The 71144-nt window shown below is 39.7% G+C and overlaps 6 protein-coding genes across 7 annotated transcripts; 2 read left to right on the forward strand and 4 right to left on the reverse strand.

Moving 5' to 3' along the window:
* Positions 1-1285: 1285 nt before the first annotated feature.
* Positions 1286-9160, reverse strand: LOC116255099 (eukaryotic translation initiation factor 3 subunit F). Its single transcript, XM_031630849.2, has 8 exons — positions 9010-9160; positions 7064-7333; positions 6487-6566; positions 4171-4400; positions 2965-3086; positions 1975-2088; positions 1741-1865; positions 1286-1656 (listed from the first exon to the last, which is right to left on the reverse strand). Exons 2-7 carry the CDS (start codon positions 7280-7282, stop codon positions 1776-1778), a joined length of 855 nt encoding a protein of 284 aa, XP_031486709.1. The 5' UTR covers positions 7283-7333; positions 9010-9160; the 3' UTR covers positions 1286-1656; positions 1741-1775.
* A 4786-nt stretch (positions 9161-13946) lies between these two features.
* LOC116253952 (cytochrome P450 86A22-like) lies at positions 13947-16135 on the reverse strand. The gene has a single exon (XM_031628955.2). It carries the CDS (start codon positions 15631-15633, stop codon positions 14077-14079), a length of 1557 nt encoding a protein of 518 aa, XP_031484815.1. The 5' UTR covers positions 15634-16135; the 3' UTR covers positions 13947-14076.
* A 1509-nt stretch (positions 16136-17644) lies between these two features.
* LOC116254235 (sodium-dependent phosphate transport protein 1, chloroplastic-like) lies at positions 17645-37333 on the reverse strand. Its single transcript, XM_031629466.2, has 12 exons — positions 36828-37333; positions 35630-36108; positions 34626-34733; positions 32950-33105; positions 30949-31164; positions 29880-30089; positions 28192-28329; positions 25697-25798; positions 25476-25541; positions 24903-24987; positions 24668-24824; positions 17645-18114 (listed from the first exon to the last, which is right to left on the reverse strand). Exons 1-11 carry the CDS (start codon positions 36883-36885, stop codon positions 24727-24729), a joined length of 1716 nt encoding a protein of 571 aa, XP_031485326.1. The 5' UTR covers positions 36886-37333; the 3' UTR covers positions 17645-18114; positions 24668-24726.
* Positions 37334-40196: 2863 nt separating this feature from the next.
* On the forward strand, positions 40197-45223 carry LOC116254236 (probable small nuclear ribonucleoprotein F). 2 transcript variants are annotated; one of them, XM_031629468.2, is made up of 5 exons: positions 40197-40332; positions 41693-41780; positions 41896-41933; positions 42057-42121; positions 44982-45223. In XM_031629468.2, exons 1-5 carry the CDS (start codon positions 40330-40332, stop codon positions 45058-45060), a joined length of 273 nt encoding a protein of 90 aa, XP_031485328.1. In that variant the 5' UTR covers positions 40197-40329; the 3' UTR covers positions 45061-45223. The 2 variants fall into 2 exon arrangements, with proteins under 2 accessions (XP_031485328.1, XP_031485327.1); XM_031629467.2 differs by lacking the exon at positions 40197-40332 and having other exon boundaries at positions 41687-41780.
* A 5546-nt stretch (positions 45224-50769) lies between these two features.
* On the forward strand, positions 50770-52299 carry LOC116253994 (uncharacterized). Its single transcript, XM_031629005.2, has one exon. The coding sequence runs from the start codon at positions 51037-51039 to the stop codon at positions 52117-52119; it is 1083 nt and encodes a 360-aa protein (XP_031484865.1). The 5' UTR covers positions 50770-51036; the 3' UTR covers positions 52120-52299.
* A 5673-nt stretch (positions 52300-57972) lies between these two features.
* On the reverse strand, positions 57973-62854 carry LOC116254334 (glycerol-3-phosphate 2-O-acyltransferase 6). Its single transcript, XM_031629690.2, has 2 exons — positions 62038-62854; positions 57973-59201 (listed from the first exon to the last, which is right to left on the reverse strand). Exons 1-2 carry the CDS (start codon positions 62662-62664, stop codon positions 58326-58328), a joined length of 1503 nt encoding a protein of 500 aa, XP_031485550.1. The 5' UTR covers positions 62665-62854; the 3' UTR covers positions 57973-58325.
* Between the last annotated feature and the right edge of the window lie 8290 nt (positions 62855-71144).

Raw genomic sequence — 71144 nt, forward strand, 5'->3', positions numbered from 1 at the left:
ATTCTGAATTTTTAAAATGAAGCATTTGATGTACTAGTATGGGCAATGGCCCACACTAGCTCCCCCATGTATCTCCGCCTTTGAGGCGATCTACATTTTCTCCCATGAAAAGTGGCCTCTAATTTCAGGATTGGTAATTGGTTCACATAGTGGGAATGGATGTAGTATTGCAAAGACTTGTTGTGTTCTCTTCTTCCTTTATATTTGTGCAATTGTATTAGGATGCAGACACCATTGGTGTCATATGACCTCAGAAGTCACAAGCCTTTCCTACCAAGAAAACACAGTGATGCATGGATTGGCAAGGCAAAGTGGTGGTTGGATGAACCGGAGAAAGATCGGTCTAAGGTTGCACTGATGCCTACGCCTCAGCCATTGGCAGAAGCAGGATGTCCATGGTATCTAAACTAGTGACCAGCCGTCTACCATCCAATGGCAGTAAGCCGGAGAGGTGGAGTTGAAAAATATTCAAGGAATTGTAGACCTCCGGCAGGAAAAAATTGAGCATGCAAGGCAGAATCAGATCGACACTCACATTAGTCAGCTGGTCCATGATCAAACCGCTTCAATGGTATAGAGAAGACCCTGGTGGAAAAAATTTGGGTGGACCAGTTCCATAGCCAACATATGGAGCTTCGTCTTGACGGCATTATCTTTTTTCTCTTTTCCAAGAACAGGAGGTCACTCTCAGCGATCAGTTACAGAAGAGAGCCTAGGACACACCAATGAAACTTGGCTGGTCGCACATGAGATGCTTGTTGGAATAGACGACCTCTGGAGGCCCACTTTAAGGCAGAAAGGTTATTTTTCCACCGCCGTAAGTAGAGATCACAGACCTTCGATGTAATTGTCCTTCAAATAATTCCTACCAATGAACAACACTTGGAAATGTTTGTGATAAGACATTGTAATATGTGAATACCGATACATGCTCTACTGGGTGGCATTTGACCACTGCAATCCCCACATTGGAGTGCTGTAGTAAATGATTTGTAAATGAATGGAATGTGTAGACTCCTTGTAATAAGACTTGTCAAATTTGATTATTTGTTCGATATCCAATACAGAACATGCTCCGGACAAACTAAGTCATGATAACGGCCACGAGTTTCATGATACATACCCCATTTTGAGTGGACCACCTTTATCATCCAGTTGTGCTAAACCCTTCGGACTTCGGAGCAACAGAGTTAGACCTTATTATAAGATCAACAGAGAAGAGCCAGAGTGAAATCTCTCTCTCTCTCTCTCTCACACACACACACGCACACCCCCCCAGAGTTCATAAGACATAAAATACAGCAGTCGTTGCAAACAAGCAGCAAAAAATTCAGGACCCAAGGAACATGGAGTAACAGATAGATGAACAGAACAAAAATACCAAGTTCAAGTAATGAAATCGACGGTCTTCCCACTTGAGGAAAGGACTACAAACGAGGCACTTTTGAATTCAAAATCCAATTGCATCATCCCTCCAAAAAGAAAAAAAAAAATCCAAGGGTGAAAGACACAAGGTGGCTGAGGTCAATGTGCTGATCTGTCTAATATGTTCAGCTGCCAATCCACACCCAGCAACCTATTGATCAAGATTTCAGATAGACACTGAACGCATGCCACCAGAGTCTGAGATGATAATGGCAACTTCAGCGATGACCTCTGCATGTTCACATCACATAAAATGCTGAATAACTGATTTATGGAGGATTAGATTAAAGATGAAGACAACTGGAACAGAACTACCTGCAGAAGGATTCTCAAACAGGATGTGTAATCTATTACAAGATTTGAGCAGCAGTGTTCAACTTCTCCGCTAAGCTAAGCTGTGTCCTGGTGAGGCTTGACAAATACACCAACAGGAGAGTGTCCTACCAAGGCAAGAAGAAAGACAAGACAATCGTTAAACTTAGGCTATTCTCTCTTGAACTATGATAACAAGACAAAAGATGCACGAAACCATGGGAAACAATTTGGTACCTGCAAACTGCCATTGAAAAGCTTATCAAAGGCAGCTGGAGTCATTTTTGGGATATGAGCCATTGATTCAGCAAGGTAGCTCCCTATATGATTGTCAGGTGCTGTTCTCCCTTCCTGACAAAGCCCAAAGAGGAGGCCACATAAAACAGAAAACCATGTAAATGTTGCAAAAGATGTATACTACCTAAATATGGCGAAGATCAAAATTTGAGCTAAACAAGACCTGGGTCGAGGGGACAATAGTTGGACATGGGTCCAGTAGTTCCCTTTCTCCTTTTTGTGGGGCACAGAAGGATGGTTATAGTGGTCTCCACTAGCCTCTCGCCATTTGGTGTTCAATAGGAGGAGCACATGACACTGGTGTTAATAGGAGGAGCATGTTGCCTAATCAGGTATGTTGGTAAAAAGTGGACTAAGGTAACCATTTGCTCAGGCAGGGTGAGCAGAATGTGTAGTAATCTGTCAAATCACATAGCTTTACTGCTCCAACATTTGCTCCATCAATCATGGAGATCCATAGTCACCATCATGAACTTGAATGATGACATCGGCCCGACCAACTGTTTGAGTTGTTAGATCAGACAAAAAGAAGCTAAAAAACCAAACGAACCATGGGGATCCATGGGCCCACTACAAACATGGACGAACTCAAGAAAAGCCCCATCACTTGTTTAGGGTTAGAACGGACAAGCAGGTGGCAAGGAAGCGAGAAAACAAAATCAGGCATGGAGATGCATGGTCACCATTGTGAACATGAATGATTAGACATAGGCTCTATCACTTTTTTGGAAGTGGTGACATCAGACAAACAGATGGTAAGGAAGCTAGAAAACTAAGCCAATCTGATTTGGCAGACCAGCAGTGTTGGAAACTGGCTATGAACATTGATATGAAACCATTCGTCAATTAACCTGAAGCCCCAGGCAATGTGTACAACGCTTTAAACACAAATCTTAACCCTAGATGGGAAAAGAAAAGATATAGCCTTACCACAACATCATCAACATATTTATAGATGTCATCAATTAGAACAAGGAGCCGTTCCATTGTTGTCTCCATTCCTTCCAGGTTATTGGGAAGCTTGTCTACAATGGTCTTCTTGAACACATCAACTGCCATGTGTAAATCCACAACTAGTTAGAAAGCCACCAAAAAATTCTGCATCCATCAACTCCCCCACCCAAAAAAAAAAAAAAAAAGGAGTTTCAAGTTGCTCAGAAATTGACATAATATATAAAGATATGCCTTACAAGAATGCAACCACACATTCCGCTCTAATTATCTGCTTGCATGATGTGTTCACAAGATGAAACGGCTTTATTACCCCCATCAAGTTACAAGAATGTAACTGATGCATTTGGAAAGATAACTAATTCCTTTTTTTTTCATATAATGGTGGAGAAAGTATGGGACAAATCTATGTCATTAAAAAATCACCGTGATGACTATGACAAGGCTGAAGGTGGTCAAAGATGGAATATAAATGAACAAGGAACGACAGAAAAAGCATGTCTGTGTCTAGGAATAAAGCAGAAGATGCAAACCAGTTACAATTCCAAAGACAAAGAAAACATCAATGTAGTAGAATGCTATATATAAAAAGCTTGCAAAAGCCACTGCATCTTACACAGGCATGTTAACATGCAGAACTTTACTACATTTCACTATAGATTAATACAGGCTCATTGCAAATATAATTAGCAACAACAGGAACGTGAATGGAAAAGCATGGACATGCCTAGGCTACTTTAAGATACAAAGATCTCCAACATGAATTAACCAAGTTGCAGGTGACATTTTTGTCAATCACTTTGCTCTTGATCCTAAACAGAAATTTAGAGTCTAGTACCTAAAGCAAATGTGTCTTATTATCATGGAAGGGGGGAGAGAAGACTTAGGCCTACATAGGCAATCATCTAGAGCTCAAAAGGGCTTCTTTTCTCAGTTATGACAGAAAGAATGGATGAATGTACCTCAAGAGGACATGAATGACCACCAACAGCAACAAAAACTGTCCAGACAACAGAATGAGGGTTTATAGGAAATTATATAGGACAAACAGATGTTTAGACCTTCAGAAAAAAAAGAAAAGTGCAAATTTCACTATCATTCATGGAACTAAAATACAATAATAGACAACAGAATATATCAACCCAGCAAAAGATGTACGATATCATGAAACAAAAAATTACATACATCCCACTCGCTCAGCTTCCACCATTCGCAAATCCAAAGGAATCTCATTAAACTGTGCTGCAAGCTGACGTTCTCCAAGAGAAAGGTTAGTTGACACATATGCTTTGATAGAAGCCTCCCCCATTTTGAATCCTGTGTCCACAGTCAAGTGAACAGGATTTGCCACTTCTCTAGAATAAAATTCATGAATTAGAGCACTTCCTCCAGAAACTCCAAACCCTGTTGAGTACCTGGTGCAAGAAAGAAAGCACAATTTAATGCCTCATGTATGCACATGCAGGTGTATGTGGGCATGCACCCGCACACAGAGCGTGAAATTGCATATGCATGTAGGCATAGTTATTTGACAAATTCTAGGTAAAAAGAACAAGCAGATGAAACAAAAAACTTAAGAGCATGAAAGCAAGCACATAATCTCTAACACATAGAAGACTGAAAAAGTCATTTTGGCAGTGCCAGCAATCCCTAATGGATAATCAAGCCCATTCAGGAATGGATAAAAGGTCCAAATCAAGAGCCTTCTTGAGGCCAACCCTAAGCCATGAACTTCTTTCTCGATGGAGTCACATGAATTACGTTAGTGAATTGCCAATAATCTCAGAGAAGAAAAAAGTTGATCAAGTCTTTTACTTCAAAGGTGCAATGGTAGTCTCCAAACCTGATTTACTGTTGAGTTTAAAATCTTTTAGTGTGACGTTCTTGCAACCTTTTTCCCTCAACCCATGAAAGATAAGAACAAAAGTTTATTATAGCACCACTTTAATCCCAAAACAGTTCCATTAATCCAACAGCACGTACAAGACACCAAATATTGTTTCTATTGGATTTATGGGAAAAAATAAAAAAGAAAGACAGAAACCAGCACAACAGATATAACCTATTACATCATACCTGGGAAGGTGTGGTTTTTTACCAACCACTGGGTCATTAGCTCATGGCACTTCTGAGAGCTTTGGCAACCATTCATGAAGCTCTTTGCAATGCAACCATTGAATTATGAAATTAAGAGCTTAATTTGCAAAGATGTGTCAATAGGAAACATTAGTCTAGTCTAGTGTGCTCTCAGACATGAAGCACAACCACGCCTTTAAGCATAGGCATTCTGCAATATGTGACCATTTTCATTTCAGCATGCTCAAAGGATTATCGTCTATAGCTATGAACTTTCATGGAAAAGCGCATGTTGCCATACAAGAATCAGGGCCCAATTGTGCTTTTGCTTATTCAAATTGATGAATGGCATGAACAAGTTCTGTCTTACAAGTTTTAAATTACACCAATAAGCAATACTATGAGCTGGTGTAGCCAAAATTGTAACCTAGTTTACCACTATGAGATCTCATAAAATCTTAACAAGACAATCCGCAAACACTTAAGAACATCTCAAGAAATCAAGCTATTGTAGACAAAATGGTTATGAAAAAACATAAAACATTGCAAAATTTTAAAGGAAGTTCCTGTACATGTCACATTTTACATGATTTTAGACCTCTGGCTGGTATATGAGTGACTGCATGGATCAAGAACCTTTTTTCGTTGAATAAAATATGTAAGGGGATATAGTAAATCAAGCCTTCAAGGAGTTCAATCTTGAGATACCCATGAACCAACAACATGGTAAGGTGTAAACTCAAGGGGACCAACGATAGGAAGTGAGAGAAAAGGAATAATGGTCACCCAATCAAGATGTTGTTCAATCATGCATCCAAGATAGAAATATTTGAAATGGAAGAGTGAAACTCCATGCTGTCAACAGTGACTCTGATGGATCACAATATCATCACAGTAAACAATCAAAGAAAAACAAAACAGCAAAACACAATATATGAGGCAGGGAGGACTCTAACATGCAAGCACTGACAGGAGAATGAAACATGGCCACACAGTAGGATTCAGATATTCTTCAACCCTAAACTTTCTTTTATCCTCCAAAGGTTCTATTTTACTGTTCCTTGAAAATGTCACACAATTCTACACACCATCACATTCCATACCTAAATGAAAACTAGCAAAAGATATTATTTAACCCCACCCAACTGCCAATAACAAAATACATATTTGCAAGAGAACCAGATGGAATATTTTGAGGAGAATAATAAATTTATGCAAAATGCTGGAACAGTTCATTTATGCTATCTAAATTATGTAGGAAATTAGAAATTACCTGGAGTAACATTTCAAGAAAGTTAAGAAACCAACTGGAAGGACTGAGGGATGGTTACCCATACTAAACATTTAGTGGATTGTATTATTTTGTTTCAAATTTTTGATTAAATTTACGCAAAGATTAAACAAATAGCATGCTAGAGAAATTACCAACCCACGATGACTTCTTTTGGGTTCACTTTCTGGTGCGATAAGAACATATTATGATGGTAATCAATATCCAAAGCAACCTGAAATTAAAAAAAAAAAAATGTGAAACAGTACATTATAATCGCAATTTCTAGGCCAGTAACATAAAATATGCAAGCTAGATAGAAACAGAATTGACTGGTGTCATCATCAAGGAACAAAAAAATAATACCATACACACCTGCCTTACATACATCAGAGATTCAACAAGGAAACTAGCAACATACAATAATAAAACAACTTCTTATAAACAGATGAGAACTTAATCACTTATGATAATAACACTGATTTCCAAAAACAGCACATAAAAAGAAAAGGGACGCGAAAAAGAAAAATTGTGAATTTCTGTTAGACTAAGATTTCAATTGCACTTCTATGAACAAGTAGTTTCAAAAATCTATCCCATGAAACAATGATACAAAGAAAAACTAAGCTAACCTAACAAGTAATAATAAAAAACCACCAAACAACAATAGAGAACAAGATTAAAATCCAGCAAGGAGGGGAAGGATGAAGGAAGAATGATGAGAGAACCAACCTGATCTGAGGACTCGTTATGAGGGACGGCATAGGAATTGCGGATGTCGACAGTTCCATCAGGGAGGATAGAACCGAGGAGGGTTCCAATAACCCTCTCAGCCTGATCCGAACGGCGAACGTAGCAATCACAGATGTTGAAGACAACTACTGGATGGACCCTTGCCGAGAGGCCCACTGTGGATGGGAGAAACTGAAGCACGGTTTGCCCACTTGCCATCCTTCACAACAACCAATGGTAAAGACAGAAATTTATGCCAAGCAACGGCACCTGCACAGCAAGATGGCCAAAAAAAATTAATTTATTTCCTACAACCAACAAACATCTCCTGTAACAGTAAGTATCTTTTGTAACATAAAACAAGTTCAACAAATATTTCTTGTAACAATACATGTGTCCCTGGCAGTACTTATATTCAACAAATATTCTTGCAATAGTGAGCGTGTTTACAAATATTTTTTGGAGCAATAACTATTTCCATGACAATATATGCATTCAACAATAACAGGAACATCCAGAACCGTAAAAGTTAAGTTTATTTATTATAAGGCTTCAAATATGTTCTCCTAAAAACGCATCGAAAATACTAGTTAGTGGATTAGCAACAAAAAACACATTACAAAAATCAAACCCAACTAATAGGTTCATACTTGATATTTGAAGGCAGTTGTGACTTTCTCCAGTAGTTTCTGTGAATGGCAAGGTAGAGAGGTGAAAAATGTTGTGTAATTGATCAACCTAGATTACAAAATAATCTAACAATGATCATATGATGCCAATGAAGAAGGTTCCTTAATGTCAGTAACCAAACTGGCAATTTTTTTTTAGGGAGGATTGAGTCTATCCTGAGGCAAGCCATAAACTCCAAGGCGTTGAGGCATACGCTTCATGATCAGAATGGTTAAATATATAATATCCATAAAAAATAATGAAAATTTTGAAAAGAATAACTAAAAAAACAAGTAAACAACAATATAAAAATAAACTTAAGTCGTGTTAATTCTTTTTCATAAAAAACATACACATGAAAACTGAACATTGTAAGATAAAACAAGTTTTAAACACAATTATGAACTCATAAAAAACAACCCAAACAGATTTGGGATCATCCCTAAATTGACCTATCCCAACAAAACCTTTTAAACAGCAATATCAACATGTCCTACTAATTCTTTCTACACGAAAAAAAAAAATATTTCGTCTTAACACAGTCCAATGCATAATGAGTACAAAACAAACCAAGTCTTCCGCTGTTGCATCAATACTAGCATTGAGAAATAAACAACCAAAACTATAAAAACTAAGATTGAGATACCAATATCAACCAAAAGAACAACTAAAGTAACAAGTATTCAAGTGAACAACAACTGAATATACACTGTCAAACGTCCCTTAGCATCGACACAAGAACCCCCCTCCCCCTTTCTTCCTCCCCCCCCCCCCCACCCCCTTCCCCCCCCCCCCCCCCCACCCACCAAAATAAAGGAAAAAAAAATAAAGAAAATAATGAAAATTGTCTGCAGATAAATGGCAACGGGTGGCATCAGCAGTTAGGAACAAATTAGGCGCCCCAACCATCCTAAGCACTGAGTGCAGTATAAAAACTACAAAATACCATATTATCGAGGCACCTGCAAATGAAATGACACCAAAATCCTAATGAAATGGCCCTGATCTGCAGTACCCTTGCAGATGTCGACGCGATATGCGATGCCCATTAGTTAATAAGTCTACATGATACTAACTTCAGACTGTGAGATCAAACATTCCCTATCTTGACAGATTTGAGCGTGAAAAGGTTTGACGGAAGGCCACCGCCGGCAGTCCTTCTTCGATGGAGGGAGATAGACAGAAAGCGAAAGACAGAGGGACAGCGAGAGAGAGGAGACGAGGGCTGCCGGCCGGCCATTACCAGTCGCCGCCACTCAATCTAGAGAGAAAGATACCTGCACGGTGCCGGCGGTGATAGAGAGGGGCCTGGGCCGTTGAATCGAGAGCGAGAGACAAGAGAAACCCTGAGAGAAGGGTTTCGAGGCCAAAGGGAAAAAAAGGGTATTCGAGTGCAAAACTATAAACGCTAAAAACAACAAGGGTGAAAGAGGCGCACTCGGGTTGATAGTTTTTTCGCCCCAAGGCGTAGGCTTCGAGGCGGAAAAGTTACCCAGGAATGTCCATTATATCTGATTTCATTGAATCGAAAAAAGAAATATCTGATTAAGTAAACGGATGAGATTCACACTTAAGCGAATGACATTCGATTGAATTTCAAATACACATAAACATAGATTCAAATTAAATTTAGTTTTAAACAAATATCATATATTTAATGTCCTTACATTTTGAAAATAGATCAAAAACTATTTAAAATTCAAATATGAAAGTAAAAATCAATTTATTAGATTTAGATATGACATTTCTTTATTTGAAATCGAATTTGAACATGTGAATGTCCAAAAAGAACATATTATTCAAATCTGATCCATTGACATACGACTGCATAAACTTCAAACATACCACTTAGACCATAAAATAGTAGCATGTGAAAAGTAAATTTAAATGTAAACCAGCGACAAACAGATAAGCTAGAAACATTGGGTTCATGAGAAAAACAAGACACTAAAAGGAGACTTCAACTCTATACTCATTATGAAAGGATTTACAAGTTAAAGCACGACAAATACAACACTTGAGGTAACGAAAGTAGGCTATATATCTTAAGAAGACGAGGGTTTGGGTAGGAGCTTCAACCTTATGTTCGGTGGTAGGTCTTTTTGTTCACACGAAAATAAAAAACACTCTTCCACTCACCGTTAAGAGACTTAGATACATCCCATCAACTAGAATGTTACACTTGTCATTGTATCTCTCGTTCAAATCTCTCGTGAAGTCATAATCATCCAACTTTCAGTATGTTTCAAGAGGGATCACAATGATTTAACTTTCAAAATGTTTCAACCTCTCATAAGGTCACAATGACATATCAATGTTCCAATTTCCACTATGTTCCAAACTCTCATGAGGTTACAATGGTTCAACTTTCATTATGTTCCATCCTTTCACAAGGTTCACTATGATTCAAGTTTCACTATGTTCCCACATTTCCAAGGTCACCAGCTTTTCAGCCACTGCTTATAAGTTATAACTCCTATCAACAGGCCAGTCTCTTTCAAGAAAAAATTTCCACCAATGGTTGAACTTCTCATAATATTCAAACTTTTTTGGACCCTCAAATTTCATCATTTTCTTATTAGAAATTATAAATATATAAAAAAAAACCTCATGGATTAAAAAAAAATGATGACTCGATTCGTCATTTTTTAAGAAAAAATTGCATGTCATACACAAAGAAAAAAGAAGGAAAAAAAAAACAAGTCATGCAAAAAGAAAAAGAAGTACGTGATTGTTGCTAAGTGCACAATCATGATGTGTTGCCTTGCCCCATTCTTTTATTTTTCTTAAAAAAAATGTAGTTTCAAAAAATAAATGGGAGACCAAGGGTATTTTGGAAATGTGTAATTTGGGAAGATCAAGGGAATTTTGAAAATCTTTAAATGAAAATACAAGGCAATGTATAGAATCTTCATGTGCATCAGGTTTTGTGCCCTAGGAGATCTTAAATGAGATTTTGGATATGGATTAGGAGTTTTGGATCTGAATTTTGGGTTTTGGATATGAATGTGATTGTTTGGATTCTAAAAGTGCAGTTTTGAGCTGAACTAAATCTGAAAGTGATATTTCGACCCATACTGCATTTTGAAGACGAGATTTGGATCCTGATTGGATCTAAAAGAGATAGTCTAGGATCCAAATGGATCTAAAAGTGATATTTTGGATCCAAATGGACCCGAAAGTAAAATTTTGGATTCAAATGGACCTGAAAGAGATCATTTAGATCAAATGGATCTGAATTCTGAAAGTGATATTTTGGAGCCAAATAGACCCGAAAGAGATCATTTGGAAGCAAATGGATTCAAAAGTGATCGTTTGGATCTGAGTCAATACAAAAGGGATAGTTTGAATCTAAATGGATCTGAAAGTGATCTTTTGGATCTGAATAAGTTCAAAAGTGTAATTTGAGATCCAAATGGATCCGTAATTAATATTTTGGATCTGAATAAAACTGAAAGTGGTAGTTTGGATGTAAATAGATCTGAAAGTGACATTTAGACCCGAGTGGATTAAAAAAGGATAGTTGAGATCCAAATGGACCTGAAACAGATAGTTTGGATCCAAAGAGATCCAAAAGCGATTTGTTACATCTGAATATATCTGAAAGTAATTGTTTGGATCCAAATGATTCAAAAGTAATTTTGGATCCGGATATATCCAAACGTGATATCTTGGATCCAAGTGGATCTGAAAGTGAGATTTGGATCCAAGTGGGATCTAGAAAATTTGTTTGCATCTAAAATGGATAGTTTTGGATCGAAAATGGATCCAAAAGTTGTATTTGGATCCAAACAAGATAAAAAAAAATTATATTTGGATCTGAAATTGATAGTTTGGATCGAAATGGATCTGGAAGTTGGATATATGCCTTATTTTGGATCTAAATCCAATCTAAAGTTTGGATTTTGATTGAAAGTAGATATGGGGCTGGGAATTGGATCTAGATTGAATCCGAAAGCCGAATTTTGGATGTAGGATTCTAAAGCCTGAGGTTGTCAAGGTTGTGTAAAGGTTTGAATCAGACTTCTGACTTGGGCAGATGATGACAACATATGAATGAAAAAAAAATGATTTTTTTTTTGTGGGTTGACAAAAATTTGTAACAAGTCGTCATACGTGTGATCCTTGACGGGCTTGCTCAAATGTAATAACTATAAAACATTTGAGCAAATAACAAAGCACCTCTCAGAAAGTTAACAAATAAGACAAATTGTTAAAAGTGCCATCTACTAAATGAAAATACTAGTTTTTAATATCGAAAGAAAAACCTTTTTGTTGTGAATAAAATTTTCTCCTTCAACTAAGGAAAAGCGGCTCTCATTAGAGATATTTTTATTGTTCTATATCAAGACTTAATGTTTTCCTTTAGCAAGCGACTCCTTTGGAATTTTCTCTCAAAAATTAAGCACCTAATTATTAACTTTCAAAAGTAAAATGATGATTAGTTACATTGCTAAAATTTTATGTGCCTTTTTCTTTTTTTTGAAGGGTTAAAGGTGGGTCTACTCAAAGGCTATTTGAATAGCATGTTGATGTGGTTAGACCATGTTGTGTGCCCACCTTTTTTTATCTTTTATCTGGTGGGCTCTCCTTAGAGACGCAAACAAGGAACTTATTTAATGCGACCCTTTGCAATTCAATAACACGTTTCTTGCACATCATCTCACACATTTAATTAGTTCACATTGGATGTTGCTGAATGAGTGAAAATTAAGTTGTTATATGAATATTAAGTAATGGTTTATGACATTTTCAGTAATAAATTTTTATTTTTCAGATATTTAGAAATACTTGGCATCTAACATATTTGAATCTTCCATCCAACAAGTGTTGAACTTATCCATTGTGTCTAATTGGATGGTCCTTTTAGCATGACCATTCCTTTACTTGTCTACCAAATTTGACTTTTAGTTTTCTTAATTTCAAAGTGAGACATCTAAATGCTACAAGGAGTGTAGTATAGCTGGTCGGACCAACGAATCAGTGAAAACATAGTTATAGGTTCGATTCTTATACATGTTACTCTTTTAAATTGCAAATGATGGAGATGTAAAACTCTAGTGAATGGGTATAGCACTTCTCAAACATATCTCAAAGCTACTTTGGGCCTACAAGAAAGAGAGAGAAACTTCTAACTCTTTAAAGTATCTCCCCTAACTCCGGGCGGAGGGAGGAGAGGGCCTGCCTAGGCCATGGCCCCACCCCAATCAAATTTTTTTAAAAAAAATCTAGTGTAAAAATTGATTTTTTTTTTTTTTGTCTCAATGTATTTTTTGAATATAAGTTCAGTTTGGCCCTACCCAAATCCAATCCACAAAACCCAGTTCCCATTTGACCCGTCCTTGCAGAAAATCCTGAACATCTAATTACAAATAGGATTAATGTTAATTTTCTAGCTTCCTCTTATTTCCATTCATCCAAACACACTATGAGAGATTATGGAGTCATGGAGCACCTGTGATGGCACCAATCGACCTTTCCCTTAAATCAAACGGCGCTGATGATGTTACGGCGTAGCAGCAGCAATAGCTAACAAACACAATTATTGTATGCAAAGTTGGTAAACCTTATAACCATTCCTGTTCCTTTTTAACATCTGAATTAGGCCACCTGCATGACTACCATTAGTCCGATCTCTTGACACTTCCATGCCACCCGTGGACTCCAGCGAAATCGGCCAGCTCCTCATCTCTGTGAGCGCTCGCGTTAGAGAGAAAGAGATTGGTAGTTCAACAAAGCCTATGAACAGAACAACCTGTGAGAGACATTAATATTGGTTGAACCAACTTCTGCTGACCATGTTCCATTCGCATCTTCTTATTGATGTTGATAAAATTCAAAACAAACCTTGCCTCCTCGAGAAGGATTACATTGATTCGGTCACTGTCGAGTCAATCGGTGCCATCTTGCCCTGCTGCAAGAACAGAACAAGAATCCCAACCTGGTCAAACGACCGATTCAAGAATCTCTGCAACAGGTAGCAGATCAGAGTAGATGATGCAAAGAGATTAAACGAGAGAAGATCATTAATGGCCTCGCTTCTCCTTCAAGCCACTTCTTCCTTAACAATATTAACCATCGATTTCATTGAATGATATAGTTTTTGCCTTCACAACTTATTGCCTGGCCAAGGATTAACTCTAACGCACTCACAACTTAAACGAAAGAAAAAGATAAAAGAGGCATTTCTTCGGCATACAACATGCAACACCACTGTAAATAAATTTCATGCACTCATGCACAGGACAACAACAAGGGAACTAGAAAGCAACGTTTGGCCGGAACACCAATTTCTGCACCCGAGAAATGGGGGGGATTGACAGCGACAATGGAGCAACCACCCTTCAGCAGGAAAGCTCCCTGGGGCGGACGAGCACCCTCAGGCCGTGTTTCATGAAGAGGGTGAGCGACATCTTCTGCACCACCTTGTGGCCGGGCGCCAGCGAGAGCCGGTGGCGGAGCAAGACCGCCGCCGCTATGGACTTCATCTGCAGGTAGGCGAGCTCCTTCCCGAGGCAGATTCGGGGCCCGCCATTGAACGACACGAACTTGAACGGATCCTGCGGCGGCAAGTACTTGCGGCCGTCCGGCGAGAGCCATCGCTCCGGCCGGAATTCCAGGCAGTCCTCTCCCCAGATCCATTCCATCCTCCCCACTGAGTAAATTGAATATGTGACAGACGATCCGGCGGGCACTACTGTTCCGTCTGGCAACACATCGTCGTTGAGGACGTGCTTGAAGTCCTGAGGCACTGACGGGTATAGCCTAAGGGTCTCTGATAGCGCAGCTTTCAGGTACACCAACCGGTCGACTTCGTCGAAAGTGAGCGGCTCTTCCGTCCACTTGGCCGTGTCCTTCCCTCGAGTATCCGCCAGCACGGTGGAAATCTCCTCGACGATCTTCTCTTCGACTCTCGGGTTGTGCACGACAAGGAAGAAGAACCAGCTGAGCGCCACCGAGGAAGTGTCCCGGCCGGCGAGGACAAAATTGAGTGCTATGTGCTTGAGAGCAGAGCTAGAGTAAGCATTGCCATAGCCGTCCTTCTTCTTCATGAACCTCGACAGGAGGTCGTCGTGCACGTCCTCCGTCCCAGACGCAATGGCTTCCTTCCTCGCTGCAATGATCTCAGAGAGATGCGACTCCACGATTTTAACGCTCTTCTTCAATGTGACCTCGGTGCCTATCCCCAGACTCTTTTTCAACTTCCATATGAATTCCGGGAAGAGGAACCGTTGCAGCGCGGCCTCGGTGGCGCGGTCGAAAGCAGAGCAGAATCGGTTCTCCGGCAGGTCCGGCGACAGCGTCTCGGGATCCTTGCCGAAGGCGAGACCGCAAATGTTATCGAAGGTTAACCGAAGAAGGAGGTCCTGGAAGTCGACGGCACTCTTGGTGCACTGCGCGGACTCGAGAATCCGCCATAGCCGGTTCTTTATGGACCGGTTGACCCACCTGGCCATGGCCTGCCGGAGAGTTCGGGTGGTGAACTCGAGAGCGGCAGTCTTCCGCTGCACCAGCCACGTCTCGCCGTCGCTGTTGAAGATCCCCTCGCCGAGAAGATCATGGAACGCCGACTGCCACGTCGGGCCTTTCGGGTAGTTATCGAACCGCAGCTTCAGTATGTGCTCCAGGTTCTTGGGGTTGCAGGTGACCGTAACGAGGCCCTGCTTCCTTGCCAAGAACGGCACAGCACATATACAGGTCTGGTAGGTGGCGCAGCTGGTTTTCCGGAGGTTCTCGGCGATCCAGTCGTGCATGCGCGTCGCGTTCCGGACCAACCCCGGCAGGCTCCCGACCAGCGGCCACACTCGCGGGCCGGAAAGCGTACGGTTCAGGGATATGAACCAGAGGAAGTAGGAAGAGAGAACAACCATAGCCAAGGGAACCACCGTCAGCATTTCCATCTCTGTCTGCTCAAATGTATTCCCTACCTTTATCAGTGTTTCATGAAATATCTTACAGGAGGGAGAGGAGATTGCCGCCTGAGAATTTGGGCGATGGTGATGTGGGGAGTGGTGGCGATGGGAGGTATATAAGAGCAATGAAGAAGAGTGCAAGCTGCGCCTCTAGATATGTACGTCCTTGTGTTGGTGAAGCTTCTTCGTCTTCTTCTTCTGCGGGAAGAAGGAAGAAAGGCGTTTTCTTCTGAGGTTTCCCATTTTGTGAAATGTAGACATGGTGGGTAGGAAATTAATGTGAGACAGTGAGAGATTGGCCTCACGATGGTCGCCGTTCGGTTGAACGCTCGACATGGGTTTCTTTACGTGGAACAAAGCAGATGGTAATAATTGTCATTTTCATCAAACTTGTACTCATAAGATCTGCTCGGTCAAGCACCATTATACAAGCCATCGGTTGGGTAAAACCTGGAAAGGCCAACATGGCTTGCTTTGTCGTCTCTGCGTCCCGGTTTGATTCACCATATTCGGCACCGAGAATCTGTCACGCATGAAAGATAAGTTTTAGAAACTCAAATGTTCCTAATAGCTACATATATACATTTTTGGAGGCATAGAATAGCTAGTCGTCCGGAGGGTAAGTAAAAACCACTTGTTTATTAGATTCTCATAGATGTTACCTTTTTAGAGTATTATCTCTAATTGACATGATATACTATCCTCACCTGAAACAAGCAATTATGATCCTGAAGAAAGGAGAAAGGAAGAAAAGGGTCAGTTCTCCCCAGGCACTGCCCCCCTCGTAATTAGAAGTAGACAAGTTTGTGATTTTTGCCGCTCTTGCAGTGACCTTGACCGAGCATACTTGAAATAATCCGTGCAGAATTTGGCTATCTCAATCGGTGGCTCAAATCGGTTAAATAGCTTATTATTTTACAGGCAATGGTCGTCTCATCCAGGTCTGCAGCATCTATAATAATAATGCCAACAAAATATCGAACCGCTTTGCTTGGCCTGCAAGTGGGCCGATTCTTCTGGGTCCGCATATGGATTCTAGTCCCGCCTATATAGTACACACGTAAAAGATTTGCTCTCGTAGAGAAAGGGGGTGATAGGTGGTTAGAAACGGGTAACCTGCTCGGCACCCACGGGCACGTTTCTACTTTCTAGGGGGCGAGTACCAGAGAGCCCTCTAGATAGTGAGAGTACGGTTATGTTCTTTCCCTTGACACTCTTCTTTTCTTTTTGGATGCTAAGAGAAGCATCGCCACGACCGACAATCAACCAATAGTTAATTACCAAATTGTTTGTGGGCTTAAGATGGAAGCACTTCCCTGTGACGTTTCGAGGGAACCAGGTTCAGCTTATGGAGAGGCCGCTGCAGCCATTGCCATCATCAACCATAATATGGACACGTCTCCTGTTGTCGTATATTATTGTCGTTAACTATATATATATAAAGGACTATAAGGGGGCAGTGCTAGTCATGACGTCACCACGTGTCAAATAACCTGCCATCAGATCCGCGGCCCTATGATTATTAAAGGGTAGTTTGACAATAAAAATACTTTTGAGTGTCTCGTGAATTTGCCTGAAGTTTGGAGCAGGTTTACAAAATACTAGAACTAAATTTGTTCGAATATTTGAGCCCCAAAGTCCCCGCTGCCAAAGTGCCTCCAAATGCACATGAATCGTAATAGTGGTATTGGCTACAGAGAGCTAAACATCATTCTTACTGCTTCATGCACCGAACATTTCCCACCAGCGACGCCATTCACTTGCATCAAGTCTCAAAACATTCATGTCGGACATTAACCATCGATATGCCACAGCAAACTCGATAGCCAGTCACGGGCACCGCAATCACAAACGTTTATTCATCGTTGATACAACCAGAGGGTTGAGGCTTCGACGTTAGAGAGTTTCAAAAAAACCATGTTTACAAGCACTCCGGTTCCATTTGAAATTAAGAGGGACTCGGGAATTTGATGCTTGGTGTAGAGTGGAGAAACAAGCAGAGAATCACAAGGAAATAATGGTATGGATTCACAATCATTTATACTATTGACTATTGAGTTTCCATTAGCATGTTAAAGTAAAGCAGAATGGAAAAAGTGATAACCATCGAGTTCATCAACGTGGTATGAGAACAATAAATTGATTACAATGATGCACAAGAATGAATGACGTTTAAATGAATATGAATTATATGAGCATGAAGAACAGAAGGCTAGATCCTGAAACCTCCAGATGTGCTACTTTCTGTTCTTTCTTGAGGACTTGAGGACTAGTAGAAACATCTGTTAACAGCTAATAACCTTGTAATATAAGAGGTAAACAGCTAAAATATGTACCTCATCGTATTCACAAGCTCTTACATGGATGGATTTAGCCCCTTGATGACCATCAACCTGGAAGCACTTCAGATCATGGAAAATTCCAGGTCCTGTCGCCCACTTGCCTGGTGGGTGTGTCACATGCTAATAACTGCAAGAATCTTTTTCACGATCAGTAAGATAGTGAAGTTCATATTCACATTCTACGTGATTAACATGACATAAACTGTTTTAGCTTGGATAAATTATTATTGCAAACTAAAAAGAAAGTGGTCAAGTTTCATCCCAGCCATAGGAGGTATTCCAAAAACAAAAGGCAGAAAATCTGTAGATGGAACTACTCGTTCTTAAAATGAAGGCATTTATGAGAACTATATTTTTCCATATGTGTTTCTTTCGTCTCCTCATTGGAGCAATCATTTCCACAATTCTCAACAAACTTCCCTTTAGTTAAAATAGCCTTCTAAGTGAGATGATATTCATGCGTTATTAAAGGGAAAAGCATCCGCCAATTTTGAGAAATATTGGCTCCACTAGTGAATGCAGAGTCGCCAGAAGCTCACATGAACAGACTATACTAAATTGACAGGTGGTTTGCTCTAACTCCTTCATGTAACAAGGGAGTTTCTTTGTCCTATCTCCAAAAAATTATTACCAGAAAAAAGTGGGATCTAGATAGCCCTTTATCAAGCAAAATTAAGATGCTTCCTCCACCACAGTCACCAATAGTGTCTGATTTTCATTCCTATCACAAGCACATGTTAATCCGTGTTGACGGGTTTTGTTGTTCGGGTCCGGATCCGTACCCGATCCGGTTTGTCTTAATTAGGACTACTTATACTTCTGTAAACCCTAATCTTTGAGAAAATGAAGTGTTGAAGAGAGAGAGTGTCTGAAGGCTAGTGGGCACCAGACCTCCTCACCCGTGGTTTTTCTTCCCTCGAGTCGAGGGTTTTCCACGTTACATCTGTGTGCTTTCTTCTACTCTCGTGCACATTTTGTTTCTACATGGTATCAGAGCCGTCGGACTTGGAGAAAACAAAATCTGTTTTTTGTTCTATGGTTGTGAAGTTCCAACCCTGACTGCCGCCGCCGCTACCACCGTCGCCGTCGCTACCACCACCGCCGCCGCTGCCCTTGCTGCGCCGCCGCTGTCCTGGCCGTGACCGTGACCACCGTCGCTGCCCCGCCGTGGCTGTGACTGCTGCTGCGTCGCTGGTGTCGTGACTGCCGACGCCAACGTCTCTGCTGACGCCTCTGCCGACGCCGACGTCCGACCACCGACGCCGACGTCCGACGCCGTCGCCTCTTCTCGGCGCGCGCTGCCAAAAGCGGCCCTCTGCTTCCGCCGCGTCCTGCTGCTTCCGCAGCTCCCGCCGCTTCCGCCGTTGATCCCCGACTGCGTCATCTCACCTCTTCTCTCGGTTACTGCTGCTGTGTGTGTTCTTTGGCAGCCACTTCTACCTCGTGATCATGGCTGACTCGTCTTCTTCTTCAGTCAACACTACTCTGCCTGATGTTGTGTCTGCGCGGACTGATCATGTACCGGTTCAGGTTACCACCATTCAACTTACCAAGGAGAACTATTCCCGATGGTCTGCTGCGATTACCATGGGGATTGCTGGGCGAGGACGCATTGCCTATGTGAATGGGAGAAAGGTTGAACCTGCTGCAGATAGTCTGGCTTGGGATACATGGTTTCTTGAAGACAACCAGGTCAAAACCTGGATTGTCAATTCAGTGTCCCCGGATATCCAACCCCTCATTCTTCGTAAGAAGACTGCAAGGGATATGTGGATTATTTTGGAGCAGATGTATGGCCAAAAGAAAAGGAAAGTTCGTGTGTATCAACTTATGAAGGATGTGTATTCCCTGCGACAAGGTGCTCTCTCGGTTGCAGACTTTTATGCAGCATTAAAATCTAAGTGGGAGGACCTTGACTATCACTCTGATATTCCATGGAGGTGTCCTCACGACCAGATGCAGTACATGACTGATAAATGGGAAAACAGGGTATTCCTTTTCTTATCCGGACTAAATGATGACTTTGAAAATATAAGGAGTCAGATTCTTAACTCCGACGAATCATTTAGTATTGAAGATGTCTATTCCCGTGTTGAAGCTGAAGAACAGAGAAGGCTGCTCTCTAGTGGACGAAAGGGGGAAGAACAGTCTGCCTATGTTAGCCGTGCCCCTGTGGGAACTCCTCGTTCTTCCCGAAAATGTACTCATTGCAAAAAACTTGGTCATACTAGGGATTTTTGTTGGGACCTGTATCCAGAGAAGAAGGATAGTAGGGGGAGGTCTTCGAGTGGGAAGAAGCCTGTATCGTCTGCAACAAGTCTGAGTGATGGGAAAGGTTCTATTTCTGCAGAGCAGATTCGTGAGCTACGAGCATATTTGAGCAAGATTGATGTTGGTCAGGCAGATACACCAGATGAGGTGAAGATCAATCAGGCATTGGCTGTTTCAGGGGGAGAAGGTACTTCTTCTATGGGTGAATGGATTGTTGACAGCGGTGCCACTCATCACATGACTGGCAACCCCAAGCTTTTCCATGACTACAAGCTATCCTCGGGAAAGGACCGTGTGTCCCTTGCCGATGGTTCCTTTACTTCAGTGGCAGGGAAAGGGAGTCTTTCCTTGTTAAATAATTTTTTAGTTCATGATGCCTTACATGTTCCTCATCTTCCCTTAAATTTGTTATCTGTTAGTAAGATTACCAAGGAACTGAAGTGTGAGCTTATATTTTCTGAAAAACGTTGTGTTTTGCAGGACTTGGTGACAGGGAAGAGGATTGGGATTGGTTTGGTGTCTGATGGGTTGTATCGGCTTCCTATACGCATTGTCACAGCTCTTATGTCAGCAGTCAGCAGAACAGAGAAGAAGGAGGAAGAGTGTCGTCAGTTATTTTTGTTTTGGCATGAACGCCTTGGTCATCTCCCATTTGGGATTTTGAAACATTTGTTCCCTGAACTATGTTCTAGTTTAAACATTTCCATGTTATCATGTGATGTGTGTCAGTTTGCGAAGCATGTTAGAGCTTCTTATCCAATTTCAAATAGTCGTTCTAATAAAGCTTTCTCCTTGGTTCATTCTGATGTGTGGGGGCCTTCGGGCATTCATTCTCGTGGTGGTTTTCAATACTTTATAACCTTTATAGATGATTATTCAAGATGTACCTTTGTGTATTTGTTGAAAGATCGTAGTGAGGTGCCTCACATTATTGAAACTTTCATCCTCCTCCTAGTGGAAAACCAATATGGAAATTCTGTCAAGACTTTTCGGTCTGATAATGCTCGTGAATATCTGTGTCTCACTGTTGAAGAATTCTTTCGAAAGAGGGGGATTGTTCATGAGACATCCTGTAGTTATACCCCCCCTCAAAATGGGGTTGCTGAGAGGAAAAATCGTCAGTTGCTCAATGTCACCCGAGCCATACTGTTCCAAAGACATCTCCCAAAATACTATTGGAGTGATGCAATCCTTACTAGTGTCTACTTGATTAATCGCATGCCCAGTCGTGTGCTAAAGGGTCGTACTCCATACTCTATGCTTCCAGGGAGTAGTCAACCTTTTCATCTTCCTCCTCGAGTCTTTGGATGTGTGTGTTTCATACATAACCACAGCCCCAATGTGAAAAAACTTGATCCCAAATCTATTAAGGGCGTCTTTCTTGGGTATTCTTCCACTCAAAAAGGTTATAAATGTCTAGATCCTACCACTGGTCGTCTTCACATTACCAAAGATGTCACATTCTTGGAACATGTCTCCTATTTTGGTGAGAATTCTCTTCAGGGGGAGAAATTAATGTCTAAGGAAGAGTATTCTCCCACACAGGAAATTCAGTTTACAGACTTTATGGATTACAGGCGTGAAGAGAATCATGTTGCCAAGGTGCTTGGCAAAGATGAAGATGGCAAAGATGAAGAGGGGACGACTACTGATGTACATGAACAGGAGAAGGAGGAGAGCATCCTTTGGTGACAGAACAAGAGGGTAATTGTATGTTTGGACAGGTGTATTCCAGGAGAAGAGCTTGTACTGACAAGGTGATTGATGATGAGGAGGTTACACCGAATCCCAATCCTACTTCTTCCTTGGATGATCCAAGTCGTGTTCAGAAGCAAGATGTTGGAAAAGAAAAGGAGGATCTTCCTATTGCCTTGAGAAAGGGGGTCAGGTCATGTACCTAGCACCCTATTGGTAACTTCGTATCTTACTCTAGATTGAGCACTGACTATAAATGTTTTGTATCCTCCTTGGCTGTGGTTGTGATTCCCAGGAATGCTACAGAGGCTCAGGGTGACACTAAGTGGTCTCATGCAATGAAAGAAGAGATGGAAGCTTTAGACAGAAATCAGACATGGGAGGTGGTTGATATTCCTGAAGCAGCCCACTTGGTTGGGTCGAAGTGGGTCTACACTGTTAAGTACAAACCAGATGGTAGCATTGAAAGGTACAAAGCACGATTGGTGGCCAAGGGGTTCAGTCAGAAATATGGGATCGACTACTTAGAGACGTTTGCTCCTGTTGCAAAGATGAAGACTGTTAGAGTTATTATTTCATTGGCGGTGCTGAAGGGTTGGGAGATGTGCCAACTTGATGTAAAAAATGCCTTTCTCAATGGAGATCTCGAAGAGGAGGTGTACATGTGCATGCCACCAGGTTTTGAGAAGCCTGGAAAATGCTGTAAATTGAAGAAAGCTTTGTATGGGCTGAAACAGTCTCCCCGAGCATGGTTTGAACGGCTCAGACTTGTTATGAAGAAACATGGCTACAAACAAGGAAATGGAGATCATACCCTGTTTGTAAAGAGAAGAGAGAGTAAAGTTACTCTACTATTGGTTTATGTTGATGATATGATTGTTACAGGTGATGATAAGGAAGAGATAGCAAGATTAAAGGGTTTACTATCTACTGAATTCGATCTAAAAGATCTTGGTAAGCTGAAGTATTTTCTGGGTATTGAAATTGCTAGATCAGGTACAACTCTTGTACTTAGTCAAAGGAAGTATACCCTGGATCTACTAAAGGAGACAGGAAAACTGGGATGCAGACCAGCCTCTACTCCTATAGATGCTGGGCATAAACTTGGTAGCAAAGATGGAGAACTGTTGGGTGAAGAAGCTAAAGGGAGATATCAACGTCTAGTTGGCAAACTGATTTATCTCACTCTGACTAGACCTGATATCACATTTGCTGTAAATGTGATGAGCCAGTTCATGCATGCACCTACAGATATGCACTTGAAGGCTGTAGATAGAATTTTGTGCTACTTGAAGAAGAATCCCGGAAAGGGACTTCTATATGTGCAACAAAGATCTATTGAAGTTGAAGGGTATTCTGATGCAGACTGGGCAGGCTGTGTTGACACCAGAAGATCTACTTCAGGATACTGCGTCTACTTGGGGGGAAATTTGGTTGTTTGGAGAAGCAAGAGACAAGATGTGTGTTCCCGCTCGAGTGCAGAGGCTGAATATAGGGCTGTGGCTACTGGGGTATCAGAATTGTTATGGCTGAAGATCTTACTGACAGATATTGGAATAGAGATTGAAGGGCCTATGAGGATGTATTGTGATAATAAGTCTGCAATTAACTTGGCTAACAACCCGGTTCTTCATGATCGAACAAAGCATGTGGAGATCGACCGTCACTTCATCAGAGAAAGAATTGATGCTAAGGAATTAACGCTACCTTACATGAAGTCTGAAGACCAAACTGCTGATGTCCTAACCAAGGCCTTAAGTGTAACTCCATTTGAGAGAAATATATCCAAGTTGGGCATGTTTGATATGTATGCCCAACTTGAGGGGGAGTGTTGACGGGTTTTGTTGTTCGGGTCCGGATCCGTACCCGATCCGGTTTGTCCTAATTAGGACTACTTATACTTCTGTAAACCCTAATCTTTGAGAAAATGAAGTGTTGAAGAGAGAGAGTGTCTGGAGGCTAGTGGGCACCAGACCTCCTCACCCGTGGTTTTTCTTCCCTCGAGTCGAGGGTTTTCCACGTTACATCTGTGTGCTTTCTTCTACTCTCGTGCACATTTTGTTTCTACAATCCGCAATAGACTTTGATGTCTTATTTTCATCTTTTAGCACTAACTATGCTTTTTGCTGTGGTAAAAAGTGAACCCAATGTCTATATAAATACACCAAATAAAATTGCATCGCTCTTGAAGACCCAACAAGTCTTCCTGAAGGTGCTTTCCTCAATTAGACAATTGCTTGTGATTCATGAAGCTTAAGAAATTAGCAGAAGCTTCAGGCTTCAAATCACAGCAATTTAAGCATTTACATACACAAGCTTCCATGCTAATTAGTTGGTTGGTCCAAGAAAAAACAACCATATTTCTGCCATGTATCAAATCAAACATCATCTAGTGTAAATTTACTATTGATTTTTCCTTCGTCACATCACGTTTGTTAGTCCTGTTTATAATGAAATGACTGAGAAATCAAAAGAAAACAAATTAAATTAGGACTAACTCTTTCAATTTGGATTTTTTCTTATCATCGTATCTCGGTATCTCGCAAAAACGGAAACTTAGGCAAGTGCTTTATAAACATATGTATAAAAATTACCAGGTAATAGGTATATAATTTCGGAGATCAGCTATCATAATCTGAAGATCAGTTTCATGGTTTATTTATAAATATTAACCAGAATCTCAAGGCAAGAGAATAAGATGATAGATGACTTACATGCTGTCTTATGTCCCTTGTATATTGTTCTGAACAATATGCACACCAAGTGATTTACATCAGTCAATAATCTTTTCCCCAGTTGAGAAGAGATTCCAAACAACTGTGCCGGCAAGATAAAGCGATACAGACACATTGAAGACATCATCCCATGATCCTGGAAAACTGATGTGTTAGAAATAAAAGAGCACAGTAACTAGCTTTCAATTCCTTTTCTCACTAGGTGGAAGCTAACCATGTTGAAGAATATAGCCAGTTACAGCTGTCCCAAAAACACCAGCTAGCACTCCAGCAGTGTTTGATAAACCCAAGAGTACTCCCTGTCCAAGACACAAGCACCACAAGTGAGACAAAGTTTTTGCAAAATCTTTTCCAGTGTTAAGTTAAGAAACACCCGCAGCATACATACATTAGCACATATGCACACGGGAGATAAAAAGAATTTCAGAGAAACTCTTCTCATAACATTTTTTTCCACCATAACTATGAATTGTTAAGACAAAGTCACCCAAGTAGAAGAGGAAATCAAAAGGAATGAATATAAAACATACACTTTACATTGATGATTCAACAGAACTTTGTGGAAAACATGTGCTGTCAGCTATTGCCAAGAATATCAGAATTTTACAAGATATACACGAAAGGCATACTCAGAGATGAAAATGGTTCTCTTATGAAAAGTATACAGAAAGATGGAATGCCTTGAATGCACAATGAACAGTCAGCAGTTATAGAGAGTTGTTCTCTATTAAAAGGCAATGTCAACTCTTTCATGCTAGGATAGGAAAAAACAGATAGAAAAACTTACAGCATATCGAGGACCAATGTCTTGATGATTGGAGTAAAGACCAGATTGTGAGAATGCATCAGTTCCCTGAATCAACAACAATGAAGGAACCTTTGTCATATCATGAACCGTACAGTAATTCAAATATGATAAAGCTAATAAAAAGATTAATGACAAACTATAGAGATTCAGAGAAGAACTAAGCAGTTGAAATAGATGCTGATTTCCGATAAGAAACCAACCTGGCTGCATGTCATGCATAAAACTGCCATTGCAGGAGAATGCACGTGACTCAACTGAGTGAGGAAAAAAGCTGGGCCGAGAAATCCAATTGATTGCATTATCTGCAGAATCAATCATTTTACAAAACAAAACAGATGTCAGGAACAGAAGTTACTATCATCTCAAAGGTGTATGATTTTTATTAATTCAAGGCCATAGTTTAGTACCAAGCAATGACATTCTTTTCGGATATCACCTAAACAACAAATACACCAATTGATTGGAAATTGTTTCAGTAGCAAGTTGTGTTGGATTTTTGCGATTAACACAAAACACAAGGCAGAAGCAAGTGATAATGACCTCAATTCATAGGAAGTACAAGGACAATACTGTAATCATATCATCAGGGAAAAAACTTTGTTATGTTGAGGGCTTCAAGGTAAAGTCCAACAAGCAGAGTTACATGTAGATGAAATTTACTGTTGTAGCATATCCCTTGCTTTTGAGCAAATAATTCCTATTTATATCATTGTTGTTAGGTTACCTACATTAGTCAACAGATGGGAGAGATGCCGCTCCTGATCCAAGAAAAAAAGGACAGTGGTTATATTTTATGAACTCACCATCTTCCCCATTCTCTTCCTAGTTTCATAAACTCTAAAGAAACAAAGATTAATCAGAAGGTCATTTCATCCCATTTTACTGACTCTGATTGCTACAGCCAGTTTTACTCCTTCGACTCCCAAATCTTCATTGTTCATTTCTATAAAGACATCCCCAAGGGAGTTCAGAATTAGGCAACTTGAGATGTTTAGTGACACTTCTATTTCTCGTTTGCTTGTATGAAAAACTTTTGCCTTTGGAAGAAGCATTCTCTGCTCTATGTTTGGATAAAAGATGGCTGCTTCTAGTTGTTGTTTCCTCCATTTAATATACTACTCATGTAGCCTAAATCTATGAAATCTTGCATTCTAAACGATACTTCCTTAGACCAAACAAACCTTCATTTGCAGGTATGGACGCAACATTCTTGAGGATCCTCTGATCACACGGTGCGTTTCATGATTACTCTAAAAGCAAGCATGGCATCCAAGAACGGATTGTTTGTGCAATGTTCCAGTGATGCAAACAAGTCACTTATCTAATTCATGGAATTCACCTACCAGCCATAAGGCCCTTTCATTTTCAAGAGTTGGCGTTGGATTTGCTACAACTGATGAAACAAGAATCAAGATAATGAGAAGGACCAGAAAATGACAAACAGATGTTACATAAAATTTTATGAAGAATCATGCTCAATTTGCAGACAAAGAAACCAGGGGCTAGAGCACCAACATGATTGTAAACGACCCTAAGAAGGAGGAACACCAGCTTCAGAAGTTCAAATGGGAGGAACTTCTTAACTTTGTGAATAGAAAAATGAAAAAAAGAAGAATTAGCTGACTCAAGTTGTGGACAAGAAACTATATCTAGAATTAAGATTTGAAAACTTAGATGCACACATATATGTCGTGAACCTATACTTGTTCATTAGCTTTTCATAATTTTGCTTTTGTCCTTTCATTCCTTGAGATAGTTCTTGTTCTTCACACAAGATATTTGTGCGTGCATGCTTATGCACCCCTTCATGCTTCTGGAAAAATTGTTCAGAAAATGACAATCACATATAATATCAAATTGTTGGAGTGCTTTATGAAGCATTAATACCTCCAACCCCATTGACTACATAAAAATCAGATGAAATCAAATTTCAACAAGCTTGAATAATATTGGATATATATTTTGCTGTTTATGCATGGAGATGAAGAGTAAGTACTGAAGGATTGAAAGTCCCCACCATGACTACTCAACCATAAAAAAAGTACAGCATGTGGCTGACGAAAGATCTACAGCACAGTATGTCCACAACCATGACCAATTAGCAACTGAACATGACCTAAGGCGCCATTTCTCAAAAGGCACCTCTGATTAGAAATATCTCCATCTCCTTCACTCTTAATTAGGTCAAACAGTTGTCACAAAATATTGCATGGTTCTTTAAGCAAATGCAAGAAAAACAATAAAAAAATGACAAATGGGAAAATTGAAATATTTAGAAAAAAGCTAAAATGAAAATATCATGTTTGCTTCACATTTTTTCCGTTCTCAGAAAAAAGATAGTCTATTTAAAATTTTTATGTTGCTTTTAATGCTTTAGTAACTATTTTGGATTCTCAACACTGTTTTTGTAAGATCATTAGTAGAAAACTAAATTCTCATACTTTTTATTTTTTTATTTTTATTTTTATTTTTTGAATTCCTAAGATTTTCCTGAGAAAGAAAAACTTTCCATTTAATACCTGAGAAAACCATGCCGATAAAAACTAGAGAAAGATATTTGTGGTAATGGGCCAAAGTATTTCCATTTTTTTGCTTTATTAATCAATCTTCTTGACTGCAAAAAAGTTATTATGAACTAACTAAGATGGCATGAAATATCACACTAAAATTGATATTTAAATAGAAACTTACTCACTTTTCGAACAGATGTTACAGAAAACCCCTTATTGACAAGTGAGTCTGCAATCCAACCACCCATATTTGCTGATAATGCCATTGTAAGCCACGGTAAAACACAAAAGATCCCTGATTCTGTTAGGTTAAACTTCAAAACCTAGTGGAGAAAACAACAGGAATGCATAAGTGTATAGACATTGCCACATTAACAATATTGAAGCTTTCGGATTATAAGCAACTATAATCTTAACACATATGATCTTCAAGAATTATCAGTTTATCGCTTAAGCAAAAATGTGCTTAGCTTTATCCACAATATGTAAGCATTATTGCCATAAGTAGAAAAAGAAAAAACAATAAAACCAACATTATGAGGAAATCATAACCAATTGAAGATGCACAGGTTCCAAGTTAAGTACCATGAGCTAAGAAAAATAAGGCAATATGCATGATACACATACAACTAATATGGAGATCATACAAAAGAGATGAGATCATCTAGCTTAATAATCAACGGCTCTCTAATACCATACACCGAAGCAACGAAGCCACAATATTTACAAAATTAACCATGCACACATTCTGATGATGGCATTGAATGTATTTTTTAACCAACTTAATGTCAAACCATTGACAGTATGACATCATGATCCAAAATCAGCATAGAACCGTCTAGGTATTTGATTCTCATTCAACCTTGAGAAAAGATAGAATATTAAGATTATGTCCATTTTTAAATTCTTAAGAAGTTAAAGTGCAGGAACAGGATAATTTTTCATATGTTCATAAACAATCTTAGAAAATGTTTCTATGAAAAAGAGTTCTCAGCAAGATGTAAGTTTAGATGTAGCATTTTGTTAGTTTTGACCGACTTGTAGAGAGAATTCTTCATGTATTATACTTTTCTAATATTAGACATCTTTCATCAAAACCTAGTGGAGACTCCTCAGTGCATCTTAGGCCACATTTTTTTTCTTTTGGGTGGTGGATTCCTTCTGATGACTCCTCTTGTTGCTTCTTTCTTTCTTCTCACTTTAAACCAGATAGGACCAACTAGTTTCCACTAGGCTACAATTAGGTCTTCTGAAGGCTCTATGTAATCATTAGTTTCCATATATTATCTGTGTAGAATTTTGCTTGCACAATTACTTTTGGATTGATACACACTTTTGACAAACAAGTCATAGATACAATACCGACAACACTGAGCTGATATGTACAAGTTTACGTTAGATTCTGATCAACATGCCTGCTGTATAATCTGCAATTCTTTCAAGATAACATGATCTTAGTGCCTCCGCCAACTTAACTGGGGTTTAGCAAAATCAAAGTGGTCCAATATGATACTAAGTACTTCTGTCAAAAGGGCATATCCTAAATCAAGATAGGAGATTATCCCCATAAATAACCTGGACAAAGCATATGTCGGAAGAACCATTTGATTGATGAACAAGAGAAAAACGGATTGATCAACCCACATTTAGAAATGATACAGGTTTCTCATTTCTGTGTTATGAATACCAAACTTTCTCCCGCACTCTTTCAAGAATGACAAACCATTGGGAGGAGTATCTAAACACCAGCTATCTACATAGAGGAGATGTACAAAATGGAGGAATGACAAGCATAGATATTTGCAATGTCCAAATTGATGATCAAGCTAATACACAAACAAATTTTGCTCATGATTCCAACGATGTCAGGTACCTGATTGTAGTATGTAGGCATCCATGTCAAAAGGATAAATGTTCCCCAGTTGTGACAGAAATGTGAAATAATCAAAGCCCAAACGGGTGGTTTTGACAGAATCAATCTCCACGGAATTGTAGTAACAGGTTCCTTGGGAACACAGCCACTTAAAATTAGCTGTTTCTCTTGAGAACTGAGTTGGGGATCTTCTGAAGGTGAACTGTGTGCCTGTTGTACAAATTACAGCAAAAGAAATATGTTAAATGCAAGCAGCAGAATAACCCTCATAGGTAATATGGTAATAGTGATGTCCTGATCATCTATCACCACTAAAAAAGGTTCATGTTTTGAAGATGCATTTGGTGCACTGCTTCACAAAACAAGGAAAGCTGTAACTAAAGGCACAAACCAACAGGTAAACGGTAACAGTTAAGACAGAAGAATGCCCATTGTAAAAGAAAGAATCCGCATACTAATAGGAAGTAAACCTTATGCCAATATAGCAGACATGAAACATACATGAGAGAGAGTATATAATTATGTAGTGCACAAATAGAGAAGCGGGTGTCATTGCCTTCCAAGCAGCTCAATTGGTAATTTGATATACTAAAATATCAACAAGTTGAGGGCAAAATAACCAGCTAACAAGGATTAACTACTGTAAGGCAACAAGACAACCAAAAATATCAGTAGAGAAAAAAGTAAAGGCATTGATCTTCTAATGGACGATATGAAGTTGTTACATGAAATAGTGTGCAAAAGCAATTTTTTATTTTACAAGCAAGCTGGGGTTAGAAAGACTTCATCAGGTTATACAAACTACAAACCTTCCCCAGCTTCCTTCAATTTGGGTTCTAACTTCTAAGTATGAACCCGTAGCTAGGGGGATGCAGATCTTATTGCGTGAATGAGCATTTCCATAACCATTATGCAATAAAACAGTAAGTCAGACTCTCCAGATGAAGACTAAAAGTTGATACATGTGACAAATAAAATGTGCCAAACACTGCTGTCAAAATTTTGCCAAATATTCATTAGAAACAGTAGAAAATTTAAGTATACAAAATGTAAATGTAAACATTCGCACCTTGTTTAGCCAAATGGAAAACCATACAACTCCAAGTGAACCAAAAGAGTAAAAGACTGACGGCCAGCCAAAACTATGTATCAACAGGGGGGAAAATGCTAACCCAGTCACTGATCCAAGGTACATCCCACTATAAACCAGTGCAAGAGATCTACTTCTCTCTGCCATTGGGATCCACTTTGACAAAATATTGTTCATGGCAGGCATTGCAACCCCCTGTAAGAAATTATGGATGTTGTAGGTTAGAAATACATGATATCGATGCCTAAGTAAATTGCCGACATAAAGATATATTTTGAGATATCTACTGAAGGACTAAAGGCAAAGCTGAAATTGCACAAGACATGAAGAAAACAAGCATCAAAGACTGAAAAAATTACATCATTTGTTTCGATTTCAAGAAATTCCGCTAACATATAAATATCAAATTTCACATTCAATCTTTGCATCATCTTCTTTTATTTATTTTCTCGATGCTAATTGCAAGAGCGAGGGATATATGTATTCATAACCACATAATAGCTTAGGTGATACAAGGACATGACCCCTACTTGTAAAAGAGAACTGAACTGTAGTGTGTGTGCCAGCTTGTAATGGAAGGATATGTGTCTTTTTCTCTAACCTGAATCAAGTTCCACAGCCAAGTGTTTGACAAATGATTCATTCTGCCTTTGAGGTTATTTGAAGCATGTGTTACATTTGTCCTTTTGCCAATTGAAGTCGTAGTTGATATTTGTTGAGATGGAATCCTTTGGTTAATATGGACGCACATGCATATCTAGTATTCAGCAATTCTTTTGAGTAACTGGGCGCACTAAGTGTTTTGGTCTATTCATGTGATGCACAGCCAAGGCATTTGTCTGTTTTTTTCAGTACTTGTTTGCATTATCACAAATATCGTTCTCCAATTTCTAACAGCGAGCTTTTCTCTGGCAAAGTTGTTTTTTCTTGGGAACTTATCAGGAAAATCTTGGTAATTTTTTTTTTAAAAATAAAAAATCATAAAATTTGTGTAAAGATAAAATAAATGAGAAATTAATAAGAAGACATAAAAATAACTAGATAGTACGGAAAAAATAATGTTTCAATTATGAAAATAATTTATTTTGATTTTAAAGTTTAATTCATGATAATATTAACATCAAAAATAGAAAATTCGAAAAATTCTGGAAAAAAACATAAAAACACATTAGATGAATTTTTACCTTTTTCAGAAAGACGTGGTATCGGTGACAATGCTGTTTGATGTATTGTTTAAGATGGCACAGATGAAAAGATCAGTCCTTAACTAAGTTGGTCTAGAATCTCATGAATAATGAAAACAAGTGGGTGGTATATCCCAAGTGAGGTGCAACACTTCTAAAAGTCTCTCTCTCTCTCTCTCTCTCTCACACACACACACATAGAGAGTCTGCAAGCCTGATCTAGACAAACTCCATATGAGCCCATGAGAGAGAGAGAGAGACAGAGAGAGAGAGAGAGAAGAGATGGAGACAGAGACAGAGAGCAGGTGTGATCTAAACACTCCAACCGACTAATTGTTGGCAGGGGTTTCCATAGGCCTGAAAATCCCGCTGGCCATCTGTGTCCTTACCCGATTGTCAGATGGGCCCAGCCTGATGTCCATCTCTACAAATATAAACATGGCACATGTTGAAAAAGAACTAATCATCTTGACTATGCATTCAAAGTTATTTCAAACATATGTCTAATGGCCCTAGTCATTGTTAGGACAGAAACTCATGCCCATCACTTTCCTTCATATTGCCTTTGCAGGTGCACCTAGTCCTACCTCCGGTTGATTGACCAATCCAGGGTCATTTTTCATAGTGACAACTGACAACGTTTTCCCTCAATCACCCAGCCTACTATGTCAGGTTGAAAGTCATAACAACCCACTTCCCCTTTTCTTCATAGACGTAAGAGTTAAATAAAACTTAACTAGCAAATATAACAAATAAAAACTAAATAATGAAACGCAGAAATTAGTAGGAAACCTACCTCACCAATGCCCATAAAAGCTCGTGCAACAAGCAAACATGGCAATCCACACTTTGCAGCTACAGGTGTGATAACAGTAGCAATGGACCACCAAACTACACCAAAGCCGAGAACACGCTTGCCACCAACTGTATCTGCCCATATGCCTCCTGCAATCTAGATTATGGTAACTGGTTAATCAAGTCATTCAACACAGGCAGAGAAAAGACTGTCAATCCCGTTCACTGATCAGGAATAAAATCCCATATAAATGCATATCCTTTAAATTAGAAGTTAGAAAACAGTAACAGAAAATATACAAGAACATACTATCATATGCACAAGTGCATCCAATTTTTGAGATACCTGTTCAAATATAAAATTCATTTTGCAAATTAATTTGCGAAAACCCTGTTTTCACGTATACATGCACACACATAGATATACACCCACACAGACGTTCCACATTACCCAGTACAGTATGTCCTATACATCGTTTCTTGTTGAAAAGTAGACCAGTAATGTCCTATCATCTGTACTTTGAGCTGCATCCATGTCCACGTTTCACAATCAGAAATAATATGGCTGTATTGTCAATCTTGGTTTTAAAATGATCTAAGACTTATGAAACATATACAGAATTTATAGGGAGATAAAATGTTTAAAAAAAAAACTGTAAATAGCTTTCATAAGCAATAAAACTAGGTAGGACCAAATCAACTGAAATCAGGTTCAACAGAGCATGCTGGACGTGAAAGAAAAGGAATGCAACATTTTGCAGGTATAGTGAAAGGATATCATCAGAACAAATATCATTTCACAAACAATAAAAACATATGTAACCAAGAGTAAATTTATGTTGTTTTTAAATAAAATCTTGCGTTGACAACTTTACATATATTGTCACTACTTTTCATGTTTGATCATAATAAATTCATAATGGCATTACCATGTGCAGGACAGCCAGCACTAGAGAGATAAAACTTAATCATAACCACTTGAAGTTTTTTAGGCTCCAGCATCTGGGGACATGAGTTTATGAGTAATGCAAAATTTGGCTTTAAACTACTTTCATGATCGTTGTTTGTTAAGAAGGACATTATGATGGGAACTTAGTCATATGTTACTCCTTCCATATTTAATTTAAGGCTGCATGCAAGTATTTCTTTGTGGTTTCCATGCTAAACCATGACTCCAACTTGTTGTAAAATCATGGTTTTCAGAATACACTGCAATGGAAGAGTGATAACACTCTAATTCAGTGTCCTCTACCACATTAAAGGTGGTTTTGTTCAAATCTATAAGAGGCAGGCATGTTGGACACCCACATTGGACATGGAAATTGCAATGCATATCCCATTCTGTAGGTTCCAAGCACAGCCTAGATAAAATGTGAGTTTAGTAATGATCACCCCTAGAGGTGGTAGTTACCAATCCATGATTTGGCATTCCCACTGCTCCAAATGCATAAACTTCCTCTCACGACCAGCTCCCAAACACAGTTGCCAATGCCAACTGCCTGAAGTCATATTAGCAACAAAAGACTATGACGCCTTAGTATTTACTAAAGAAATTTATGTGTCACCTGCTCATGCATTGTATAGAATGTGGCTTTTGCCAGAAGTGATTAACAAGCCAGTATTTCTAACGTAGATATAAGAAAATAAAAAAAGTGGAACTTACATATAGTAATATACCTGTGTAAGAAGGTAGCCCCAGAAAAATGATGACTGTATCACTCCAACGGTGGCAGGGTTCCAGCCAAATTCTGCTGACATAGGTAAAATAGCAATGCTCATATTTACCTGCCACCAACAACACTTGAAGTGACTATATTAAAAGGAACAAATTATTTCCATATCAAAGCAGATTTTATATCTGCAAGTTCATTTATAAGCATATTGACTTGTCAATTCCTTCTCCACTGCCAATGTACAAAATATTATCTGTTTGAGAACAAAATTCTGTCGACAATCACAAGGCATTCGAAATTTAAAATCTTAAAAATGCATGATACATACATATCCAACCAAAATTTTACTTACAAGCAAACGATAATGACTAGGAAGCTAAGTAACGCAGGCATGCTGGAAGGCTGCCATACCTCTGTCAACTTCGCCAACATGGGTCCGACACCCTGGACATGGCAGCTTTGAGTTTTTACATATTTTCTCTGAAATTTTGCAGGTTTTCTGTGGAGCTTTGCATATTTTTTTAATCGTTTTGGAATGTTTCTTATTTTTTGTGGTGTTTTCCATTTTTTTATGGAATTGCGCATACATTTTGTGGAATTTTGCACACACAATGCATATATATACATATATCTTGCTGTATCCCCGCGTTCATAATTTTTAAAATTGTCGTGTCCATACGAGTATCCCTGTATTCGTACCAATATCCATATGACTTAGCTAGGAAGTGGCCAAAGGTCAAAATTCTAATGTAGGGTTGCTGGAGGGTTATACGACCCTGTACAACAAGATCACCACAGGCATGCAATGAGTAAAAGGCATCTGCAACTTATCATATTTCCTCCTCACGTTTAGTGACTATGAAAATTTTAGATCTCCTTCAACTTGAAGGCCTCACTTGCAGCCCCCACCCAAGTGGAGAGAGCTCCCGTTTGCTTGCAATGTACTGAAGTCAAATCGCTAAAAAATTAAAAAGATAATGCAAAAGGCAAAAAAGTATGACGACGTACACGATCCATGTTGCACAAGAGGAATGCCGAAAAGCAAAGGATGACTATGACCCAGCGCTTTGGGAACTTCTTCAGCAATAATGGTGTGTTTTGCATATCATCCACCTGCACATGAACTTCCTCCACAGGATCCTGGAACTTAACTAAGTCACTCCTTGACTCTGCAACATCATATGTGTCTGATTGAAGTTTAGCGTGAACTTCAAAATTCCCAGGTTCAAGTGGCCGTTTGAAGTTAACATCAGAAAGACCCTTGCTATTCCTCCTAAGGTGTGATGGTTTGCCACCTTGGTGTGATGAACATTTAACATTATTTTTTTTCTGAAAATGCATTAAGTGATGGTTCACTCGCAGTGACGACCTCTTCAAACAATTGATAAGTGCAGAAGGGCAAGTAGCAAACAGTAACCTCCCTCTGCCGATACTAACACAATCAAAGCCACTGGATGAGAGAGCTAATACTCTCCATTCCCTTGAACCTGCAGAAACCAGAGTGGACCTGATCAAGCACAAATGTTCTCTTCCCCGTTTTTTCTTGTGTGCATCTGTGTATTTGCGAGTATATGAAATGCAAACTGGACGAAAGAAAAAGGAAAACAGACACAGGAGACACGAGCTTAGCACTTCTGAACATCATTGAGATTGTCGCTTTAATTGATAAAAACGGCCACAAATTTTGAAGATCCTCCTGTTGTTAGCAGGGGCAATTGAACTAAGAACTGTCTTTTTATGGCAAATCAAATTATTGATTGTAACCAGGATTCTATTTAATGGTCCAGTCCAGTAGCTAAAATCTTCTAGTTTCCGTCAGTACAGTAATGAATAAGAATACACGAGTCAGGAATATTTTACGAAATCTCCCTGAAGCAGCATAATTCGGTTTCAAAACTGATTTTCACACGAAAAAAGAGTGTTTGACAAAGAAAAGCCTCTGTAATATACCGACCGCCGTTCCCAAGCAGCGAAAGCAGCTTAAAGGTTTAAACAACAGATTGTACCAATCCAGGGAACTAGATTTCAAGAATATCGCATCTCATGCATTCGGGCCCTTCAATTTTTTCAGTAGCCAGTGGACCAGATTTACCGCATCTCGCGAACTCGGTTCACTTCAAGATTCCGTGAGACAGCGAGCACGTATGGTTTAACTTCCACCAATTCAAGTGAAGATAGTAAGACTGTAAGCGGAAGGAAGGCGAACCTTTACTGGACGACGGGGAGAGGGGCTGACGAGCAAGAAGCGAGGTAGCTAGTTCCATCCTTCAATATTATGTCCAATAAAGCATGGACTTCTTCTCGCTCGCCCTGTCCTCGGACTCCGTGGTTTTCCCCGAGAAAACGGGAAACTGAACTCAGAGAAACCGGGAGAGGGAGAATAAATAGCGGGGACGGATTCTCACTACGGCGCGGCCGATTTTTTTGAGGCCGATTGCGATCGTTTGGGAAAACGAAGGCCGATTTTTTGTGAAGTTCCGGATTGGGCGTCAACACTAACGGCTCTGGTGCACGCCCCGACACGTGTCAGGAGGGGGCCATCCTTCCTCGTCCTCTCCCCTTAGTCCTGTTTAAGAGTGAGGTTTGGCGCTTAATTAGAATTTACCGACGGCAGGTCTCGGCCCGACGCAGCGACGCTTCCGCTGCCCCTTCCCAGCATCCATGATCCATCCCTGCAAATTTCCGTCCGTCCCCGGCGATCGCGTTCTTTTTCCGGCACTCCCGCATCTTCGTAAACGGACGCGGGGTCCCTCTTCCTTTTGGAAAAAGGAAATGGCGCCAAATCAAGTTTCTTTAATACTCATTAGACGGCGCGGGGGGATTTACGAGTGGGGCCGCGTTTGGAACTCGTGACGGCGTTCGTGATAATCTTCCGAGAAAATCTCGAACTCGGTCGTTTGTCCGTTGTAGAGATAGAGCCCAGGAAGCAAACGAGTTTGGGTCCCGTACGATATGAAGCTTTATCTACTATAAATTGTACTACCACTTCTCCGAATTCTGATGTTTTCATATAATTTATTATGTAAACGTAATCTTTTGTGTGGTTTATTTTAATAAAAACACTTAAATTATTAGATGTCGACACGTGTAGGTTATATAATATGGTATCCACAGATGAAGGGTGATGAATGTTTTATATTTTCATAAATTATTGAAGACTACAAAAAAGTAAATAAAATTGCCAAGTCACTTAAAATGTTTAATTTTAAGGATGAAAGGGTTTAATTTATATTTACTGATACTCAAAATAGAAGAAAAGACAATGTTGTCGTGTGCCAGATAGTTATATATATGGTAAAAATTTAAACTTTGTTGTTAGAAAAACCATTAGCTAAATATATGGTCTTTCTTTTTAACATTTAAAGAGCTACACTTGTCAATCCCTCATTTTCTGAGTTTTGAGTTTTCATTTGATAACATAACAGATTTTTTTTTTTATATATATTAAACTTCACTAGTTTATTCCATTGTACTTAATTCAATGGCTTGGGCTGTTCCATGACTTGAGGAGTTGTTTGACAATGAGAAATAGTTTGTTCTTGTTTTAAAAATATGCTTCAAAAGTTATAGTAGTCTCACTAAGAAATTATGTTACAATGTTTCATAAATTTATTTCAATTTTTATGACAAATTTATAGGACAATAACAAATTACTACCGTTACCAAACAACTGATCGATGTGTTTATCCTTTTAAACATATTAATAAAACTCTTATTGACACTCGGGGAATGTTGTCTTCTAAAAAACACAACATTCTTGTTACCAACTACCCTTTAAGGGGTTTAGTGTAACCTACTAGGCAATTCTCTTTAAGGTTGATCATCTGGTGTAAACTAAAGTACAAGTATTTGGAGTAAGTCTATTGACTTTAAAAGATTTTAGAGTTTAAGGTTTAGGGTTTATGCAGACGTTAAAAATTTCCTAGCATAAATCATTTCATGTAAACTAAAGTACAAGTATTTGGAGTAAGTCTATTGACTTCAAAAGATTTTAGGGTTTAAGGTTTAAGGTTTAGGGTTTATGCATATGTATCCGTAACAAAATTTCTTGGCATAAGCAAAGTTGAAACTAATGAATTGCCTTTTCATGAAAGTAAATTATATACTGAGGTTGAGACATGTGTCAAGAAGGGTCGCAAAGTTAGTACAAGTGGAAGTACTGTACCAACAAATTATTTTGTGCCAAGATAGTACAGACAAAAGCCGCTAGGACCCCACTTTGAATTTGAACTTCAAGAACAAATGAGACCCATTCAATGTAGAAGCAAACACTGAGCATGGGACCGATTGACCAAATGCCAAGGGTAGCGCTAGGTGTGAGCTTATATAGACAGCTACCCAAATGGGCAAGTACAATTTATTTTTTCTATGTATTGGTGTTTCCTTATAAGTTGCCTGATTGCATATTGGTGTCTCAAATTTAAGACTTTGAACCACAAATTTATGATCCGCTGGTATCAAATGTATATACAGCACGACAATTGCAACATTCAATAAGTAAGTCAACGTCTCAAAGATGATCGGTCTTCCGAACTCCACTAAAAAAATATGTTGTGAAAAAATTATAATCACGGCAAACACCACAAACATGAGAGCACTTTCAACTACGGGGTGAATAACGCTCGAGCTTGACTAGTTAAAGCTCGGCTCGTAAACGAGTTTGAGATGAGTCATTTGCTTAACGAGTAGAGCTCGAGTTCACGAGTCAACTTGTTCAAATAATCAAGTTGAATTCGAGCTCAACACGTAACTGCCGAGTGGAGCTCGAGCCTTAATCGAGTTTGTCGAGTCTTAATTAAGTCAATATATTCAAACGAGTTTGCAAGTTTGTCGAACATTAATTGAGTCGAGAATTATATTTAAACGAGTTTGTCGAGCTCGAGCTCAACACGCAACTGCTGAATTGAGCTCGAGCTGCTTCAGTCGAGCTATTCTCAAGCTCAAGCCGAGTGGAGTTTCATGTTTCATTAGTAGAGCCAAACTCGAGATGATTGAACTCAGGCTCAACTCCATTGGTGTTCACCCATACTTTCAACGTGATGTAGCTAACATGAGAAGACACTTTTATCAACGGACATTTTGATAATTTTATAAAGAAAAAAGTTCATGCCGCTTTTGCCCTTAGAGGGAGAGGGTATTCCTGTGTACCAACAAAGGCATTTGGATCATTTATAGTCCATAACATATGGTCACTTATTAAGAGTCATAATATATAATATGCACCACACGATAACATGTTTAAATAAAAGATAAATTTTCATTGAGAGCATCTTTTTAAAGAAAAGGAGGCATAAAGTCCCTCATTTATTTGTTTATTTTTGATATTTTAATATGGGAGGATTAATTTTGCAAACTACTAATCCAAAGTTTTCGACTTGAGCGGTCCATTCTTATTAACTCAAAACTTGAGTTTGCTTTTTGTGATTTTTTTTGCAAAAAAGTGAGCGCTTCAGTCGTTAACAGACAATAATCGTAAGCGAGGAACGGATATGTTAATGTCACATAAAGGCAGGGAGGAAAATGGTAAAAAACCAACAAAATATACGGAGCTCAAAAGAGTACGAGACCCGACCCGGGTCATATCAGTTGGCGCGTTCCCCCGTCTGACTCCGGGCCTGTGTTTTTAGCGCCCAGGGAATTTGGAAGCCCTAAAACCCTTGAAGCCGTCTCCGAGGCTCAGAGCTCTCGTCGTCGCCGGAGGCATCGCCATGGTAATTTTTATTTCTTTCCCGGTTTCACTTCGTATTATATGACGGTTCTACTATTGTTGTTACCTTCTGAACATCTGAGGTCGAGGTTCCTCATGAACTTCTAGGGTTTATGGTCGATCTTCATCTTTATCGGCCGAACTATTGGGAGTCTCTTATCTTGATTTCTTTTATTTGTTTTCATTTTTCGAGCTGTCCAGCTTGACAGCGATCCCAGTGATTTGGTGTCAAGTGCGGAAGTGGGATTTAGCAAGAGGGAGGAGAAGCTAGAACTAGGTGTTTTTGGTTTCTTTTTTGGTTGAATAGGAAAAATCAGGATAGTTTGAGAAGACAGTGTTTCGTATGCGAATTTCCAAACTGATACTGCCATAGTGGGATAAGGTTGCGCATCGAAACAGGACCCAGAGAGGAAGTTTGTTTCGATTGTTTGGAGTGTAGACAACCGTCCTCTGAAAGTAACGGCCGCTTGTTTGCTATGGAGTTGGTATATTTTCTTTGATGGTCTGTTGGTTTTTAAGTTTCCCGTGAAAGTGAGCAATGCGGCCCCTTGACTCTTTGATGTCCCATAGAAGCTGCTTTCTTGCTGTTACACAGCAAGCTTAACGAGGAATGCGGGGAGGAGTAAAGTCATTGATACGCTGTCTTAGGCACATGCCCTTTTGAAGGTTTATTCTATTTTATGGTACTTTTTGTTGCTGTTGGTTTCCTTCTTGTTCTCCATGCTCGTGAACGAGTGATACTGGTTGAGGCAGTTTGTCAATGTGTCGTACACATGTTGGGAATTTTAGCAAGCATTATATTATAGACCTGGTTATTGCCATCTCGATGGTCATGTTTTTGAGTTCTAGGACTTATGTCATTTTAGAGAGTATGACACAATTGTGCCAGTATATTTGAATCACACTCTTTTGACGCCACAGAGACTCCTGTAACTATGGCGATTTTCATGAAATCATAAGGCCAGTCAGGTTGAGGATGGATCGGTGATTCAGTAGTGCCTGCCCAACCGTGGCAATGTTATATGCCGGTTATAGACAAGTTTACTTTTAAGTATCTTGTATTTTTTCTTTTTCATTTTTCTGGGCAAGAGTGTAACTTCAGCTTCCTGAAAAGTGGGACCCTCAATGATCCTCACTTGGAGGGATTCTCATTTAGCTCGTTTATTAAGGGGTTTGTCACAATGTATGGTAGATACATATTTCCATTTGTTCTTGATGTTCATCTTTGATTTATCTTTCTCATTGTAACTTGGTATACAGTTGGTAACTTTTACTTGATCCTTTATGTTGGCTGCATTGATATTCGATTGTAGCTTTTTTATCTTGACCATTGGCCGTTGCATTAACAATTGTAACCAATGCAGGCTGTCCCAGTTAATCCGAAGCCCTTTTTGAACAACCTTACAGGAAAGCCTGTTATAGTGAAGCTGAAGTGGGGGATGGAATATCAAGGTGATTCCTGTTGGTTCCTGACCTTTTTCTATTTGCACACAAAAATACGCTTAGGTGACCAAATGCGTTAGCTGTTTTGTTTCTTAGCATGACTTTTATGTTTGTACCTTTGCAGGTTATCTTGCTTCAGTAGACTCTTACATGAATTTACAGGTGAATTAAGATTCCTTTTTCTTTTACCTTTCTCAATAATCTCTATGCACCCTCTACATGTCAATCATTAGGTCATCTTCCTTAAAATTGAGTTGTCTGATTGAATAACAATTCATGGTGCAGCTAGCTAATGCTGAGGAGATAATTGATGGGCAGAATGCAGGACAACTTGGTGAGATTCTAATCAGGTAGGTTTTTCAGTGTGAGAGTTGGCTTTTTCTTATTTTTTACCTTGTTATTTGATAAACACTCTTGGCTAAGAACACTTGAGGAACTCAAACTTAGTCGTTGGGAGTTCTTCTGCTTCTGTATCTAAATTGTTATTACCGCTGAGTCCCATGTCAACTTTGGAGATGCCTCACACACGCTGACACGTTTTACATGTATTCACTATACAATGTCAATACCATAGAATAATTTAATGGATATATAATATAGGTATAGATGATTTTTTTTCGTGTAAATTAAAATATGAAATCATCAATTTTATATTATGATTTTTGTTTCTTTTATTTTTCCAGAGAATACTATTTTATACTTTTCTCATTTTTGATGTGCTTTAAAAATGTTCACTTTTTCCCTAAAGATCTTTGTGCTTTATCATAGGTAGGTCAGCTTTTTGTAGCAATATGAAAGTGTTCATTTCACCAAGTGCAATTTAAACATGTCTAAGATGCTAGTTACTAATTGCATTTTTTTTTTACATTTTCATTTTTTTGGCTTCTTGCAAATTTCATACATCGGCCATTGATTCATTGGTGTTTGCATGCACAATGGAAGGAGAACTAGGCACTTAAGTTGATATGTCACATGGGTATGCTAAAATGATCGCATGCCCATGTTAGGTGCCAGTTCTTTGACACGGATGTAGAGACATAGCTGGGCGTCTTTTGATTTGGGTCTGGTCAAACCTGATCCAAAGCCTCTCATTTTAAAAGAACAGAAAAGTTGTCTAGTTAGTCAAAGCCTTCAGGGGTTAATGCCCTTAATCGGTTGATGGCAGAGGGCGCACACGAGAGAGAGAGAGAGAGAGAAAGAGCGCTGGCTGTTGTGATGGTGAACCATTTGATTCAGATGTCAGCCTCAGAGCTCAATCCCTTCGTCCTCTCCCTCAGCCTCCTCAGCAAAGGTTCCTGTCCAATTCTCTCTCCCTGGGCAACCAGGTCTACACAGATGCTAGTGGCAAGTGTTTGACGGCTTGAGAGGGAGGAGGGGAATGGGGTTTGACACAGTCGAGAGAGGGAGAGATGGTGTTAGAAGGGTCGACTCTTTGACCCTTATAATCGCTTATCTTTTTATAATTCTTTTATTTTTTTAATAAATTTTCTCATTTTTTGCCTATATTACAGAAATAGACTCAAATTTAGAAATCTACGAATTATACAAATATTTGTAAGTATTGTCTATCTAAAATTGCTTGCATCCATGTGACTTAAAGTTGAATGTTTCCTGTCTTCTGCAGCTTGTTTGACATGATTAGAGAAAAAAATTAATAGGAATGTACATCACAAGTTGAATGATTTATTGAATTTTGTTCAGATAATGAGAAGGAGATAATGAGATATGTCCGACAGCAGCCTTGTGTGTGTGTGTGTGTGTGTATATATATATATTATAAATTGCTACCAACAATAAAACTAGCAATAAAATTATTTGCAAATAATTAAACTACAGTTGGCATTAACAAGCTATGATTTTATTAATAATCCACAAAAGGAAAGCAATTTGTTAGTTGCAGCACCTGCACCTGGGTGACACCTTTTTGAAGAGTCCATGTTCCTTAGCAAATGAGGCACTGCATATGCATAAGCACAATCTCTTGAAAAGAAAGAAAACAGAAAGATGTTAGTGAAATAAATGCTTTTTTGGCTGCCAGAGCACTTGGGTTGTGCATGATGCCAACTAATTAGTGTGGCAGAGAAAACTAGAATAGCGAACTAGGAAGTAACACAAATAGGGATCTTGGCAGTCCTCAAATATTAACATGCACTAACATACTTCTCCCTCATCATGGGATGTCTTTCCCAGGATTTAATGTCAGTAAGGTTCAATCTTTCAAGGCCTAGGTTGTTGTCATTACAATTAAGCTTCACTCTTGCACTCGATCTCATGTCATGCATGTCACAATATGCAAGCACTTTTGGTATCTATTGTCTAGAAATTTTTTTTACGTGCAACATGGCAAGTGCACCTCTGTACATATCTTTCGTGGGTTATGGGCCTTATAGCCCCTACTGACTATTATGGTCAGCTGGAGAAGATATGTTCTGTTAGATTGCAGAGGAACCTGTCTTGGGATGGCAGAGCTGCACTCATTTAACCTGCATTAGCTATGTTGACCATCCGAACAGTGTAAAACTTTTTAAGGCCTTTAGAACACCAGGAGCGTTCAAAAAGGATGGGGTTCAGCCCCACTAGACACTGAAATAGAGTTTGAACCATAACGGGCTCTGCCTAGTGCCCGGGGTCCTGCATGGTTTTTCTAACTTCTTGGTATGTTTTTTGAGACGTGGGTCCCATGCTTCTTTTGGGGGTAAAATTGATTAAGAAATGTGAAACATAAAAAAGCAGTGTGCATGTATGGTGATATGTTGAGCTTGAAAGTATATCCCACGTATTTCAGATTTACAATCTTTTGCCAGTCCCTTTTATTGTGGTGGCTTAAGCGTTGCCTTTCAGAGTCAACATTGATCTACATTGGTTTGGTGGCCACCTCAGGGGAGATTTCTATGGATCAGTGTTGTCAGTGTCTGTGTCGGAGCTGTAGCTGTTTGCTGAATGATACCGGTGGATCGGTAAATGACCTGGTACACATTTTAAAAGCAACTAAAACTGATTTAAGCTTGAAAACTCATAAACTAGGAGAATTGGCACGGCCTGTGAGGGGCTGATATTGGTCGGCGGACGTTACCGATATTTGGTAGATATTAATAGTGGCATGGACTGAATCTCTATTCTTTCACGTTATATGTCTGTTCTTTTATTGTCATTGTGTTAGAAAAACGTGGCTACTAAATTCGTCTGAACTTGTTTCTATGTCACTTGCAGGTGCAATAACGTCCTCTATATTCGTGGCGTACCTGAAGATGAAGAGATGGAAAATGCTGGGGGTGGTCCGGGTGGCTGACAACCATTGGATTTAGTGGCAGGAGATTGTGCTTTCACATCATTTCTCCTTTCCACACTAAAAACTGATGGTTCAGTTTGACATTTTTAATGCTTTTCGACCTCCTGTTTTCTTGTACTTAACACTATGTTTCTCGAATATATTTCTTATTATGTGCTCTTAATCTGTTTGTATCTCGGGCTCAAAGTTCATATATTTCTTTGACTTGTCAACAGTTACCAATTGTCATCCCAGTTTAATTAAATGTTGTTTTAGTCATTTTTCCCTGTGACAAAAATTTGATTTACTCGCACAAGATGGAGAGGCCAAAAATAAATAATCCAGATCCTCTGGTCCAATCTTTATGTAGATATATGAAAAGCAGGTACCTTTTCGGCGAGTTAATTCGGGGAAATTTAAAACATGTTGCTGCAGAAAGTCCTCGGATTGTTTTAAAACTTTAAAATTATTGCTAATAGTTTTTACCTACATGGGCGTTAGCTACTGTAGAGACAGTTCATGATTCTCTTTTAAGAATAGTTTACGGCGGTTTCGGCCATGATTTTAAATTATTTTAGCCATCACCAGCTGGCTGATTTCAATCCTAAAACCTCTGCCGAGGGTTTAAATCCATCTCCAATTTCTTGTTTGGATGGAGAGAAAATGTGGACATTCCTGTGTTTGTATGGTTGATGAAAAAGGAAGGAAAAAAAGAAAGGAAAACAAAAAACCTTTTTATATGCCAGGGAAAGAGAAGGAGAAAGAAGAAAATTCAACTTAAATGTAATCCCTTTAAAATGGAAAAAATTGAAACACAAAGAAAAGGCTGTGACATCCTTTCGTTCTCTTTCACTTTCCCTCCTCGTTTTCTTTCCTCTTTCATCCAATCTTTTTCATGACTTGCCTTCCATCCAAACATGGGGTAGAACCCTCAGAACATTTTCCTTCACACACAAGCATCCTCTTGTTCTTCAATATAAATGACCCTTTGAAGCCATGAACTCTGGAGAGAGGACATTGGTGGGCGGGAACGGGGCCGGCTCCGTTGGTCCTTTTGCCTTACCAAAGCGAGAAAAGTAAATCTGGAAGCAGATAAGAGTACGTGCATGGCGTCATGGGGAAGCGTGTCGAATGGGGCCACTGCGAGCCGACCGCCATGACCCATCCGCATCCCTTGGCCGCAGTGACGTATTATGTCACGGGGCGACCATTGTGGAAGAAGCCAGAGGGAGGCTGCCTCTTCTTCGCCTTCTTCTCTGCCATTAACAACAGACAAGCAAGCACGACAGCGTGGAACAGTTTCTCATGATAAAAGAAAACCAGAACGCCAACAGCCTTTGTCCAATTCTGATCGTCCTCTTCCTCTTACATATATACGGACCCCGACTTGTCGCGACTACCAATTCTTTGAACTCGAGTGTTTGATTCGGTCTCTCCCCTCTTTCTCTTTCATACCAGAGATTAGACTTGAAAGCGAATATGCACAACTGATGTGATGATCTCTAGGGAAAGGAGTTTCGAGCTTGGCCACATTATATACTTATATTTTATGAACAAATCATTTTGAGCTTGGCAGGTTTGGAAAGTGTGTCAAACAAGGTTGATGCTTAGATCACCCTGTTAGAAAATTCTGGTCAAGGGGCCTTAGTTACAAAATTTAAAATTTTGAAAGATATCGACACGTAAAAGAGAAGAGTTGCCCTAAAGTATCAATATAAAAATAAGCATTTTTTGTTGGTATGTGTGGGCAGTTGCCCACTCAATGCCTCCACTGCATCCGCCCCTGCATGAGGACACTAAGGGTGTGCGAGCTGGATATGTGGTAGGTCCTGACCTGGTTGGCTCCGCATAAGCCCAGTACGAATGTGGCTAACAAATAGGCAAGTTGTAGAAGATGGGGCAGGCTTGGGCTCAAGGCAAATTCTCTTGATAGGAGGTACCAGCTCATGTAGTTTGGATCCTTATAGAGCTAGGGGTCCATATTATCAGGGACAACTTAATATGCCAAAATTAAGTTGTCCGGGATCTTAAAATGAGGGCCTTAGTACAGCTGGACAGGTTGGTGAAGAGGTATACCCCACATTGCGAGCACTCGGGGCCGAGACCGGTATGGGCAATTGCCCACACATGCCTATAAAAAGTCTTTATTTTCATGTTGAAACTTCATGACAAGTTTTCTTGTTTAGATACACAGACCCCTTATAAATAATGTCCCTTAACCAAAATTTCCTGGTTTTGCTCTTGCCCCTAGTTGTAATGCTCTTGTAGAAACTGAAGTGGGCATAAGCCTCGAGATGGAAGGCTTGAATGCCTAATTATTGATGGCAGCTGAGAAGATATGCCCAAGATGAAAATGGAAATTACTCTTAGATTGGTAGGTTGGCATGGGGCAGTGGCTCGCGAACTTACCGACGTCCATCGAATTTACGTCCAAAAGTTCCCTTGTCTGCTCCTTTTTCTTTTTTCATTTTTTACGCTCTATTGCTTTCTACGCGATCTGCAAGATATTGTTCTTCAAAAGTGGTTAGTTGATGCATGTGCAGAAAGCTTCTCCTCATTATGTTCACATTATTAATTGCCAATACTTAAAATATTCTCTGGTTCATGCTTCTTTTGGTTGAAAATTTTCAGTGTTGACAACTATATATATATATATATATATATATATATATATATATATATATATATATATATATATCAAGGCTGTTCCATCCATCTGATCGATGCTTAAGAGAAAAACAAGAAAAAAAAGGTGATTGATATTTTCATCATCTAATATCAGTTTTCACAATTTTCTCCACGTCTGTTTCCCAATCATCCATGTACATCAGATGGATGCCCTTACAGATAGCTGGATAACTCTAAATAACTAGAGTCACAATTCACTTACATATATTACATGTGGGCGAGTGCCTACACAGGTTTGCATAAATTACTTATTTACAATATTATAGTGCCTCACAAAAATTTTCATAGCCATTTTCATGTTTGCATGTTTGTGCCCCTCAGCCATACACATAAATAAAGGTCTCTCCATCAATCATAAAGCTCCGCTACTGTTGGACTTTTATAGCTCAATTCATTCCCAACAAAATCATTCATGAGTTTTGAAACCATATGGCTTGGAATTTGGCTGTCCAATTCCTAAGTCCCAACTCTCGAGCGGCAGGATCACGTGTTGGCAACGTAATGTGCTCCACTTAGTTGTCATGAACTAAGCTTGCATCATTAACCAGCTTGCTTATACTTTTTAGTCACTGACATCAATTAATTAATTCTAGTGCAGCCATCCCATTGGACTTTTCTTATTAATGCATTCTGCTGCTTTTGTTTCAAATAAAATTTATATGTAAATATAGTGGCGGTTTGCTAACATGGTTGGCACTGCTAAGTTTGCCAACAAATATGGTCAAGAGTCAAGGTTGGCTCGTCTTGCCCTCGACTCACTTCTGACCTCTCTTGACTTGTTCGATTCAATGCAGTGATTTACATCATGGTTATTTGAATACTTGACCGAGTCAACAAGCCAACTCACTAAACCAGTCACCAGTTTGCCAACTATGTTTGCGAGAGATGATTCAGCCCATCACCTCCACTTCCTTCTCTCTTATGGGGTTCAAGGCTACTTCGGAACTTAGGTGGTGTATGGTATACCTTTTAACTCAAGTGTCGCACAATTACTGTTTGGTGGTGTAGAACAATAATACCTATGAGAATTAAACTGAGAACGTGTCGTGAACCCGACCCTCAGCCCGACCCATTGCACTACGGTCCCTAGGGTAAATATAGGGAAGTTGGTCTGTTATTTTCTATGAACTGTTTCTTCTGCAAGGTGATACAAGGTGATACAAGAAAGGGACGTGCCACCAACTTGTAGATAAGCCGTATGTCGGTCAGATGCTGTGACAACTTTTCCATGGACCTGGAAAGTAAGAAAAGGCCACAGGAAAGGGTCGAGGACTATGCTTTTTCCTTGATAAAAGTAACGTCAGGATCCACCGTTTTTGTCCTGTTTATAGAAATGCTGCTGTTAGTAGCAAGATGTAGATGAAACTTTAAGTGGGCAGCTGAGTTTCCGTTGCATTCATCAAGCAGCTCACCCCTCGTTTCTAGTGGCTGCGATCTGCTTCTTTTTCTAACTCAGAAGCCACAGGGTGAAATAAAAATCGATCTGTGGTTTCCTGAAAGAGGACTTGAACGAACTGAAGTTTCATCTGAAGAACCTTAACCTTTTGGATTGATGGTTTAGAAAACGTCCGGTCTTTTCACAAGAGGCAGGATTGTGAAGTTTTTCACTGCGTCAACTGGAGGCTTCATAGGCTCTGCTGGAGAACCATATGCATATTAACCGTCAAATTATGTGCACAAGTTAGAAGATTACACTTGGTCTAAAATGTTTAGTTTATAGAACTGTTTATTATTGAGTTGGTTGGTAGGAAGAGAATGTGAAGGGTGTCAATTTAAAGACTTTGAATTAAGGCACAATTTGATTATTTTATTGATTTAGCATTCTTATGGCAACCTATCGGCATATAAGTATAGTTAGATGTTGGTTTGTGTCACCTTGTTAGGTGAGTAGGAAAAGTATTTTATTTTACCTCTCAATAAAAGAGTCGAAACCTATCGTTCTTTTCATATATCAAACTTGCTTTTACTTTCAGAGTGACACCCCCACTATGCTTCAACTTACATATTGGTAGTCTCTCTCCTTTATAATACAGAAAGTTGGCGTACTGGGAGCTCGAAGCAGAGATTGACAATGTATCGTATCACGCCTCTGCCAATATACTCCAGATATTTAGCGATATTGATAACAATTACACATAAAGCTAGCTAGTTGAAGAAGCTACACCGAGCTCAGAGCTGCAGTTGCTTTTCTTGCAGTGTAAACTCCAAAGCCCGTCATCAAAATATTTCAATCCAAATTTTTTCACTTATCCTTCATTTCCAACCTGCAAATCTGGGGGAGAAGTTGTGGACTTCTTTTTGGAGTAACCGGAAAAATTTGAGGCATCTAATTGAAAAATTCTCCTTAATAAATTAAGGAGAAAGGTATGGCTCATCTTTTATAGCTTGTCCTATGTCAACCAAAAGAATCTTTCATTTGTGGTTAATATAGTTTTGTCATGTTACCAACCAAGGCACTAACACCTCTTCTTTTTTAATTGTTAAAAAAATGTGGGTGCCAACAAAAATTCAGGCTCACCTACTCATGGTCATGGTTCACAAATCCAGGAATTCCAAAGCGCTCACGGGCATACGTGGGTGACTTGCATGCGTGCATGTGTCTGTGTGTTTGGAGTTCCAGAATAACATTTCAACATAAAACTCAGTTAACTTTCTTTGATCTTTCTAAAGGAAACTTATTCTGACTTGTGGAAGACAAAGTGGGCAGCCCCTGGTTAACTCAGAAATGAACCCAAACCTGTCGGCGAGTTCATTAAAGCATAACCTGCACTTTGCGGCACAATGTTCGGTTGTCATTCACCTGCAACATGCTAAAGTGCTGCTGCCATGGGGATTCGAGCTCGAGCCTAGTGGACCCAGTTGGCAGCTGGGTCAAGCAAGGCTCGGACCCACTTGGCCTGCAAATCCGACCCATCGAGCCAACCGACACATAGCAGCAGGCACGCCACCTCTGGTTTCACATTTTAGACAAAAGTGTTCAGAGTCATGAAAGGGTCATATCAAAGGTGCCTAACCTACTTTTAGAGATATGCTTGGGAAATCATGATATCTCATCTCTGTGGGGGCTGCTGGTTCCCATTCTACACCTACTTATTGACGCTTCTTCATCTGAACTGCTTCTTGAAAACATTCCTTTGTGGGCATCTCTTCTGATTCAATAATTCTCACTCTTCTGGAGTGCAAAGCAAACATCAGCTTCCCCTACCGGCACCACCAACCTCCTCCTCTCTCTCTGTGTGTGCTTAAGCCGCCTTTTTTATTCAAGCATGGCTACCACTGATCCACTGACATGATAGATTGCATCTGATCATGGCTCTATCAAGGCCTGCGTTTAGTTTCTTCCGCTGCCTGGTTCTCCTTTTCCTCCAATTTGGTCTCTGCTGCACCACAAGCAAAGCTTCATGTTTTCCGCAGCAGAAAGCAGAGACAAAGCTTACGAGGAGAAGGAGAGGTGTGTTGAAGCAGGCTGTCTTCATCAGTCCATGGCCATATCTCAAGAGGCTGTGGCTCTCCTACAGGACGCGGAAAGAGGCACCTGTGAAAAGAAAGGATGGCGATAAACTCCGTTCTCCAGAACACGAAGCCAAGAGCAGAACTACCAACGTGCCCCAAAAGAGAAAAAGCTCTGTTTCTCTGCAGGACTTCCATGGCTCACCAGTTTCTCAGAAAACAGAAGCTTCTTCACTCAGAACGAATGCCCATCCATGCACAATGTGTGGTGAGGTTTTCCCCAAGACCCATCTCCTAGATCACCACCAAGCAATCAAACACGCGGTTTCAGAGCTTAATGAGGGAGATTCAGGAAGAAACGTCGTTCAGATCATCTTTGAGACAAATTGGATGAAGAGGGAGAGACGTCCACAAATTGTGAGGATACTCAAGATACACAACAGTCCTAAAATTCTCCGCAGGTTTGAGGAGTACAGGGAGTTGGTGAAAGCGAGAGCATCGAGAGCAGGGAGCAGGAGGCAGCAGAGGTGCTTGGTCGATGGCAATGAACTGCTGAGGTTTCACTGCTCAACGTTCAGTTGTCCTCTTGGTTACAGAGGAGGCACCAGCCTCTGCAACAGGCAGTTTTGCAGTGTCTGTGGGATCATAAGATCGGGGTTCTCTTCAAAACTGGATGGGATCTGCACGTATTCAAGCAGTGATAAGGCGCACGAATCCATTAGCGAAGATCTGGAGGAGGAGTTCTCGTTCATGGAGGTTAGGAGGGCGATCCTCGTCTGCAGGGTGATTGCTGGTCGAGTTGCAGGGGCCCAAGAGCTTGAATTGAAGAACAGCTATGACTCTGTGACTGGGAATGCAGGGGATTTCTCAGGTTTGGAAGAGTTGTATGTGTTCAGTCCCAGAGCCATTCTTCCCTGCTTTGTGATCATCTATAATATGTGAGCAACTCCTTCGATTGTCTCTCTTTTGTTGTTTGGTCATTTCGTTGGATATGGTTTAACAGTTTCTTTAGCTTGTATACCACCTTGCCATCCATGGTGGATCTCCTTAGCAGACTAAGGGCACTTGTAAATTCTCCATGAGAAATGTTTTTGCACGTGTGTGTGTGTGTGTGTTTGCTTATGTGCAGGTGTATGTGTGTGTGCATGAGCTTGTGAGAGAGAGCCAATTGTACCTAGAAACCCACAAGAATTGAACTGGTGACAGACCTTCACTTATCACCTATCACTTACCATAAGTTATTTGAAGAGAGAGGAAGAGAGAGAGAGAGACCTAACTGTATTAGCTCCAAAACAGTAACTCTGAACCCAAATCGGCACCTCTTCACCTCTTCAATACTATCAAGATAATACTCTAGAATCAAACCATGGATGTGATTAATACATGCCACACACCAAGATTGGTTGCGCTACCCATCACAGAGAGAGAGAGAGAGAGAGAGAGAGAGAGAAGATAGTCTCGGAGATACTCGGGTCAGTTAAGATGGTTGCGTCTTTGATCCGAAAGGATCCTATGCGGATCTTTCATCAGAGGTTTTATTAGAAAAAATATTCATCGAGCTCTGCCACCTCTTGATTTTATTCAATGGCTTGAAACTTTAAAGAGGAAGAAGGAAAGAACAAGGATAGTGCAATAAAATAATGTAGTACTATCTTCTCGCTTTATTTTATTCTTAATTGTACTCAAAATTTAATTGGACGGTAGTCAGATAGGTAGGGAAAGGGGTGGCGGTATAAAATTTATTTTAAATCATGTTCGGCCCGTTTATAAACCATGTAGGTCCAACCTAAATATTTAATGGAATCTTTCTCTTTTTAATTTCACGTGGATCTGGATCAATTCATACCAAGCAGTTAAAGACTTTCATAAAACCTTGATTGGTTGTTTCATAATGAAAATGGCGTAAGCGTGTTTTCATATTTTAGAAAGATCAGATGTTAATAAAGGTTGTATCATGAATTTAGACTGCAACTTTTGCGTGAGAAGTTGGAGGTCAATTCATTGGGGTCTCGCGTCTGCCATGCTTCAATTTGCATATAAATGACTTTACAAAACAAGACAATGATGCTTAAGTAGATTGCAAGTCTTCACATACACATTCCATTATCTTTATTTTGATTTTCTTTTAGTGTAGTTGATTCCGCACCTTAGAAGGTGTTTGATTGCCTTTGATCTACTCTCTAATATATTCTAATGAAATTTAAAATCAGAACCTCCCCCTTGATCTTAGATAAGATATTTTCTCAATGCAAAATGTAAAATGAGGATTTTATGTATGGATCTGAAGTGTGATATAAAATCCTTAGTTTGATGAACAACAAATTTTACTGTGGATCTTTTCCCTATCAGCAAGCCATACCGCACTAGATCCATGGATCTTCAATCTGAAGTATTCAGACACCTCCTAAGATTGTGTTGGTTCATGGGATGTATCAAGTTGGATAATTTTTCAAGAGTGATTTCATTTTTTGCTGAGAAAAGAAGGGAGGAAAAAGTCAGGCCCCCAACTTTTTGTTACTGAAAAGCTTGGATTGCCTTGGAAAAATTTTCCAAGCCATGAAATGCATGTAGCGGAGGCCTGATGATGGTAAGGGTTCACTGAGTTCAATAATTACCATTAAGGAGAAGACAGATCCATTTAAGTGGTTTGGTCCTTGACAGATTCACTCCCGTTGTGAGAGAAAAGTGAAATGAGTCTGCGGAATTAAAGATGATGCTGCATGTGGGCAATGTCAGATGCCATGAGGGCGTTTGCAGAAATGTTTGGGGGATAAGAAACGTATCCTAAGCTCTGCATTTTCACGCGATTTACACTTGTTGAAACCTTGACACTTGATCAAAGATAGATTTTGGTGTGGCTCGGCCATATTTTTGACCCATTTTCCCTGCAAATGCAAATCTAAGAATCAGATGTATTTTTTTTCAGGAGTAAACCAAACGGTTCATTAAACTTATTTGGGTAGGGCCAAACTAAATTCAAATATAAAAAATACATTACCCAACCAAAAATTTTCAATTTTTGTAATGTAATATATTTTTTTCAATTAGTTAGGGGTGGGGCCACGGCCTAAGCGGCGCCCCCCCCCCCTCCGCCCCTACATGTACCCATGTCAGATTAGCTGGTGGTTCATAGTGGGGGAATGCTTGTGTTCTGACTACTGGATCGGAAGTGGGGAGTTTCAGAATTAATCAAATCCGGGTCTAACATTATTATCTGTAATGTACGTTAATATTATTAATAGAAATTAAAAAAATAATTAATTATAATTTTATTTTCTATGTTTCCATGCCCATCTACGAGTATAACCAGCACATACTTTCACCTGCTCTATTTTGAAAGTATTCTATACAAAGAAACTTAGCTTATTTGGGATGGCCTCTCCTTGTAGGTATGTTGCCCTATAGGGCTGTTGAAAGTTGGGTGGTCGGTTCGATTCTCATGAGATCTAGCTCTTTGAATTGCAGAAGGTGGATGTAGTCGATTCGATTCTCATGAGATCTAGCTCTTTGAATTGCAGAAGGTGGATGTATCGCACTCTAGTTGGCAAGTGTACCGCTCCCTACCTAAGTCGTAAAGCTAAAGACAAAGAAAAAGTGAGAGAGGGTTCAACCTCTTTAGAATATCTTCTCCCCAGTGTCAATGGAAAATCTAAGCCAAATGCGTTACCAGGTTTTGAATTACACCATGTCTAGTGCATGGAGCTGTGTTTGTAATTTGATCTTCATTACATCTAATGGCAAAATTTCAACGCTGTAAAACACACGCTTAGAGGAGAGTTGATGAAAAGAACGAGGTGTTCTTGGACTACATGCAACACATTTTTAGAGGGCGTTTGACGAAAAGAACATGCTGTTCTTGAAATTAATAAATGTCTATAGAACACATGATCTAGGAATACCGTTCTAGAAAAATATGAAGTGATTACAAATGCATATCAAAAGCTGGAATGTTCGTGAAATAGTGCTTGAAGGGCATGTCTTGCGAACACAATGTTCTAATCGAACTCCATCTTAGACAGGGTGCAGCTGGTGCAGGTGCATGTGTCCGACATGCTGCCCCTGAATGGTTCCCCTGCCAACCTCATTATTACAAGCCTTTGGCTAGCCACGGGCAGGGCTGGGGCTCCTTATAGCTTTTACAGTAAAGAACTCTCATTTCTTACTGTTGGACAGACAGGCTGGGGTTGAGATGTCGGAAAATTATGCAAAGAGAGGCTAGGCACAAAGTGTTAAACTCTTTGACCTCCTTTTAGACAAAGCTGTTCGGGTGACCGAGAGGCTAATTCCACTGCCGGAATAAAGGCCGAAGCACCCCCTCTTTCCCTCATCCTCCTAGGGTCCAACGGCTGGGGTGGGGCTGGTAGGCGTCCCACTATGCATTATTTGCATATTAGTGCTTATTTTTTATAATGTCATATGAATCTACCTGAGATGAATCTGTCAATGGTGCAAATTCATGTGCAAATTCATGAAACATGACTAAAACTAACATTTTATGAACTGCCTCAATCTTTTTGATCGGTCCATGAAGTACTCACTGAGTGTCTGCTTTACTAAACAACCCCATACTATGCTGGGTCAATACCAAACCCACGCCTTAAGAGTAGAAAACCATGAGACTCAAACACTCACAATCTCCTTTACCAACTGCTTTGCACTTAGGGTTGTTATAAATTGAGCTTGGAGTCAAGCTGTGATCAAACCCAAGTTCAGCTCAAGTTTATCGGCTCCAGCTGGGCTAAGTTTGGCCCAAAGGCCGACGGCCTCAGCTTAGTTTAACAAGTGAAGATCTGCCAAATAAAAGCGAAGGAAGCACTAAGTTCACCAACTTATAGATTTTCTGTTAAGGTTATGGACATTATCTCTTTGAATTGAATATAGAAGTCCTCAAGAGGGTTGGTGCAATTAAGCCTGGGTATTGGGTTGGGCCGCCGCCAGGTACCTGGTACTCAGCTTGGTCGGGTCCGGCCCGGCCCGTTAATAATTTATAAAAAATATTTTTTTATTATTTTTAAAACTTAATAATGTATATTTTATAATTCAAATATATTATATATTATTAAAAATCATTATTTTATAATTAAAAATATTTTTTTATTATATCAAACGGGCCGGACCCGGGCCCAGGCTTCGGGCTTGACGGGCCGTCCCGACCCAGCCCGATGCCCACCCCTAGGTACAATAGTCAAGGTGGGTTCAAATAGGAAGCCTGTTCTTATTTCAAACCCTTGGAGTATAACTTTTTTATACAGCAAATATGGGCCACGTTGAAATGCACTATAGGTGATTTTTTTTTTTTTTTTTTGGTGAGGAAAGGGTGGGACACTAAAAGTAGACCTTTTACCTTAGAGAAATAAAAGGATGAGTTTTGGTTTTTTTCTTGCTAGTGGGATAAAATATTCTTCCTAGTCACCTAAAATTGAATATATAAACTATATATTTAGAAAGGTATAATAATACGGCTACTTTTATGAAAAATGGCAATAATGATAAAGAAGTAAAGACTATTTACACATTAAATCAGCAGCAGGTTCTGTCTCTTTCCACTCTGCAACATTTAGAAATTTGAGTTTGTCCTCATTCGATCGCTACGCAGTAGGACATTAAATTCTCATTTTTCAGGTCCCACACAATTACTAACGCCTCCAAGAGGACCCTTGTTTGTAGAGGTGATTCGACCTGCACATGTGCCGCCCTTCTTCATGCCCAACGCTTTCATATTGCATCACATGGCTGTCTAGCTTCCACTATTTAACATTTTCTCTTCAAAATGAACCATATCAAACCTAGAATTAAGAATTTAAGACAACAGTTTCTGGATTTCATGAATTTCTCAAAGGTGTTCTGCTGAAGACGTGCTAGATCCAGTCCAACTCTGTCAATCTGTGCCCTAAGCTCGACCATGGTGATGATCTTGCATGGTAAAGCACTTGCGCTCATTTAGGGTTTACATCCTTGAGGTCAGATCCATTAAGACAACGTTTGATAGCCTTGGATATGGGACCCGAGGCTTATTTTAGCTAACAACGGATTTCTCAAGTGGGGATCTTAAATCTGTGCTACCTTGTGAGAACCATGGATTTATGATCAGATGGTGAAGGATCCGAGTCTATTTAACATAACCTAAGGGCGCGTTTGATAGCCTCATATTCAAAATCCTCAAGATTCAGACCCTCTCCCTTCCAATCTTAAATCCGACCTTTTCTCAATGCAAAGAAGTAAACTAAGGGGTTTAAATGGGGATCTTAGGTTAAGATCCTTAGTTCAATGAACCATGAATTTACCATGGATGTTTTTTCATATCAGCATAAGCATGCCATGTGAGATCCATATCAGATCCATGAATTTCAAATCTGAAGTAACCACATGTTCCCAAGTGGTTTAAAGGGCTTCTTTTTACCTTGGATAGGAGATCCATGGGATATGAAATCGCTAAAGATCTCAAAGCCAAGGTTTTGGGGTCAGATCCTCCTTTCCCCCTACCAATGGACCTCAAATTTGAAGGTTCAGCTATATACTGTGGATCTCACGGTAAAATTCAGTGTTTGTATACAATGTAGACTCCATATAAATAGGATTTTAAATAAGATTCTATGCTATCAAATACAACGGTAGTTCTTAAAGAGGTAATTTTGTTTATGTTCCTGAAACGTCCTGCTCCAAAGGCGAAGAGGGTGGGATTGCGTGCATGGTGTGTGTCCTCCGTCCTGCGTTTGATTTATCAAGCACTCCACGGAACGGCAAAATTCCTCAGCCTCTTTGCAACACCAATGGGGTTCGGCACGACAAAGAATATGGAAAATGAAGAAAAAAAAGATTATGAACTCTTCATGAGATTGTTGTTACAGACATTCAAATGCGGACGATTACTTCCCTTGCACTCCCACAAAGCACATTTCTTGATTAGAAGAAACCGAAACATATATCAATATTTGAATATCCCAACTCGCAACATTTGCTTAGCAGGAGAACTATGGCGATTATTTCACCTCCAAGACTACAAATTCCACACCACACTTGTAGAACATAGAAGATACCATATATTAATATATGATGAACGTCCCCAACTAGATTTGAATGGACAAATTAATGAAAATTAAATTCCAACCATACCAACAATTTCTTTCCCGGTGTTTTTATTGAACTTTTTATTCCTTCTGCTCCTTCTTCTTCACACTGCCGTCAGTTCCTGCCAACATCCCATACTTGTCCTTCCTTGTGAAGTTAGTACACTCGAAGCCGAGCGTCCCTGCAATGACCCTCTGGATGTAGTTGGCGACTTCAATGGCGGACTTTCCTCCTTTGCAGGTGAGCTCAGGTGGGAGCTGGTTCAGGAAGGTGATCTCGTACGTTGGCATCGGATTCATGAAGAAGAAGTACGGGTCGAAGGCCTTCCAGCCGCGAACAGTCGTTCCGTGGAACATGCTCTGCTTCGTGTTGATGGCGACGGGGACGATTCTGTCCGTCAGCTCAGCAAACATGGCGCTGAACCTCAGCAGGAATGGCTCCCTGCAAGTTGTTCCTTCTGGGCAGATGACGATCTGGTCGCCCTCCTCGAGCAGCTTCTTGAGGTTGGCAGCGTCCTTTTCCCGGTCCCTCGACAGTGCGACGGCCTTGATTGGGGAGATGAGCTCTGTGAACTTGCTGATACTGTAATGGACGCAGCTGATCTTCCTCCCCAAAGAAACTGCAATGACGACGGGATCAAGAACGGTTCTGTGGTCGCAGACGAGGAGGACGCCGCTCTCTCCCTTCTTCGGAGGGGGAGGAGGGTTGCCCTTGACGATGAGCTGAATGCCGAGGATCCTGTACATGTGCCGGACGATTCTTTCCGGCAATGGCAGGTTGAGGTAGACTCTCATGAGGGCGAGTACGAAGCCGATGGGCATCCATAAGAAGGTGATGAGGGCCACCATGGGAGTCGGCCTCTGCACCAGGCGGCCGTCGTGGAGAACTATGGGGCTGAGCAGCTTGTTCCTTGGCACCGGCTCACACTTTTTCGTCGCAGGCACCATGTAAGCTTCCTGCAACAGTTGAACCATACGAATGGAAAGTGGTGAAGAAAAATTTGCATGCAAAATGTACACAAAAAAAAAAAAAATTCATCCGTTGATCTCATTTTACATATACATATATAAAAGGAAAAACTATCACTGAAGAAAGTTTAACCATGATTTAAGATGTAGATGGTTTATGATGTTTCTAACGATGGTTTACAGTTGTTTAATGACGGGTTTTAATTTCTTATTCATCTCGGGGTATATATATATGTAAAATAAAATTGAATGGTAACTCTGGCTTTTCATAGTCACATAGCCATCTAAATAAAACCATTCAATCCATTTTGATGAATTGTTAAAAACAAACAAAGAGAAAAAAAATCAAAAGCATTTTAATAATCTAATATTAAACAACACTTTTGTTTTTTGTTTTTTCTCTACCATTCATGTGCTTTAGATAAACCCTTGTGGTTAGATGACTGTGTAACTTTGGGTCGCCTTATCATTCACTTATATATATATATATATATATCAGTTTGTCATAGAGATAGTTCTCATGTTCAAATATTACACCTTACCATTTTACTCTTTAGAAAAAGCTTCTTTGGAGAATGATGAGAAAAATGTCTTACTTCTTTAATCCAACCAACTGTTGGTCATCTACCATAGAAAAAACAACTAGTTGGTAGTTGAGAGCTGATTATCTGCATTTTCAGAAATCTAATTATCTCTATCATGGCAGATCAGAAACGAACAAGAAAGATCCAAAAGATTTTAACTCAAAGGGTCAAAACCAACCATCCCCAAAAGAATAAGCTCGATCCAGAGAGAACTAAGAGAAGCTTATAACATTTTTTATGAGGACCTGAAGCTTCCTTAAATTTCTTAATTACTGCGAGTCCGGCCTCTCCTTTTTCCGGCATTTAATGGGGAGGTTGCAGGACGCCAGCTTGCGTAGCAAAGAAGTTAATGAGTTCGTTCAGCTACTGCAGGCACACCTTGCGCACCACAGTAAGAAATAAATGCCCTCTTCATTTCCCTCATTAATTCAAGGCCTTATCTTTTCCAAGCTGTCTGCAATGGCCTCCTACACAGACACATATATAACCGTACATTCTTTTTCTGTGATCACAATCTCTAAATCTGTTCACTCATTTTCTTTCTTTCTTTTCCTGTGATCACAGTCTCTGAATCTGCTAACTCCTTTTCTTTTCTAAACTTCCTCAGAGCTTCTAAACAGGTAGAATTTGACAGCCCATTAGGGTTTTCATTCTTCGATTTCAGTTATCTCAAGTGAAGACCAAATGAAAAGATAATTATTGGTTTGAAAATCTTCTGTCTCATAAAGCTTAACAAAAACTAGTAGAACCTGAGTTTCAGATCTCACATAATTAGCATGATGATGTCCCATGGTGCATAACATAAAGTAGAGTTCGATTTGGCATAGCTGGTCCGACCAGTGGATTCAAGAGGCCAATCCCCAGTTCGAATCCTGTGGGCGTCAACCTCTTTGCAGGCGGACCCAACTCTAAATCCTAGGGGCAAGGGGAAGGGGAGGAACCTTCTTCCTCGTTCTTTACTAGGGGCTAGACGAACTGAGCCTAGTTGCACCAACCATGGAGCCCACTTTTCACTGGGTGTGAGCCAAGCGTGAGCCGAAGGCTTCATAGGGACAGCAACAAACAAGAGTCGGTGAGCGCAGATCATGTGAAAGAAATAACCGCAGTTGTACGAGCAAGGGTCTCACGAGGAAAGTGCCTAGAGGGCTTTAAATATGAAGAAGGGCGACTCTCTGCTCTGCACGTCCCACGCTTTTTCTTCCTAATTCCTAGTGGGACTCTGCAGACAACGAGGCCGTCCTAGAGACGGTCACCTGCTAGGACCATCAACTCAGCTGCCCTTGACCCCCTCGTGAGGCAACTGAAACCATAAGAATTAAAAGAACTAAAAAACCATAATCAAGGTGAAAGAGACAGAGCCAGACATAAAATAATTGCTTATATAAAAGATAATATCATCGTCTCATCTCCAATTGATTGGACTTTGGAGCGTTGTAAGCATATGGGCGAGAAGGAAAGCAGTTTTGTGATTGGGACGCCTTGAGTCGAATATCAACAGCATTAGAAAAGACAAATCACATCAAAATTGCATTTCTTTTCCCTGATCAAGACAGCAGAAGCAAGAAAGACATAAATAATGCGCGATATATAAAATTAATTGAATGCAACATGTCAAACATACACGAACACAGTTAATTTGCATGCACCACATTTAATTCAAGCTACCAGACAGTAAATATTTCACAAATTGTAATTTTTCAAGCCATATTCCCAACTGAAAAGGCGAAAAGATTGTGACTTTGGTTCATGAAGACATTCCAAATGTATGATCACCAAAGCCCGCATCCATGATTCATATGCTTTGCATGAAAATGATTGTTGACCAGGGTCAATATATATATATATATATAAAAGAGAGAGAGAGAGAGTGAGAGCCAAAAAAGAAACGAAATTGACATGGATTGGACTCTGAAATGCCAGGGGAGGAGGAAGAACTCTGAACTCGACACCCTTCCAGGAGCAGAGCTTCGTTTGATGAGGGTTTCACGTCCAGTTGCATGCTGGGAGTTGGAACAACTTTTAGGAATCGAGAGGAGAAGCTCGATCTATGACTCTTTGGCTTCACTCGAATTTCCTGGAATTTTGAAATTGCTACTGCGAAACAGTACTCATTGAGAAGGACGAAAATCTAGAAAAGTCACGCGGTAGCAGGAACTTCCGAAATCCAGAAAACTCAGGATCTTCCATGAGCTTAGAGCTACCGAAGGGGAGTTGTAAAGATTGGAAAATGCGGGGCTCACCTTGCAGAGGGACATGAAATCGTGGTCGGTCTCGCGATCCCCGATGCCGAGATCCGGGGGACAGTCGCCGAATTCGCGCCGGACGGCGTCGGCCTTGTTGGGGCCGACGAGGACGCCTGGGCGCTTGATGAAGCCGGTGGCGCGGCCGGACTTGGTGACCTCCAGCTCGGTGCCCAGCACCTTGTCGACGCCGAGGTAGTTCTTCACGAACGGCTCCACCATCACCCGGGGGTTCGCCGTCACGATGTAGCGCTTCCCGAACGAGCTGAACACCCTCCACGTCTCCGGGTGCACGTCCTCCGCGTAGAAGCGGGGCAGCACCGCCCGGGACACCATCTCTATGTCCCTCATCTTCAGCCCCGCGAAGGCGATGAACGTAAGCAGCTCGATGCAGAGCGACTCAGAGACGAAGATGTAGGTGAAGTAGGCGAAGGGGACGCTGAGGAGGAGGAGGATGCCCCTGAGCAGGCTGCCGCCCTCCAGCGCCACCAGCATGTAGTAAGGGAAGGCGCTGCGGGATAGCAGCAGGGTGCCGTCCAGGTCCGCTGCCACGGTCTGGCTGCCTCGGTTCTTGGAGCTGCACCTGGACACCGGCTCGAAGCGGCGAGCTGGTTTGGGGGCGGCCATGGCTGGTAAGGTCTAAGCAAGGAGAAAGAGAAAGGTGGTAAGGGAAGAAGATGAAGCTGTGTATGTGGGAAGAAGGGGAGGGGGGTGAGCGGGGATTTAAATGAGGCAGATGATGAAGGTGGCCATGGATGAGTGATGATGGAGAGGTGAAGGAAGTGACAGAGCGAGCAAAGGAAGTGTTGGGGAGGGGCTTTTAGGGAGGGAGGGGTTTAAATTACTTGGCAGGAAGGTCCGAGTGGTTGAAACCGACGCCTAAAATCATTCATTATGCCGACTTTTTTAGGCGGCTTGTGGTCATGGCTTCTGGCTTGCGTTGCAGCTTCGTTACTTTTCTTGTTGAGCTTCATTCATTCAAGTCATGAGCAGAAGGTTTCTTAAGAGGGCGGTATTGGTGTGAGCGGCTCGGCTCGGTTTGGTTGGGTCATGAAAACTTGTGCATCCCTTTTTGGCCTTTGGAACTCGAATATCAACTACCCAAATTAATAAGTGGAGCCAATATGTGGGTAGACCCTTTCTCTTTCTCTCTGCCCCTTCCTTTCTCTCTCTGAGCAGGGAGGATGCTTATAATGGAGATGTTGTTCATGCATCAGTTCAGCTGGTGCACAATCTCGACATTCAGCAACTGTCTTCTTCGTGGATCTACCTCTTCTATTCAAAAGCTAGAAGCATATAATTCTAACGAGAGTTATGTACTGTGTTTTTGAAAGGGTTAACACAATAGTTGGAGTTAACCGATGAAGCAAGCATCCAAAAACACCGAAAGTAGGCTTTATATTTTAAAGGAACGAGTGGTTGGTGTCCGCTGGTGTTATCAAAGTTTTTGAGAGGCCTCTACTTGATTGAAGCACCCTGGCCAGGGCTGTCGTTAAAATTTTTTTTAGGCAAACAGCTTTGACTAAAAAATATACAGTGAAAATCTTACTTGCATCTGGTCTCGAGGCAGCTGCCAACTTGGATATTGACAGTTTCCGTTGTTAAACTCATATATATATAAGAGTGACCTCTGGTCAAGTGATGTAGGAAATTGGATATGTCATTATGGTCGATTGGATCATATGCATTCCTAGCAACTGCAGCTTTGGAAATCTAGTTAAGGAAACTTTATACAAGCCTCGAATTTCCAATTGGTAAGAGCCATTGCTTCAGACTTACAAGTCATGCTCTAGAGAGAACCGAGTAAACTTCACGGTTACATCTCTAGATTTGCAGTTGAATCGTATAGCAGAGACCCTAGAGGTTGTACAGGAACGGAAGGGTTGCTAGTAATGAAATAAATCTGGCCCTGGTAGGAGCATCGACATTTCGGGAGTAAATGCTGCCACCTGCCAATCCATTCGCATTTAGCTGTTCCGTCATAATGGCCATCTGATAAATCATGCTGGCTAATGGAGTGCATGGTGAGGTGCTTTTTATTTTGGCATTTACGACCGCTCACTGAAATCTAGAAGAACTTAGTGTTTTCAAACGTGAAATGAAGAATTTAGAGAGTTAAGCGATCATTTAAAATCACTGGTAAATGCTTCTGATGTCCACTGTTTGGTACTGACCGATCCGAGTCCTCCCACTCAAACATTCGACACTTGTCACAGCTCTTTTTCTTGGCAAAATCTCAGGGGGGAAGACCGAGATCATGTTAATAGACATTCATATAGATCTTGTAGGGCTTGTTTGGTAAAGAGAATCATTTGAAGGATCACTTCATTACCAAACGGTCATTTAATTTTTTTTTTTTCCACTTTCCTGTGCCAATTACTCATAAGGTTCATCGAATTTGCGTCAACACTTATTAGGGTTTAGAGGATGAGCTTACTGAGTCGTGACAGCAACCATGGGATGCCAATTACTCATAAGGTTCATCGAACTATGCTTATTAAGGTTTAGAGGATGCGCTCACTGAGTCGTGACAACAACCATGGGATGTGAACCTCAGACTCCTTTGAAGACTCCTTTGAAGTTGACCGTTTTGCCGCTCGATGCGCTACAATCTCTCAGAATGCCAAACTATTTTTTACAAAATAAAAAAAAAGTATCCTATAATATGCATCAATTGCAAGGCCTCAAAGCCTGTGCAAGCAACGTACATAGCATAAAAGGGATGATAAATGACAATGTCGAGCAAGATGGTAGCCGAAAAAGTTTGAATCATGTGAAAAAAAAAATGTTATAATCAAGCAAGCGAATGTGGTATGAAATTTTTCTCTACATAGATTCATTCCAATATATTCTATCTTCTACAGATTTCACGAACATATGCCTAAAAGTACTGTTTGAGGGCTCTAGACTGCGAATTATACTGGTCCATTTTGGTTCGCTAGCCAAGGCTGGCCCATTAAACTTACCTCATAAAGAATGTTACAGTTTACCTGGTTCTGACATCAAGTGCAACAATCAAGGTCATTCCTACATGAGCTCAAATCATAGTTTGGTTGACCTCAACTTGTCTACTAGCAATTTTTACTTTTCTCCAAAAAAAAAAAAAAAAAAAACTAAAAATAAAGACAACTAACAATTTACTTAACTTCTGTACATACCCTCAAAGGTTCCTAAGGATCTTGAATATTATATTAAACTTTGAGATATTGCAACGATACTTAATAGTATTTTTTTATAAAATTTTATTTCTTATATATATAGTTCATATTATATTGAGTACCGTAGCTCTAGCCGACTAGAAATGCGCCAACTCTGAGCGGAGCCGTATGTCACAGAGCTCTATAATTTTTTAAGAACTTTGTTTGGTGAGGATGTCATATTACTTTTAACTTGTCAAAAAAATAAATGGCAATAAAAGTTGTCCCCTAGTTGTCTTTTCTAGCTGCCTTGCGAGTTTCTGTTGAGGACTTTACTCTTATTTATCTCTCAAAGTTTCAAACGGGTAGATATCCACATCAACTACTCTGCCTCAATTCTTTCGACTCATCTTAAACACGAAACCCTTCAACCAAATGAAAGAAATGTATAGTACATTAGAGAAAGCAAACTTAAACTAAATTGCCGGCCTCTCAATACCACTTGCTATAAAAATTCCAAAAAATGAATTTAATATAAAAAATCACTATATCCACTTAGAAATAAATGAAAAATACTTTTAAAGAACAAAAATCTAGTTATATCTGACGTTAGCATGCGTGCATCGACCAGTGAATAGAGCCCATTTGCCACCGATTGGATTCGAATTGGCCGGTTCAAGCCAACTTCTCTCCTTTCACGCCTTGCCCCTATGACGTCCCTAAAGTGCATGCACCAACTTCTCAATTATGCATGGCAAGCTTAGTTTCACGGACCAACTAAGTGACATCTACGATTTGTTCACCAAACATTGTTCTTCAAATCAAGCTGCCATCAGCAACTTGATTTGAACGTACATCTAAGCGCTGATCGGTGCTTGAAACTTGTACGTAAGTTTGAACAAATATAATTCTATTGAAAACTTGGCCTTGTTCACCTTTCTTGTGATCATACACTTCAAGATTTTCATGGTTTCGCCGTTTGAGTGTGAGTTGCCAATTCTAGATGGAAGGTTTGGTGAATTTTCTCCCCATATTTATTAATTTGGTCTTTCATATATATATATATAATGTAATAGAGTGGTCCCTCAAACTCGTGTCAATCAATGTTACTGTAAAATTGAGTGTTAAGGGGAGAGAGGTCCCAACTGGCTGGTCATCATAGTAGAGTTGCATCTTCGTACATCACTATCAAGTATTTATAGTATTCAAATCCTCACCCACAAAGGCCATGTTCATAACATTAAGGGGTCACATGGCCGCGGTATATCTTTGCACCTAACCATGCGGTAGAGTTACTCCCACACATAAACAAAAGCTCGCCATTTAGTGTTCATGACTCGGGCTAAGTCAAGCCAGCATTTAATTCCAGTTCATTGGGCCGCCGAAGTTCGCCCACTTGGCCGTAGGGATGACAATGGATCGGATTTGAATGTGATGTATACCCATTATCGTACTCTTTACCATATCTGAAATGTGAAAGAAGAAAAGTTTATACCATATCTGAATCCCGATTTTAAAATTCAAATCCGAATCAAAATTTTAAATTCACAGCCGAATCCAGGTCCAGATTATTATATATTAAAAACCCAATATGTCTAAATGCATAAATATTGGATACTTATTTAAAAACTAAATACAAATTGGGTCCTAGCAAAAATATGGACATGAACAGCTGGGTTGAACTTTACGCGGCTATAGGGTGTTGGACCTTTTCGCCTTAGATCGAAGGTAGGTGAGTGATCAATACTGGGGCAGTGGTTTATTAATGTGCCCTAGTAATGTTTCCATCTAATCTCATATGGCCAGTAATAATGAACAAGCCAAAACATGAGACTGTATTATATTCAAGCTGTCATTCAACTGCCATTTATTGATCTTCTTTGTATATCCAACAAAAATGTTCAAGTCATTTGGGAAATCATGTCCCTCCGTGCTCTTCCAATTACGTTAAAGGAACAACTTTCAATTACGTGAGAAGCCTAAACTCAACACAATGCTTAATCATGTCCGAGTTCAGGGCAGGCCGGCATTGTCTGTTCTAGTCAACCGATAATATGTATGTAGATATGTATGCAAATAGAGGGACAAACTTATAAGTGTTAAACACTTGCATGTTAGATGGATAACGAATAATATCAGCCATAAATCCTGTTTAGATTGGTAGTTGAAAGAAAAACAAGAAGAAAAATATATAAATTAATTTAGGTAGCAAAAAATGTTCTCAACACCTTTTTCTTCTTTTTCTCCCAACCATTGATCTGAAAAAGGTGAAGGGCTGATATAATTTCTTACTAAGTATTTCACTATATATACATATATATATATATATATATATATAATTATAGAGAGAGAGAGAGAGAGAGAGAGAGTATGTAAAAATGGCTCTTCTTACTTTTACCCTTCTTCAGGTTTAAGTTTGTTGTCTTCTTAGACAGGATTTCAAGAAAAATAACTTTCTTAGAAAAGTCTTCTTCTTCTTTCTTAGGTTGCATAAAAGGGCTCATGTTCTCTAAAGCCAAAGCGTAATGTCTTCTAAATCATATATTCTAAGAACACGTTCCTAAAACACAATGTTTCTTTCATCAAACACCCTTTAAGCGTATAGGTACCCAGTGTCCCATGACAAATAAAACAAGCAGAAATAACTACAGCTGAACAATATCCTGAATGTTCTATGAGCCCAACAATGCTGGGACTAACAATTCGCCTCAGCATTAATTCTGCAATTGCATCTCAACAACGAATTGGGCGTCTCTCTCTCTCTCTCTCTCTCTCTCTATATATATATATATATATATATATATATAGCCGCTCATGAATTGAAGGCCACAAAAATCAACAGCCCTAACTGTAAGTCCGGCATTAATTACAGATCCAAAAAGAGGATGAAAGGTGCACCGGTTATGCAGAATGTAGATATGCAAATAGATCGCATGTCTGGCCTGATTCCGGCCTGACCTTCAATGTAAGTTAATCTTTCTCGGATCCAACCTACTAAATAAGGTGCAAATTCCGGCCTCCATGGGCCGGAAAATATTTTGCAGCTAGTGTTATTAAAAGTCGGCCTGAATTGATCGGCGCACTCGAATCGGCTTGCGAGACGATTCAAACAACAACATTATGTTATAGTATTGTACTATAGAAAGAATATTGTAAAGTTGGTATTAATTTATGAAAACTAAGTTGTTTGAGATCAGGTGTCACATCTCTTTCTACTCGACCTTCTCATAAATGGCATTTGCCACACCAATTGCTCCCCGCCGCTTTATTTGGTCGCCAATCGCCGCATTTTCCCCACCTTATTTAAAGTTGCCGAAACGGAGGAAAATGACAAAGAGAATTTATTCAACGGTAATGTTTCCACTTAATATATGGTATTTAAGGAGGAACTCTTTTCTCAATTGAACTGATAAAAGAATAACAAGAACGAAGCTGTTCAAAAACAATTCGATTGATTTAATTTGTTTCCTATGTGTAGAAGGTAAAAGAAAAGATATACATTTTTAATGTTTGCATAGAACAAACCGTCCTTCACCTAAAACCAATAAAACCATACCTTTATACCTCCAACATTAATCTATCTTGCATCCAAATTTGGGTGAATGTATGATGTATTTTTTAACTTGGGTGTCGTGTTTGTCATCGTGTGTAGTGCAAAAGAGTAACACACCAAAGCATGATAGCGACCACATAATTCAAACTTCGATGCCCTTCAATGTAACCGTCTTGCTGCTCGATTGCATTATCAAGTTTGGGTGAATATATTTAGATTCTAACCAGGTAACTGTTCAGAATTGAGTTTCTTGTGGGGTGGAGAGGAATTATGTGCTAATATAAGTTGACTCAAGTCTAACTTCTATTAATATGCTACTAAAAAAATTATAAAAAATATTAGTCAGAGCATTAAATTCATAAAAATAAATGTGAGCTAAAATAGAAAAGTTCATTTTTTTTTCTTTCATTTTTTAGTTTCATCTTGGGGTTCAGAACCCGTTGGCTGTGGAAATCCATTGGAAATTCCATGTCAGGCCCGGCCACTATACTGTGGGTCAAACTGCTTATTTTAAGAACATCTATCTCTAGAATACAGTATGGTATGTCTCCTAAAATTAAATGTTGCAACTTTTTGACCAAATCAGACTTTATATTTATTTGAGCAATGCCTTTTTTTGCTTGAAATGAATGATTGCGATATTATCTACCAGTGATCTCTAGGATTTGAAAATATAATGTACTGCGAGCTGTCGATTATCTAATATGTCGACTCGAAGGGACAACAACAATAAACAAATTAAACAACTCTCATTCATGCGATTAAGTTTCAACATGAATGTGACCAGAAAGCAGTATAATATTCTCCTACCGCCCATGTATATATATATGGAGGAGTTTTATATTTTTTGTGCTGCATGGTTATACATTAAAAATCTATCACTAAAAAATAGTCATATGAGCATTAGCAAAGTTTAAGATGTTGCAATGGTTAATAATATTTTTAATAATGATTTATGGTACTTTGACCAGCTGATTTTTTATTTTTGATCATTTGACAACATTCAACTTACAAGAACATAAATTTTGTGTACACACACAAATAATGACTCTAGCTATCTAAAATCATCCTCTAATCATCCAAGCAAAGCTGTTCATATGAAACAAATAGATGGTTGAGAGAAAAATAAAAAATATATAGTGAATGAATAGTGACTAGCATTCCAGAGTCATCTAGTTATCCAAGCAAAGCAAAGCTGGTCATATGAAACAAATAGATTGTTGAAGAAAAATAAGAAAAGAAAGATATAAACTAATACTACATGACAAAAATATCAATCACCCTTTTCTATTTGTTTTTCTCTTAACTATCTTAGATTGGAGACGACTCTGATTGGATGACTCTAAAAAAACTAGTCACCATTCAATTTTTACTATATATATATATATATGTCATCCGACATCTTGAGTTTCCTCCAAGATTAGACGGAGGATAATCTTCTCCTCCTTGTTATATATATATATATATATATATATATATATAATCTCTGTTGTATTTATGTATAAAGCCTACGGAAGTAAATTGACGTAAATTTTTTAGTTTATAAAAAAAAATCATTTAAGGAAGTGTAATTTATATGCATAGACGGAATCATGTGTAGAAGATATCATGTACACTTGGCTGAATCTGCCTACAAGGTATGCTGTCTACGTTGATGAAGTCAACTCAGAAAAAATAAAAACAGCCCATTAGATTGGGGAGTGATCAGAACTGACAGGCACATTAATACGCGAAGAATTGCGATCCGCGTTGCAGGTAGAAACTAGGATTGACTTAATGTGATGAGACTTATGAACCCGCGTTTAATTTATGTCTCTGACAGCTTTAGTTGTCAAACACGAAGACGCAGTACCACAGCAAGATTTGAGAACGCCAAGCGTAGGCATGCATCACCTCTCATTGATTTTTATATTCTTTAATCCTCGGTAAGACCAATTTAGTTTAGAGTTAATCAGTGGTGGATTTAATTATTCTGATACTTTATACTTTAAGGAGCACACATATATAAATAGATAAAATTTACATAGCTTTTCACATGTAAATAAGATGGTTTTGTAGGCTTGTGTGGGCACTTGCCCATATCAACCTACATGTGTCTTCTTCCTTAATATACTTAATGACTATTTGGTTGAAATGATGTTAAACCGGAGGCTTAACTTGTGTTAGGAACTCAGTCTCTTTTCTAGTCTTTTATATTGCGAGAACATTCACTCAACCCTTTTTTTTTGTTAGGGTACAAGGGTCACTTTGAGTGCCTTAATATGTCACTCCCACCCCATGCTTTAGCTTGCATAAACTAGAATATAGGGATTTTTATATGGTTTGGAGTTACATCTATGGTCGCACTACAGTTTTGCTCTCTCGAAAAATTTATTAACAAAGACAATAATTTCCTTAAAATACATGAGTTTTATCTT

Source organism: Nymphaea colorata, chromosome 5 (genome assembly GCF_008831285.2).
Source record: "Nymphaea colorata isolate Beijing-Zhang1983 chromosome 5, ASM883128v2, whole genome shotgun sequence".
NCBI lineage: Eukaryota > Viridiplantae > Streptophyta > Magnoliopsida > Nymphaeales > Nymphaeaceae > Nymphaea > Nymphaea colorata.

What these genes read in the sequence shown, in the direction of transcription:
- LOC116255099 (XM_031630849.2), bottom strand. Translation starts at nt 7,282, where the DNA reads ATGGCAAGTGGGCAAACCGTGCTTCAGTTTCTCCCATCCACAGTGGGC. An exon ending in ATAACGAGTCCTCAGATCAG is followed by an intron (nt 6,567 to 7,063) that starts GTTGGTTCTCTC and finishes TTTTAATTTCAG; the next exon opens with GTTGCTTTGGATATTGATTA. An exon ending in GGAAGCTGAGCGAGTGGGAT is followed by an intron (nt 3,087 to 4,170) that starts GTATGTAATTTT and finishes TACACATGGCAG; the next exon opens with TTGATGTGTTCAAGAAGACC.
- LOC116253952 (XM_031628955.2), bottom strand. Translation starts at nt 15,633, where the DNA reads ATGGAAATGCTGACGGTGGTTCCCTTGGCTATGGTTGTTCTCTCTTCC.
- LOC116254235 (XM_031629466.2), bottom strand. Translation starts at nt 36,885, where the DNA reads ATGGAACTAGCTACCTCGCTTCTTGCTCGTCAGCCCCTCTCCCCGTCG. An exon ending in TCTTGTGCAACATGGATCGT is followed by an intron (nt 34,734 to 35,629) that starts GTACGTCGTCAT and finishes TGTTGGTGGCAG; the next exon opens with GTAAATATGAGCATTGCTAT. An exon ending in TATGCATGACATGCAGCCAG is followed by an intron (nt 25,542 to 25,696) that starts GTTGGTTTCTTA and finishes TTGTTGATTCAG; the next exon opens with GGAACTGATGCATTCTCACA.
- LOC116254236 (XM_031629467.2), top strand. Translation starts at nt 41,687, where the DNA reads ATGCAGGCTGTCCCAGTTAATCCGAAGCCCTTTTTGAACAACCTTACA. An exon ending in ACTCTTACATGAATTTACAG is followed by an intron (nt 41,934 to 42,056) that starts GTGAATTAAGAT and finishes TTCATGGTGCAG; the next exon opens with CTAGCTAATGCTGAGGAGAT. An exon ending in CTTGGTGAGATTCTAATCAG is followed by an intron (nt 42,122 to 44,981) that starts GTAGGTTTTTCA and finishes TGTCACTTGCAG; the next exon opens with GTGCAATAACGTCCTCTATA.
- LOC116253994 (XM_031629005.2), top strand. Translation starts at nt 51,037, where the DNA reads ATGGCTCTATCAAGGCCTGCGTTTAGTTTCTTCCGCTGCCTGGTTCTC.
- LOC116254334 (XM_031629690.2), bottom strand. Translation starts at nt 62,664, where the DNA reads ATGGCCGCCCCCAAACCAGCTCGCCGCTTCGAGCCGGTGTCCAGGTGC. An exon ending in ATTTCATGTCCCTCTGCAAG is followed by an intron (nt 59,202 to 62,037) that starts GTGAGCCCCGCA and finishes CAACTGTTGCAG; the next exon opens with GAAGCTTACATGGTGCCTGC.